The 72,089-nt window shown below is 43.0% G+C and overlaps 1 protein-coding gene across 1 annotated transcript; it reads left to right on the top strand.

The window, feature by feature from the left end:
* Positions 1-41,910: 41,910 nt before the first annotated feature.
* Positions 41,911-53,042, top strand: LOC117560601. Its single transcript, XM_034237534.1, has 3 exons — positions 41,911-41,971; positions 43,215-43,385; positions 44,056-53,042. The coding sequence occupies exons 1-3, from the start codon at positions 41,911-41,913 to the stop codon at positions 45,426-45,428; spliced, it is 1,605 nt and encodes a 534-aa protein (XP_034093425.1). The 3' UTR covers positions 45,429-53,042.
* The last annotated feature ends 19,047 nt before the right edge of the window (positions 53,043-72,089 follow it).

Here is a 72,089-nt window from a genome sequence, read left to right as displayed (position 1 = left end):
GTAGAGGGCGGAGCCTGTGAGAGATATAACCATTACTGGCTTTTTGACAAGCAGTAATTTATTCTTAGACATGCTGAAAATAGTTGTTGAATTTCACCTAGGATTATTTGAATAATTCCTTCTCTTGGTAAGGCAAGACTGACATTTTGGGGTAAATATGGAAATGTTCTTTCCATTTATAATATCAAGAGCATTATTTAAGTTGCTTTTCTGTGGTAACCAGTGGTTACCCTGAGACATTTCTCTCTTCTTGCTGTCCCATTTTATTCTGTGAATGTATTGCTTGACCGATAAGTGACCCCACAGATGAAACTCCTTGCAAGCTTTTTTGTAATATCTGGCAATGTCTATTTTGCATAATTCTCTAAAAGCTCTTTTTCAAATCATGTTTCATCTTTTGAGCTGTCAGTCAATCATTATTCGCCTTTAGAATATGAATATATTTGTATTAATTATGCCGAAAGTAATTAATCTGGGAGGGACAGATGGCTCTCATTCGCATCCTTAATTTGATTCTGACTTTGTTCTGAAAGGCTCAGGTGCAATATTTTTAGATAATTGTTCAATTGCATTTGTTGTGTAATGTGGATTTATCTTCTTTTTTTTTAATTCATGCTAAACTTGCGCTTAAATAAAGATTGTCAGTGACAAATAACAAGGTATACAACAAATATGAACACCTTTTACATACACAAAATTGGTAGGATGAAGTAAGCTTGGTTTTAAAAATTATTCTCACAATTAAACTGAACAAATTGTACTTACTGTATATTTCAACAAATCACACACAAATGCTTGAAACAACTTTCACTTTGTGTGTAGGTGAACTACCCGTCAGTAGATCAACAAGATTTTTGGTAGAAAAAAGACTGGTTTACATTTTTTGGATGTTTTGAAACAAAACAATGTAAATGGAGAAGAATCTTAGACTAATATTTGTATTTCCCCTACCAATGATTGGGTGCAGTCCGAATGGCTCTGATTCTTTCCCCCTTTCCCAAGATGCACCTTAAAACCCATAAATGTTCTGAGAGTTATCCCTTGTCATGATGGTAGCAGGCCCCAGCGTCAGTTCTCCAAAAAAGATGCTCCGGCAATTTGCCACTTTCCCAGAATGCTTCGGGTGAGCAAAAAGTCTAGATACAATGTTCATCCCACCACTAAATTGAACTGTGTGTCCATGTGTGTCTCTCTCTGTCGCTCCCTCTGCACTTTATGTAGTGAAGTGATTGCATGACCTCCATGTGACCTTGGATCGTAACTCACCATTGTTATCTAAGACTCTACCAGTCATGTCAAACCCCTCATTCAGAATCCATTCAGCTGCCAGTCAATCCACCCCTTTGAGACACATTTGAACTGCTGTACAATTGTATGTAGAGCCGTGTTCGTCTTCTTTCACTCAGCACTTAAATAAACTCCCATTGCCTAAGCCTCCTCTGTAGAAGATAAAAAAAATTGCTTCTGTATATCCGCAGCGCACAGTTTTTGTGTGGGCTGTGTGTGCATTGTGTCCATTTGTTCTGCTGCTGTTGATGGTAGTTATCTTCAAGGATGATTATTCATGTGTGGGATGGTTAATTTAATTAACAGGATTGTGAATGGTTTATGACCTTCTTGGTTGTAATTAAACAAAGCATGGTACATAGATATGTAATGGGAAACACACATTAATAAGCTGTTGGTACATTACAAACATCATCTCTGCACTGGGAGGAGTAATTTATTTTTAAATATTTCTAACATTTGCGAATCTGCTGAATTCACGATATGCCCATGTACTTTTTATTTTTTCTGTCATTCTAGATCAAATACAAAATATTTCTGGCCAAAGGCACCCTCATTGGAATTGTAAATCAGCTTTAGTTAGCCTTCCTGCTGGGTGCCAGCAATGTTGACACCACAGATGGCTTTAACATTTTGGTATTTTAATGGGCATGATATGAGAAATTCTGATGGCAGTTTTCCCATTTGAAAGAGTCCGCAGCAAACTCCCTCCTCTTAGTTCAGAGATGGCCGCTGATGTGAACCTCTTTTTACAAACGCCAACACAATTAGCCTGCCAAATTGTTGCCCAAGCAGCTCCATAATATAGCTGTGCATAGCTGGATAGCCAGAGGCGTTATCCTGTTGGTGAGTCACCTGCTCCGTTGAATCAGGTGCTTGTCCTTTTGATGGGGAGGGTAAAAAGTGTAAAAGGCAGGACTTCCCTTCTGATGATCTTTCTGGAGGCTGCAGCGTGAGCTGTTTAGAGCTTTAGTGGTCACGCAGAATCTGCTGCTGACACACAAAATATAAGCCATCCAGCTAGCTTATCTGAACGTTCACCAACACTGTGTGAGATCTGCATGTTAATATTAAAATATAAAAATTAAAATCATACATTTTTAACAAATGCAAATCCTTATAAATAGGCCCTTAAGGATTATGCTTTTGTTGACGGATGAGTTATTAGTTTGGTGAATATTTCTCAATCATGTGGAACCAGTCTAAAGTGCAATTTGGGTGATGTTTAAACACATCCAGACATTACTACTGCATCTAAAAGGCAGATGGCAAGAAAGCTATGAATGGGATATATTTCTCTCAGTTTTTCCAAATCAATGTTTTTGTAGAGGTTAAGCCAACGTTTAAAGCCACCAAGGTGCCACCTTGTCTATGTAATAGACGCACGCATTAGCTTGTCAGGGAAAAAAAAAGTCAGATACAAATTGTTTCTAATTGAACACTTAGCCCATTTATTTTCCAATGTTGTTGTCCATTAAACTTGCATCAGCTTTCCATCACCGTACTAATTTGACACTTAAAAAACAATAACTTTACTAACCAGACTCAACCTCAGCATATGTGTGTGTATGTCCGGGTTTGTTTGTGGTCAAAAACCTCCTGTGAAATTCAAGTAAACAAACTTGTCTTACTTTTATAAGAAAGAAAGAAAGAAAGAAAAATTCTTACTTTTATATCATGAGCACTAATTGGCCCCTACAGTTTTTTTCTTTTCTTTTCTTAATATTTTATTGGGCAAACAGTGCCTATAGTGTAGAGACAGACGGGATGATACGCAGCAAATGGTCCCAGGCCAGATTCAATACCCCCACTTGGCGACCTGGCACGGGCCACCAACTCTTCCAATTAAGCTATCCGGTGACCTGACTTCTCCAGTTTTTGTTATTCTATTATGCTTGCAATAATTACTATTTTGCTCATGCTTCACTATCAGAAGACAAATACCCTGGATTGAAATGATGTGTAGCATTATTCCTTATTGTTTTAGTCTGTTGAGTGGTTCTTTTTAATTAACTGTATATACATCACAGGTGTGCCTTGCCACATTAATAAATAAATAATGTTATGAACAGTTTATATTTTGGGGTTTTATTTATGATTAAAAAGTCTATGATTGATCCCCGAAACCATTTTCTTTCTGCACTACAAGAAATACCATTTATTTATAGCCTAAACATACTCCAGGGCTGAACAGTAAAAAAAGATCAATTTCAGTGTGAGACTTTATTGAATATTTCATTGTTAGACATCCTCATCAATCAAGACCTACAATCCATCACTGTCAAGTGCACATTGCATGCATTAATTTGGAGGAATATATTCCTTTTTCCTCACACCCGAAGGCAATCATTTTAACTACTGTCAGCAAATTATAAGATGCTGTAAGTAGCGTTCAGATCAATCCCCTCTGTAGGAGAGACACAATGCACCCTGAATACTGGTGCATAAAATAATTGCTCAAATCAAGGCTTACATAATAAACAAATGTCTGAAGCAAATTAAAAGCATTTTCTTACAATCTATTGAAAATAATTGTATGTTGTAGAGCACACGTTTACTATGATATGGGCTAAAATGTTATATCGATAATAGCTTATCTTAGTAACATAAAAAACTGTTATGATCTGTATTAGTTTTATTTTGTCATGTAAAGATCTGTCTTTGTTTTCCTGTTATTTTGAAATAATGTCCGTTGTCACTTCCTGTCTCTCCTGTTTGATTACCTTATTGTGTTCACCTGGTGCTCCTGTGTTGATCTTCCCTTACCACCTGTGTATTGTTCTTGTGATTAGTATTGTGTTAATTTAAGTTGTGGTTTTTCTTTCAGTTGTTGTCAGAGTCTTGGGGCATTTCTCATTTCTCTAATTCCCCTCCTCGACTCCTATCCTTGTGTCTTAGTCCACAGGAGATGCGAGCGGAGGACTCTAGGAGGGGAACCGAGGAGAGAGGAAGGGAAGCAGCAGGCGGTTAGAGAAATGAGAACTCCTCTCCTCTGAGTGGTCATTTTAAAGAGACGTCCGTTAATGATGACAGGAGGCACAGCAGCCCTGTCTGATGGACAGATGTGTTCATGATGACTTATATATTTACTTTTAATTAATTGATAGTGCGATGCGGACATATATACACGCACACACATATATATTTATTTATATATACAATTTCAGATTCAAACAAGTATGAGAGCACTCTCATAACGTAACACTATCAGAGACTGGATATATCCCCCCCTCTCTGGTCGCTACAATGAGTTATCAAAAATAAGCAGAGGACATCAAACCAACTGAGACCTGTCTGTCCGCCGCATCTACGGACACACACACAGTACCACACACACACACACCCACACACTGTACAACACGCACCTACAGCTCCTAAAGCATATAATATAGGATACAGCTGTTGTGTATTTTATTATGTGAAGCACTAAATGGTTTTAGAAAAATATTGACTCTTTCTTTGTAGATATCTACTAAACTAAAGCATACAAATAAAGAGAGTAGGCCTGTTATACTGAGTGATATATATTATACACACTGCTCTGCTTTCGGCACGGACCTCACAGCTGTTCTCACTGTAAACATTGTGTCGCAATGAAAGCAGTTAATAAAATAATATCCAGGGTATGAATGCAGAGCTGTCATTGGCTGAGATAAGTCCGGCCGTGTGTCAAAACTCTTTAAAATATCACTGTTGCCAGAAATGCATCCGCGGAGGAGCCGTGGAGGAACCATCAGTGTATCCTCGATTATAGCTCCTCCAGAAAGCCTCCTCGATGCTCGGTCCTCGATGGGCATTTAGAGAAATTAGCAAAGGGTTATCATTGGGCTGTCATTGGGCTGACAGCCCAGGGGCACGGCAGAGGACCAGGAAGGGGTCTCGGGTGGACGGCCCGGGGGCAAGGCAGAGGACCAGGAAGGGGTCTCGGGCGGACGGCCCGGGGGCAAGGCAGAGGACCAGGAAGGGGTCTCGGGCGGACGGCCCGGGGGCAAGGCAGAGTCCAAAATGGGGGTTATGGAGGGGCGAAGGCCACCGCGGGCGAACTCAGGGGGCCGAGCATGAGGGCGAGAACTGCGGCCGGAAAAGTCAGGGGGCCGAGCATGAGGGCGAGGACCGCGGCCGGAAGAGTCAGGGGGCCGGGCCCGAGGGCGAGGACCGCGGCAGGAAGAGTCAGGGGGCCGGGATCGAGGGCGAAGACCGCGGCTCTCAGGGGGCCGGGCTCGAGGGCGAAGACTGCGGCTCTCAGAGGGCCGGGCAGGACCTGGTGTCGGAGCTGGTGGGACAGGTCTCGGCAGGATCCCCCACGGAAGAGGACCAGGACACGGGATTTGCAGGATCCCCGGCAGGAGAGCAGTCGGCGGGGCCTCCAACGGCACAGTACATAGGATTGGCAGGACCCCCGGCAGGAGAGTAGACGGCGGGACCTCCAACGAGACAGGACAAAGGGTTGGCAGGACCCCCGGCAGGAGAGTAGTCGGCGGGGCCTCCAACAGCACAGGACAAAGGGTTGGCAGGACCCCCGGCAGGAGAGTAGTCGGCGGGGCCTCCAACGGCACAGGACAAAGGGTTGGCAGGACCCCCGGCAGGAGAGTAGTCGGCGGGACCTCCAACGAGACAGGACAAGGAGCTGGCAGGACCCCCGGCAGGAGAGTAGACGGCGGGACCTCCAAGGGGACAGGACACAGGGTTGGCAGGACCCCCGGCAGGAGAGTAGTCGGCGGGGCCTCCAACGGCACAGGACAAAGGGTTGGCAGGACCCCCGGCAGGAGAGTAGACGGCGGGACCTCCAACGAGACAGGACAAAGGGTTGGCAGGACCCCCGGCAGGAGAGTAGACGGCGGGCCCTCCAACGGGACAGGACAAAGGGTTGGCAGGACCCCCGGCAGGAGAGTAGACGGCGGGACCTCCAACGGGACAGGACAAGGAGCTGGCAGGACCCCCGGCAGGAGAGTAGATGGCGGGACCTCCAACGGGACAGACATACGATTGGTAGGACCCCCGGCAGAGGAGTAGTCGACGGGGCCTCCAACGGGACAGGACATGGAGTTGGCAGGACCCCCAGCGGAACCTCCAACGGACCAGGACATTGGGTAGGGACTTGAGACGTGACTCGAGAGGGGACTCGAGAGGAGACTCGAGAGGGGAACCAAGGGGGAACTCGAGACGTGACTCGAGAGGGGACTCGAGAGGGGAACCAAGGGGGAACTCGAGAGGGAACTAGAGAGGGGACTAGAGGAGGGACTAGAGGAGGAACTAGAGAAGGGAACTCGAGAGGGGAACTAGAGAGGGGACTCGAGGAGGGACTAGAGAGGGGACTAGAAGCAGGGACTAGAGCAGGGACTAAAGGAGGGACTAGAGGAGGGACTAGAGGTGGGACTAAAGGAGAGAGGAGGGACTAAAGGAAGGACTAGAGGAGGGAACTCGAGAGGGAACTGGAGAGGGGACTCGAGAGGGGACTCGAGGAGGGAACTCGAGAGGGAACTGGAGAGGGGACTTGAGAGGGGACTCGAGAGGGACTCGAGAAGGGACTCGAGAAGGGATTTGAGAGGAGACTGGAGAGGGGACTAGAGAGGGGACTCAAGAAGAGATTTGAGAGGAGACTGGAGAGGGGACTAGAGAGGGGACTCGAGAAGGGATTTGAGAGGAGACTGGAGAGGGGACCCGAGAGGGGACCCGAGAGGGAACCCGAGAGGGAACTGGAGAGGGGACTCGAGAAGGGACTCGAGAAAGGATTTGAGAGGAGACTGGAGAGGGGACTAGAGAGGGGACTTGAGAAGGGATTTGAGAGGAGACTGGAGAGGGGACTAGAGAGGGGACTCGAGAAGGGATTTGAGAGGAGACCGGAGAGGGGACCAGAGAGGGGACCAGAGAGGGGACCCGAGAGGGGACCCTAGAGGGAACTCGAGAGGGGACCCGAGAGGGAACTCGAGAGGGGACCCGAGAGGGAACTCGAGAGGGGGGACCCGAGAGGGAACTCGAGAGGGGGGACCCGAGAGGGAACTCGAGAGGGAACTCGAGAGGGGACTCGGGTAGGAACTGGAGTGGGCACTCGGGTAGGAACTGGAGAGGGCACTTGGGTAGGAACTTTAGAGGGGACTTGAGTCGGTCGGTACGCCGACAGGACACGGGGAGCTGGCGTCGTCTGGGGAGCCAGCAGGAGACGAGGTGCTGGAGTCGGCCGGTACGCCGACAAGACTCGGGGCGCTGGCGTCGGCTGGGGAGCCAGCAGGAGACGAAGTGCTGGAGTTGGCCGGTACGCCGACAAGACTCCGGGAGCTGGCGTCGGCTGGGGAGCCAGCAGAAGACGAGGTGCTGGAGTCGGCCGGTACGCCGACAAGACTCGGGGAACTGGCGTCGGTTGGGGAGCCAGCCCTGTAGCCGAAACTGGAGTCGAGCCCATGGCTTCCGGGGCCGGTACTGAAGCCGGAACATGGCTGCGGGGGTCGGAATTGAAGCCAGAATCATGGCTGTAAGGTCCGGTTCTGGAGCCGGAAACATGGCTGTAAGGTCCGGCTCCAACCATCACAGCAGCAAGCCAAACAAAAGGAAAAATGCTGTAGCTCCACCTCAAATGGATCATCTGCTGGGTCCATTTCTGGTCGGTTCGTTCTGTCACGGTTTGTGTAGGAAACAGTAGTGATGTTATGTATTGCGCCGAGGCTTCGGAGCGTGTGTCGAGTAATCCCTGAAGCTTTTTGTGAAGCATGTATCGAGGCTTGTATCGTTTTGGGCCAGTGACGTCATCGATGACAAACGAAGCCTCGCTGCCTGTCGATACCACGTGACTGCTTCAGGAAGCCATTCAGATCGGTTGAACCGTTGAACCGTTCTTATTATACATCCATGGTTGAACCACAACGCTCATAATACCCATGGATGTATAACAAGAACCATATTACCCCTCCTGTACCCGGGCCCGGTGACACGATGGAATCAAAAGAGCTCAGACCCTCACTAGAGGTCGGAACATGTCATAAGTATAAATAGATACAAGCATACATACATGTAGGAATAAAAACATCAATAAAAACATGAATAAATACAGGAATACATATCTTGCAGTGTTTTCAGAGAGCTTTAGTGTGTGTGCTGTGGCTCAGCTGGAAAACAGTTGACTCGTGACTGCAGGGTCCCTAGTTCAACGACTGAACAATACGTATTTGTTGTTGTTTATAAAAGCTACAGCTAAATGAGATAATGTAGTTAATGAATGTATTCTTTGATATGGTTTAGCCTTTCTCAGGCTACAACATGGTTAAGTTTATGAATATTATTAAGGAATACAAATCCCTCTTTGCAATGTGTACCAGCCTCCTTAGGCTTTTCAATCACAATCATTAAACTGGAATAAATACAATATTGTTAACATGAAAATATGATTTAATGTTCGTTGTTTAGAGGTATTCTAAGGCTTTACTCAATGGGAACTCGGTATGAGAGAGCACACTGTTGAGATGTCCAATCTGCCTGTTTTACACACTTTGACCAACATGGGGGTTTGTGTTTAAATGAAGCCCATGATGAAGCCTCATGAGATGAACCCTTTTGCGAACCAATTGGCTGGAAAGCTTCAATGCTTCATAAGGCTTCATCTCGCCATCACTAGGAAACAGGACCCAAATGCAGACTTAAGTGACACAAATAATTCCTTTATTTCAAGGCTACCATCTCTAGACACAGAACAGAACACTCACCGCAAAATTACTCAAAAACACAAGACGAACTGACAAAGACAGACGGAAAAACCAGAACTTAAATACACCCAGGACTAATCAAACAAACACGAGACAGGTGAGGAGGTAGGAGAAAACACAGAGGCACCAGGTGAACACAATCGGGTAATCAGGGAGGGAAAACAGACAGAAAGCAACAGGCAGGAAACGGGGGTGAACAATTTACAAAATAAAACAGGAAACCCAAAGATAGAAAAAGACAAGACAAAACAACAACACAGACAGATCGTGACACTGAGATTCCACAGATTCCAGAACTATAAGTATCATCACTGAGCGATCAGAACTCGACAGGGGGAGCAAACACAGGCATCACAACACGGAGCTTTACGGAGCAAAACACGGGAGATATGTCTTACCTTCTGCTGTTTCTGATCAAAAGTTGTGTTCAATGGCATTACAACGATAAAAACGCTGCTGAAGGTTAATCCATAGGTTAAGCCAATGTGTCTGAAATGATTACTGATAATCCATCTTCATATTTATGTCAATAACAGAGTTTTCATATATAGCTGCTATGATAGCTACCAGAGTGTATGACAGCTTCCAGTTTTGGGCATTCTGGCTACGCATCACTCATTCACCAATGGGTAATGTTTAGATGGATTTTAGGAACTTCTCCTCGATTCTATTGAAGTGTTTTTTTTTTTCTAAATCTCTCTAAAAAAGGTCAAATGTCACTTGTGTTGCCTCAATCTTGATACAGGGTACTGTTATAGTTTGGATTCCTAAAGCTTGTAGTCTAATATCCCATCATTAAAGGGTGGTTTTCACTATAAGTAATGTTTTTTTTTTGGACGGACACTATCATTTACATTTTCTTACTATGTTCATTCTGAATTTACTTTAAAACAAAAACATTCTATATTGATTCTGACTTTTCTACATCCAACTCACAGGTTTATCATTGCTTTGAGAAAAAAGATTATTAATTTACCCCTTTTTAGAAGTGTATAGTCAATTGTTCTGGGAATGTCATTTTCGAGCCTGAGGCCTGAAAAACAGGCTCGGGGCTTTACTGGTAAATTGATAAGCCTTGAAACATGCACTTGTCAAGGTTCAGAGGGACATTTTGCCAAAATGGCAGTAGCCATCTTAAGATAAGATGTACTTTATTGATCCCAAGTTGGGAAATGTTTTTGTTACAGCAGCATGTACAACATGCAATTTATTATACTTTGTTCTACTCCACTACAATTCAGAGGTTAACCTGATATTTTTACTCCACCATATTTATTTTAGTTACTTTGATTCTGATTAATGATGTGAGATATATACAACCCTTATATCACACTTTAGTTACACCTGAGAAAAATTCAGGGAAGGTGATTGTCAAGTGCCAACATAAACTATGCAATATATTAGACGTTAAGTACTTTGTCAGGCTTAATATGACGCTGATATAATCTGTAGATCATGTTTTCACATAATTTTACAGGATATTGCTATATTATTTCACATATTGTAGTTCTACACATTAATATCTGAGGTATATCCGTCATTTAATGTTAAGCTATTGAAATTCTGATTCCATAGATGTGTCTCCCATCACCCAAAACCCCTGGCTATTCTCTCAACTCAGTATTTACATTCTTTAATTCAAAGAAAATCAGTAATATCTTTAAAAACGACATGTCCTTTTCTACAAGCTTTGCACCGTTATGGTGTAAATATAACCTATCTACCAATTGGATCAAATATAAAAGTCAGCCGAATTACTATTGATACTGCAAGGAGACATTTTGTGTGAAGAGAAATTGAAGATGTTGTTTAATTGCTGATATATTTATGATTCACGTCAAGTATTCAGTTTCGGCGGCATTTCTTCCAGTTTGTCCAAAGGTCTTCTAATCAGGGCTCTATAAATAGAGAACTACGGCAGATGTGTAATATTTAATGCAGTCAGACCGTGTATTACAATGCCGTTATGTGATGACTTAATAAAGTCTAGTAATAAAGTATTTTCTGTTTTTTTATTTATGTTTTCTGATTTCACATCGCATTAACACCATATCCCAACGTGCATAACGGCTAAAATATCAGCTATATGCGAGCTTCAACGATAGCTGAGGATTATGGGTAGTTCGATGTTTTAACCTCTGAAATGTGTCTCTCAGAATCTAAAGGGAAAAATCCAAAAGCAGTGTACACAATTTAAACCAATTAATGTTGTGTAATTAACGAGGATAAACTGATGTGTTAGTGGATGAGTACGGCAGATATCACTGAAATCATTTGACAGTGAGGGGAATACGGTTTTATAATGAAAACTTCGAGACCAGAAATACTGTTTTTACCCGTGAGGGTTGACGCTAACTTTACATAGGGGGAAAGACATACACATTCTCCTGGCGAGACCTCAAATAATCTTCGTAATATCTATCAAACTATAGATCCTACACATCCACTGGAGGTAGATTCTAAAAGTATAATATACACTTCTCGCTAGAAATCTAATCAAAAAGCATTTTAATGGCCAAACTATTCTACAATTTAGGATTTTCCAGAGAGGGTTATTTGTGAATATACGACCCTCCAAAGTGTTTGCAATCAACGGGAGCATATGCCACAAATTGTTGTTTCTTACACGACCACTAGAGGTGCTACATTTTAAAACTTGACTATAGGTCGGGTTACGTGCTCCCCTCCGCATGGCCGTATCTACCATTGAGGTCACCGAGGTCCGGACCTCGGTAATATTTTCCAAGCTGTGTATAACAAAACTTGTGAAATAATTGCACTAAACGGGGTTCTTTGTAGTAGCCTACTTCCATTTACTGACCATGGGGGCGCTGCATAACTACGTAGCCTCGATTAAAGCAAACAGAAGAAGACGACATGTATCAACAAACCACCGCAGCCCGGACTTGAACCGGAGCACCGGAGGATTGATGAGGTATCTAGAGATCTGAGTCCAGCGGGCTGCTTGTGTTTCTGTTCATCAGGACATCATATGACCAGCAGATCCTGTGTGAACGCTCTACGTTAGTCAGTGGACGTCCGACAACATGCACACTAACTGATATTACAGCTATAGGCTATACTTTGGTTTAAATTGCGTGAATAAACTAGCTAGAGAACTACAGTTAATTACATTCATCCAATGTCAGAAGGATTACCTTTTAACAAACGTTGTAATGTTTTTATTTCATTTCAATTTGAGTAAAACATTGAAGATATAACATTGTATTGTTTTCTTTTTACACTGACTCAGATATAATGAAAAGACTACGTCAGTCGAAGCTCAGCTTTGGTAAGGAAGAGACAGGACAGGCAGAGAGAGGCAGAGAGAGGCAGAGAGAGAGAGAGAGAGAGAGAGAGAGAGAGAGAGAGAGAGAGAAAGAGAGAGAGAGAGAGAAAAAGTGATGGAAGTCAGAGAGGAACTGCAGGTAGTCACACAAAAGAATGTAGTAAGCCTACATTCTTTTGTGTAACATAACCCATAACCCATAACCCCATATATATATCTATCTATAACAATAGTCTTCATTTACAATAGGCATACTTTTAAAACATACATCTATTGCAGTTATGATTTCATAATAAAACACCATTTGCTTACATCTTTGTTCTCTTTTGAGAATCAAACAACAGATTTAAAAAGAAAATGCAAACAAACAAGTGAAATTAACTAAATCAATCAATCAATGTTTATTTCAGTCAGACAACTCACGTGTTTCTTTAACATGTTTATTAGAAGCAGCATATAGTTAAGTTTGGCGACTAGGCTCGGGCATCATCGCTCCACGATGAGTGATGATCAAATAACTAACCCCCGAGCCTACAGGTGGAAGCTGGGGTGGAAGCTGGGGTGGTGGTGGGGCAGGCAAGCAGCAGCGACGTAGAGGTAGCTGCAGCAATAGCAGCAGCAAGCAATGCATGGAGAGAGATCTGGCAGGTTAAATAGAGCGGTGTATTAAGGAGACTCTGGTTGGTTGGTTGTAGAGTGGCAAGGGGGCGTTATGTATGAATGCAGCATAAGTGCTCGAGTTGACTGCCTGAACTAGCTCGCAGGCTTCGCCCCATTTCAGTCAGACAACTCACGTGTTTCTTTAACATGTTTATTAGAAGCAGCATATAGTTGAGTTTGGCGACTAGGCTCAGGCATCATCACTCCATAGATATACATAGCACGATGAGTGATGATCAAATAACTAACCCCCAAAACTGCGTGGAGATTAGATACTATCCCCCAAAACTGCGTAGCCCGAGCCTGACGCTGGTGATGTAAATCTGATAAGTAGAGGGCCTGGCGAGCTGCCATGTGGCCATTCCCCCTAAGCACAGCGGCTTTAAGGGGAATATACTACTTAGTGAGACTGCTATGTGTAGGCCTGAGGAATAGCCCAGAGCTGATTCTTCCCTGAGCACAGCGGCTTTGAGAGGAATATACTACCTATATACACTACCTAGTGAAACTGCTATGTGAAGGCCCGGGAACAGCCTGAAAAGCCATCCCCCTTAAGCACCGCGGCTTTAAGGGGAATATACTACCAAGTGACTGCTATGTGAAGGCCCGGGAACACCCCGAAAGCCATCCTCCCCCAGCACAGCGGCTTTGAGGGGAATATACTACCTATATATGCTACCTAATGAAACTGCTATGTGAAGGCCCAGAACAACCCGAAAAGCCATCCCCCTTAAGCACCGCGGCTTTAAGGAGAATAAACTACCTAGTGACTGCTAGGTGAAGGCCCGGGAACAGCCCGAAAAGCCATCCCCCTTAAGCACCGCGGCTTTGAGGGGAATATACTACCGAGAGAGACTGCTATGTGTAGGCCTGGAAGTGACCAGTGCCGAACCCCCCCAGCACCGCGGCTTTGAGGGGAATATACTACCTATCAAGACTGCTGTGTCTAGGTCTTTGAGGCAGCGACAATGTGCTTTCTCCCCCAAGCATATGAGGGGAATATACTATAATGAAATAAATATAATCTAACCCAGCAACCACCTGGTATGCAATAACAGAATTCTACAGATATACATCTTTGAACGTTTACTCATCATCGAGTAATGCAAGAGTTCATGGTTGTTTGTGCTGCAAGGATCTCATTCATGTGAGGCATGATATAGCGCTGGTGGGCAGAAGATGACCGACGGCCCAGGATACTCAGGGTTGAGGTAGGTGGATATAGAGCTGCGGTTGTGGCTATGCAGATTCTTAAACAGTGGGAATAGCGATCTGGGGGCAGATCGCAGCTTAGGCAGAGATCACGCAGCTTGGAGGAGAACCCTCGTCGTTGGGTTTGCAGCCATCGAATAAACATGGGTGCCGACCCATGTGTCAGAGGGCAATGATGCGAGAAGTTCAGCATGGAAGATAAAGGACAAAGATAACAGTGTTAGTTTTAGCAATGATTATTCGGGGTTCCTTGACAGAAATGAAATGTCAGACATTGAATGTTTCAAAACAGTGTGTATATTTGATCTCCAAAGTTAATTCAGTCAGGGAGAGATTATGCTGAGCATTAAAAGGTGAGAGGTCTGTGTATATTCGCCACCTGAGAAACCAATAGAAAGCTGTAACAACTGCATCTGACGTTTATCAATGTATAGTGAAACCCCTTTGCCTGAACTTATACATTAACCTTTGCACGGGTTCAAAGTTAAGAGGCAGTCTTTATCATTGCGTGGAGGACGTGCCTTCTTAAGGCCCTTGAGGAGCAAATTAATGAACTCTAGCGTGGCTTAATACTTAGCACTTGAAGATTGCAGGATTCGAATGAAAATACAATTAATGTATGAACAACTATTATATCTATTGCATAAGTACACAGAGGAGGTTGGGACAGAAGAAGATAAAGTACCAAGCTGAATTGTATGCTTTGAATCATGCTCTTGGTTGGAGGCAGAATATGGGAAATCCTTGAGGGGCTTGACGTGTAGATCTAGAGTCATTTGGTTGAACGAAGGGCATGGCAAGCTGGTGGGGCAACCACTCATTGTGAAATCCCCTGAACCAGCAGAAGGTGCAGCATCTGTAAGTAACTTGAGAGGATCTGAAGACATCGCAAGGTCATTTATAAAAGAATGAACATAACATTCATGGAGAGAGAAGGAAAATAAGATGGGGTTAGCTGCGCTCCCTGTGATACTGACTATTGCATGGAGCAAGACTTCTGATGGCTCAGGCAGTCTGCTGGCTATTGCAAGACTTCTGATGCTCAGGCAGTCTGCTGGCTATTGCGAGAATTCTGATCTCTCAGGCAGTCTGCTGGCTATTGCGAGACTTCTGATCTCTCAGGCAGTCTGCTGGCTATTGCGAGACTTCTGATGCTCAGGCAGTCTGCTGGCTATTGCGAGACTTCTGATGCTCAGGCAGTCTGCTGGCTATTGCGAGACTTCTGACCTCTCAGGCAGTCTGCTGGCTATTGTGAGACTTCTAATGCTCAGGCAGTCTGCTGGCTATTGCGAGACTTCTGATGCTCAGGCAGTCTGCTGCTATTGCAAGACTTCTGATGGCTCAGGCAGTCTGCTGGCTATTGCAAGACTTCTGATGCTCAGGCAGTCTGCTGGCTATTGCAAGACTTCTGATCTCTCAGGCAGTCTGCTGGCTATTGCAAGATTTCTGATGCTCAGGCAGTCTGCTGGCTATTGCAAGACTTCTGATGCTCAGGCAGTCTGCTGGCTATTGCAAGACTTCTGATGCTCAGGCAGTCTGCTGGCTATTGCGAGACTTCTTATCGCTCAGGCAGTCTGCTGGAATAAGTGAGAGAGGCATAGCATGTGGTAAAACATTATCTTAGAAGGATGTGATACACCACCACCACCAGTTATATGCATAGCTTACCGTAGGAGTTTAACAGTTTTTGATTAGCCAGTACGGTGCGGATATCAGGTCGGATAGGGCATACGTGTGGTTACACGCACAAGGGCAGAATAAGCAATCATTATAAAACAGAGAATGACAGGACAGGGATGCAATTAGATGAAACCGTTCTGGAGAAGTGCTGATTAATGAATAATGTAATGCAATGAAGGTATTCTGCAGATGATTAAAACGTGAGCCGAGTGAGTGACTCATTGCTGTGAGATACATAGGCTGCAAGACTACATTGAGCATGAGTTGTTTATATTGCATCCATTCCTTATGCTTGACGGAAAAGTCTGCACTGAGATATTAGCCGAGGTATGCTATTGAGGTACCAGATAGAGGGGATCGTATGATCATTAAAGCAAGCACGGTTTGCACCACCACCAGTTATATGCATGAAAGTATGAAGGAGCACCTGTGCATTATTTCTTTCTTTTATATTATTCATTTTAAAATATATAATTATTTTATCCGGACTTCCCCAACCCAAAGGGGTGCCGAGATACGAATCTGATGAGACACGGAGGCGATCATGCCTAAACGTGCTGTGAACACGGATAAACGTCATTTATCTGCTTGTTGAATTTCCTGGGAGGGATTGAATGCGGCGTAGAGGGCCTGCACGCGGTCGGCTTGTGCGTAATGCGACTTCCGTGTTCACGGATCAGCTGATCGAGGGGCCTCGACTCGGTTCTGATGCCGGATCGGCTTGTTCGCTTATGCCGAGACGACCGGACGTACCCGTGTTTCCGCGGATGGAGGTCTTCTCCTCTCGCTCTTGCTTGATATCTGCTACGAGGATCTGAAACGGGTATGTCGGCAGCATGAACACCTGAAGTCACAGCTGATTGAAGTCTAAAATGATGGTCAAAAATGTATCGCGCTTCCCTTCATATTCACGTAACGGAAATGATTAATTTATTTCCATTTATAGTAGTATACTTGTACACTTACAACTTCTGTATAATTGCCTCAAATATGACTTACTGCAGGCCAAATATTTCCATAATAAAACATTGCTTATGCAGAATAGTATTATATACCTGCCAAGATGCGATTCCTAATGCTGCGTTCGCACAAGGAATTGCTGCTGCAGGAGGAAGGAAGCTAGAACTTGTGACTGGATCTGGGACTCCAATTCCCAGAATCCTCAGGGTTGAGACGTCAGCGGCACAACGTGGTTGAACGCGGAAGTAGAAACATTTGTTTACATTGCAGGCAGAGGAAATCGAGTTTGTTCACGGGAATATCGTGGAATTAAAGGCTTCAAGCGCTGATTTTACTTCGAGAAGGTAGGACAGGAGTCAGCTTGCTCCTGCCTTTTGTTGTTTAAATACCCGCCGACCGAGAGACAGTACGACTCTTAGCTGACACACAAGAGAGGGGTTGTTACCGGAGCTGGTGTAGAACTCGGGACTTCCTCTGGCCCAAAGGATATTAAAAGCTACTCCAGATGAGGACGGAAGGGACACCTGTATGTGTGTCGTGCGGGAGCTGTGGCTCGTTCCAGCGGCGTCTGAACCATGCTCTGAGCTAGCCTGTGTTTCGGGAATGAGGCATTTCTTACGGCTTCTTACTTATGATGATTCGGTTCCAGAGTCGGAGATTGCAATAGACATTTGCAAGGACAGCACCGGTGTTCCAGATCAACTTGTTTCCCAATCAACTCGTTTCCGCGGGATGCGTGGCTTTCGACTGAAATACACATTTCGATCGCTTTCTTCTGTCGTTTACATACTTCTTTTGGTATATTTGGCTTCTTAGGAACACGTTGATGCACATCCAGTACCAGTGTGTGAGGTTGTGATGGCGATATCCGGACGCGAACAGCGAGGACTACAACAAGACAAACGAGTTGCTCGAATAAATCATTTAAACCAGCTATTGTTTCCAGACTTATTACGGAATATCGTTGTTAATGTCCAAGTCCATCTGTGTATACCTTCAGACAGCCTCCAAGTGAAGCACACGATGTTTACTCACAGTTTGAAAGCAGCGTGGAGAAGGCTTCATCTGTGTTAAACTGTGATCCTCCCACGGAACTGGGACCCGCCCACGTTAAAATGTGACCTGCCTAGATTAAATTGTGTTACGATTTCTGTGGCTATCTACCAGCGATCATGTTTAATATGAAAGACTACCCACACATGTATCCCTTGTAAAAACGGTATTGTGCAGCACTCATCCAGATAAGATGTGACTGTTACCTCGTTTTGCAAAGATAGCAGCATAAATGTCATTGGGGATATTTAGACTTTAAAATGCTGCTTGGTCGTGAATGTTGGTGTCGGCAAACAATATTACGAATCCTCTATTCAAACATAATATTCAATGTGCATCGACATGAAAATAACAAAAAAGTTCATGCTGGACTCAAACCCGAGTCCCAACAGTAAAAATCAATCATGCCCTGCGCGTTTAGGTGCGCCACAAATCTTCACGTCCGAACAGACCACCACAGCTCATTTTATTACATTAATATTGTCAACAAGTTCTAGAAAAATGTAATCCGACATCATATTGACAACAATAATAGTTAGTAAAGGATTTATTGATGTGAATGTTTTGAACAGTGAATACTTATTGTAAATCGCTTTGGATAAAAGCGTCAGCTGTCATGTAATGTGATGTAACAGGCATCAACACAGCGACTTGATTTATTGTTCTCTGGTGATCTGTTAGGACGTGTTGAATGGAGAAGTCTTCATCTGTGTTAAACCGATCCTCCCAGGGAACTGGGACCCGCCCAGGTTAAAATGTGACCCGCCTAGATTAAACTGGGATCCGCCCAGGTTAAAATGTGACCCGCCTAGATTAAACTCTGACCCGCCCAGGTTAAACTGTTACGATTTCTGTGTTCACTGTTCAAAACATTCACGTCAATAAATCCTTTACAAACTATTATTGTTGTCAGTCTTACATTTGTATCATATATTATTATCAATATGATGTCGGGTTGCATTTTTCTAGAACTTGTTGACAATATTAATGGAACAAAATGAGCTGTGGTGGTCTGTTAGGACGTGAAGATTCGTGGCACACTCATAACGCACAGGGCATGATTGATTTTTACTGTTGGGAACTGGGTTTGAGTCCAGCATGAACTTTTTTTGTTATTTTCATGTCGATGCACATTGAATATGTTGTTTGAATAGAGGATTCGTAATATTGTTTGCCGACACCAACATTCACGACCAAGCAGCATTTTAAAGTCTAAATATCCCCAATGACATTTATGCTGCTATCTTAGCAAAACGAGGTAACAGTCACATCTTATCTGGATGAGTGCTGCACAATACCCAGGGCTCGACATTAAGGACTGCCCGATGGCCCGGGGCTATCTAGTATTTAGCTCGGGCAATGAAGCCTCACCTGCTGGTTGCCCGATCGGGCAATCTATTATGCCAGTATCATGCAGCTCGCGGATCCAGTAATGAGTGACCCGACAGTAAAACTAAACATATCTATAACTAGTTTAGGTAGTTTGAGAGGTAATTAAAATAGCTACGTGTGATATTCTAACCTGAAGTGTGTGTTTTGTCCGCTCACCGCTGCAGGTGATTATGCAGAGCTGCGTGTCGACTCGTTAGCAGCAGCTGATCTCTCTCTCCCGTCAGATTAGACTTCACTCGCGTTTATGTCCATATCGATCAGATCCAGCTAGTTCTAGCTAATGATATGACTACCTGCTTATTAAAAGACACCTAAACAATAAGTGTCGCTATGCAACCGGGTGAGGCCACAAAGTATAGCGCAGCATTATGCATTTGTTTACATGCCCACCGGAACCCCGAGGCATTACCAACAGATCAACGCACAATCAACCCATACAGGACATCTCTTTCTTTAGACATTAGAATTGACTATTCTTGTCTGTCACATACTCTTCTTGTCTGTCACATAAGTGGCGCAACTGAAGCGGTATTGCGCTAAAGGGAAATTATTTTGACCGAAGAGATTTAGATTTGCCGGCTAATGGGAAATCTGACGTCGCCATTTTGTGTGCTTCGCGGATGCGCTCGGCTCCTCTCGACTGCTGCTCGGGTCTGCTCGGTCAGCTTCCGGATGAGGAGGCATTCGACCAATTTACAGTAGATCACTTTACAAACATTTTTAACAGGGGCCATAATAGTGTAAATAATGTTTGTTTTGGCAGTTATAACTGAATGTAATGTTTTCTACTTTTTTACATCTGGGAAGGCATCTGCCTTCATCAGATGGAAAGTGTCTTGACCAACAACTTAAGTATTTCTTATAGCTATGCAGGGCATGCAAGCGAGCAAACACAAACAAATAAGTGAAATGAAGAATACAATTGAAATTGTACAATATAATATTGTGGTCGTTCATCTTATAATTCAGTCTAGAGAACCAGACAGCATCTACACTAAGACCTGCAAAAATCTAAATGTTCTAGGGTGAGGCCCCCCAAACCCTTCGTGCGTAATTTCGTCCGCGCACATTTTTCAGGGCAATCTCTATTGGGCTCAGGGCCATCTGTAAATTAGCTTAGATGGCCCACAGGGCCATCTCCCAAAATCCTTAATGTCATGCACTGATACCGTTTTTATAAGGGATACATGTGTGGGTAGTCTTTCATATTAAACATGATCGCTGGTAGATAGCCACAGAAATCGTAACACAATTTAATCTGGGCGGGTCACATTTTAACGTGGGCGGGTCCCAGTTCCGTGGGAAAATCACAGTTTAACACAGATGAAGCCTTCTCCACGCTGCTTTCAAACTGTGAGTAAACATCGTGTGCTTCACTTGGAGGCTGTCTGAAGGTATACACAGATGGACTTGGACATTAACAACGATATTCCGTAATAAGTCTGGAAACAATAGCTGGTTTAAATGATTTATTCGAGCAACTCGTTTGTCTTGTTGTAGTCCTCGCTGTTCGCGTCCGGATATCATTTCTGTGGCTATCTACCAGCGATCATGTTTAATATGAAAGACTACCCACACATGTATCCCTTATAAAAACGGTATCAGTGCATGACATTAAGGATTTTGGGAGATGGCCCTGTGGGCCATCTAAGCTAATTTACAGATGGCCCTGAGCCCAATAGAGATTGCCCTGAAAAATGTGCGCGGACGAAATTACGCACGAAGGGTTTGGGGGGCCTCACCCTAGAACATTTAGATTTTTGCAGGTCTTAGTGTAGATGCTGTCTGGTTCTCTAGACTGAATTATAAGATGAACGACCACAATATTATATTGTACAATTTCAATTGTATTCTTCATTTCACTTATTTGTTTGTGTTTGCTCGCTTGCATGCCCTGCATAGCTATAAGAAATACTTAAGTTGTTGGTCAAGACACTTTCCATCTGATGAAGGCAGATGCCTTCCCAGATGTAAAAAGTAGAAAACATTACATTCAGTTATAACTGCCAAAACAAACATTATTTACACTATTATGGCCCCTGTTAAAAATGTTTGTAAAGTGATCTACTGTAAATTGGTCGAATGCCTCCTCATCCGGAAGCTGACCGAGCAGACCCGAGCAGCAGTCGAGAGGAGCCGAGCGCATCCGCGAAGCACACAAAATGGCGACGTCAGATTTCCCATTAGCCGGCAAATCTAAATCTCTTCGGTCAAAATAATTTCCCTTTAGCGCAATACCGCTTCAGTTGCGCCACTTATGTGACAGACAAGAAGAGTATGTGACAGACAAGAATAGTCAATTCTAATGTCTAAAGAAAGAGATGTCCTGTATGGGTTGATTGTGCGTTGATCTGTTGGTAATGCCTCGGGGTTCCGGTGGGCATGTAAACAAATGCATAATGCTGCGCTATACTTTGTGGCCTCACCCGGTTGCATAGCGACACTTATTGTTTAGGTGTCTTTTAATAAGCAGGTAGTCATATCATTAGCTAGAACTAGCTGGATCTGATCGATATGGACATAAACGCGAGTGAAGTCTAATCTGACGGGAGAGAGAGATCAGCTGCTGCTAACGAGTCGACACGCAGCTCTGCATAATCACCTGCAGCGGTGAGCGGACAAAACACACACTTCAGGTTAGAATATCACACGTAGCTATTTTAATTACCTCTCAAACTACCTAAACTAGTTATAGATATGTTTAGTTTTACTGTCGGGTCACTCATTACTGGATCCGCGAGCTGCATGATACTGGCATAATAGATTGCCCGATCGGGCAACCAGCAGGTGAGGCTTCATTGCCCGAGCTAAATACTAGATGGCCCCGGGCCATCGGGCAGTCCTTAATGTCGAGCCCTGGGTATTGTGCAGCACTCATCCAGATAAGATGTGACTGTTACCTCGTTTTGCTAAGATAGCAGCATAAATGTCATTGGGGATATTTAGACTTTAAAATGCTGCTTGGTCGTGAATGTTTGTGTCGGCAAACAATATTACGAATCCTCTATTCAAACAACATATTCAATGTGCATCGACATGAAAATAACAAAAAAGTTCATGCTGGACTCAAACCCAGTTCCCAACAGTAAAAATCAATCATGCCCTGTGCGTTATGAGTGTGCCACGAATCTTCACGTCCTAACAGACCACCACAGCTCATTTTGTTCCATTAATATTGTCAACAAGTTCTAGAAAAATGCAACCCGACATCATATTGATAATAATATATGATACAAATGTAAGACTGACAACAATAATAGTTTGTAAAGGATTTATTGACGTGAATGTTTTGAACAGTGAACACAGAAATCGTAACAGTTTAACCTGGGCGGGTCAGAGTTTAATCTAGGCGGGTCACATTTTAACCTGGGCGGATCCCAGTTTAATCTAGGCGGGTCACATTTTAACTTGGGCGGGTCCCAGTTCCCTGGGAGGATCGGTTTAACACAGATGAAGACTTCTCCATTCATCACGTCCTAACAGATCACCAGAGAACAATAAATCAAGTCGCTGTGTTGATGCCTGTTACATCACATTACATGACAGCTGACGCTTTTATCCAAAGCGATTTACAATAAGTATTCACTGTTCAAAACATTCACATCAATAAATCCTTTACTAACTATTATTGTTGTCAATATGATGTCGGATTACATTTTTCTAGAACTTGTTGACAATATTAATGTAATAAAATGAGCTGTGGTGGTCTGTTCGGACGTGAAGATTTGTGGCGCACCTAAACGCGCAGGGCATGATTGATTTTTACTGTTGGGACTCGGGTTTGAGTCCAGCATGAACTTTTTTGTTATTTTCATGTCGATGCACATTGAATATTATGTTTGAATAGAGGATTCGTAATATTGTTTGCCGACACCAACATTCACGACCAAGCAGCATTTTAAAGTCTAAATATCCCCAATGACATTTATGCTGCTATCTTTGCAAAACGAGGTAACAGTCACATCTTATCTGGATGAGTGCTGCACAATACCGTTTTTACAAGGGATACATGTGTGGGTAGTCTTTCATATTAAACATGATCGCTGGTAGATAGCCACAGAAATCGTAACACAATTTAATCTAGGCAGGTCACATTTTAACGTGGGCGGGTCCCAGTTCCGTGGGAGGATCACAGTTTAACACAGATGAAGCCTTCTCCACGCTGCTTTCAAACTGTGAGTAAACATCGTGTGCTTCACTTGGAGGCTGTCTGAAGGTATACACAGATGGACTTGGACATTAACAACGATATTCCGTAATAAGTCTGGAAACAATAGCTGGTTTAAATGATTTATTCGAGCAACTCGTTTGTCTTGTTGTAGTCCTCGCTGTTCGCGTCCGGATATCACTATCGTAATCACAACCTCACACACTGGTACTGGATGTGCATAAACGTGTTCCTAAGAAGCCAAATATACCAAAATATGTATGTAAACGACAGAAGAAAGCGATCGAAATGTGTATTTCAGTCGAAAGCCACGCACCCCATGGAAACGAGTTGATTGGGAAACAAGTTGATCGGGAAACAAGTTAATCCGGAACACCGGCAGGCAAGCAGCAGCAACATGAAACGCAGCAGGAACATGAACGCAGCAATAGCAAGTGAACACAGCAGTGGCAGCAGGCAAGCAGCAACGACGTAGAGGTAGCTGCAGCAATAGCAGCAGCAAGCAATGCATGGAGAGAGATCTGGCAGGTTAAATAGAGCGGCATATTAAGGAGACTCTGTTTGGTTGGTTGTAGAGTGGCAAGGGGGCGTTATGTATGAATGCAGCATAAGTGCTCGAGTTGACTGCCTGAACTAGCTTGCAGGCTTCGCCCCATTTATATAGCCCAATATCACAAATGTTACATTTGTCTCAGTGGACTTCACAGTTTGTACAGAATATCAGTATGACAATACGACACCCTCTGTCCTTAGACCCTCATATCGTACAAGGAAAAACTTCCGGAGAAAACCCACAGTTTAAATGGCTGAATTGCTTTTAATTCACTGGCAGGAGCTACAAGTGAGGAGGAGCAAAAAGTGAACAATGAGGGAGAGATTGAACAAAGAGAAAGGGTAGAGGACAGAGAGAGTAATGAACAGGAAGAAGACAGAGAGACTAAAGAAGATGGAAGAGAGGGTGCAGGTCCTTCTGCACGTCCAGATCATTAATAGTAACAATCAACTGATTCTTATGTATTACACTTTCAAAAATAATGTATGCTGCATCCACTGACATGGTTTGAAATCAATATATTATCCAATGTATGACCCCCCACAGGACTTAAAAAGCACCTAACTAGATCATGAAAATCCCAAAAATCTCAGGGGTATCCCCCGAACCCCCCTAACATATTTGGACCTCGGTATTTAGGAAATCCTGGATACGGTTCTGCCCCTCCGTGTTGTCTTTTCTGTCTCCCTGCTGCACCTGGTCTGCCCCTGGCTCCGCCCGGGTGTTCCCAATTCCACTCAGCCGTGTTATAAGGAGAAACTGGAGGAGAAGGAGGTGGCCTATCTTTACTCCAGGAGACACTGGGGCCGTTTCTCAATCGCGAGTACACATTCTGCAGAGCAACTATTTCAAGTATACTACATCATTGAATGGCGCCGAAGGACTGTTTAAATGCATGTTAAGTGCCCAGCATTCTGCGCCACTCTATGACGTAGTACTTGAAATAGTTGCTCTGCAGCATGTGTACTCGCGATTGAGTAACGGCCTGGGTGTTTCTCAATCTTGAGTACGCTTGCTTCCAAGTCACTTGCTTCAGAAGCGAGTCAAGAATACTTCCTGGCATTCGAAAAAAAAGAAGAGTGGAACAGGCTAGCAAGTGTGCAGGTGTGAATCATATGAGAGGCCCCGCCTTACATTTTCCGCCACAGATTTGGGGAAATTGGTCCGTGCAGAAAGTATTGTGGGGATTTTAAGACCGCGGAGTCTACACATGTGCAGCCTCGAAATGTCTCCAAATGAAGTATGCCGGGCTCGGTAGATTTCCAAGTATGCTGGATATTGGAACAGTACTTCGGCGGCACTCGATTACATAGTATACTCGAAATAGTGGCTCTGGAGCAGCTTTACTCAAGATTGAGAAACACCCACTCTCTCCAGACATTATTTCTTTCCCATTTTGAGCTTTAGGCTGTGTTTTTGCAGATGTTTTTATGTTTAGCCTGGAGGACCTGGTAGTCCAGTTTTCGCGGCTTTATTTTGGTTTCCCATAGGGTTGATGTTTGACTTCTGGTTAGGGGGGGGAGCTCTGGGTCCTACGGCCCGTGGTATGGCTGGCTCGGGTTCCCTCCGTCTGTTTGTTCTTTTTGGCCAGTCCTCCAGACATCCTTTTGTTACCCTTTACGCTTGTGTGAGTAAACGGCTGATCTCTAATAAATTCTCATTAACAAGTACCAGGTTTTTGCGTGTATTATTTTATGTCGCGGGTCTCCCCACGACCCACTACCACGGAGTAGAGGGCGGGTCGTAGCATATGGAGGCTCGTTCAAAGGCTGTCTCGGGCAGGTGCCAGTTTTGGTGAGTAGGCTACAGATGTAGTGCTTCATTTTCGTGATTCGTACCGTGATTGGTACCTGATCTGCCCTCGCTCAAGGGAAAACCTCCAGCTTCACTTGAGACCTCCCCCGTGATAAATAAATGTAATTATAATGAAGCCAGCTGCAATGGATCATTGATCCACCAGTGGGGTTCCACACTGGAGCTCATGTGAAATAAAGTCAGATACAGTACGCTGGATGTACAGCGGAACTTTGTTAAGATCCATATGTCACAGATATCATACTGTGCTAATTAAGAGACATGTAATCATTTACAAAACATCACCATGTTGTTATTTAACAAAATAATGTTGTATAGTCTAAAAAAACGAACGGGACGAAATGCAGCCCGGCTCTCGATTTGTAATCCTAATTTAATCATCATCTTCACCACGATCATTTATGTTTATGTTCGCCAAATTGACATTAAATCACTGACACATATGAATATACTGTATTCAACTTCATTAAAACGTTATTAACGTGCCTAAACTCAGTAATTCACTAAACATATTTATATTTTAATGGAGCCTCGTCGGCAGATCAGGATCCCGACACGTAGCGGAGGGATCTTGATCAGCATGAAGGGTGTTATTTTCCCCATAAGGAACAAGTCGCTGCAAATTATCCCGCTTATTACATGGCCACATTCTCAACAAAGTAATGACATGACTCCCAATATTAATTGAAATGCTTTTATGGATTTAGAAAATGTTTTTATTTAAAAAATAGTTGTATGTATTGATATAAATTGACATGCATCCGCTAAGAAAAATAGTCTGTTGTTATCGTTTTTTAAACAGTCTGAATGAAACGGCAGCTCTCAGCTGTGTATTTACACAGCTCTCTCCCCCCCTCCCCCCTGATCTTTCTTCTCCAGCAGCTAAATAACTAAATAAGCGTACAGTTAGTGACGTAACAACACCATAAAAGCTGGTGGGTTGAAAGCAATACGGGAGGTAAAAAGAACTAGAATAATTGTGATTTATTTATTGTGGCTTTTATGTTTTTAGGTATAAAATGTTATATAATTCAGGCTTATAATTCACCCTTCTCTAAAAGCCTTCAACAATTACAATAGTCATAGTAATTTAATAAATCCTTCCAACACACATTGTAAAAAATAGCCTACTGTAAGTTAAGAAATCATTCCAATATGTACATCTTCTGATGTAACAACAATAACATTATAAATAGTAACATAGCTGAACATGGTATTGCACATTTAGCTTTGAGTGTTACTGACCTGAGATGTTTTTATTACATGAATTAAGGTGACTGAGGCTTTTTAACATAGACAGAGCACAACTGAAACATAACATCTGAAACGATGTAACAACATAATACACTTTTTGGGGATGCAGCTTGGGATGTGAGGAGTGAGGGACACGGCTTAGAATGGGTGTGTCGCCTACTGTCCTGCCAGTGTTGGCAGGACAGGAGAGTGTGTGCACCAGTCAGCCTTGATCTATGAATTCATGTATGTGACACTCACTGCTGCCCACAGCTGTTTTATAGAAGGAAAACCTCCTTCACTTCATGAAAGTGTTTTAACCACACACACCTCTACACACACACACACAATTGACATGAAATCACTGACAAATATAAATATACTATTCAACTTCATTAAAACGTTAATAACGTGCGTAAACTCAGTAATTCACTAAAAATATTTATATTTTAATGGAGCCTCGTCGGCAGATCAGGATCCCAACGTGTAGCGGAGGGATCTTGATCTGCATGAAGGGTGTTATTTTCCCCATAAGGAACAAGTCGCTGCAAATGATCCCGCTTATTACATGGCCACATTCTCAACAAAGTAACGACATGACTCCCAAAATTAATTTAAATGCTTTTATAGATTTAAAAAATAGATGTATGTATTGATTTAAATTGACATTTAAGAAAAATAGTCCGTTGTTACCGTTTTTTAAACAGTCTGAATGAAATGGCAGCTCTCAGCTGTGTATTTACACAACTAATGGCCCATCAACCACAGCTCTCCCCCCCCTCCCCCCCTGATCTTTCTTCTCCAGCAGCTAAATTAACTGTAGGTTACTCTGAGTGACAAGCTTACAGTTAGACACAACACTGTCATTGCAAGTGACCCTCAGTTAGTTGACTTTTATGTTCAACTGCTAAATTCGTTACTGATAAAAAAAGGGATTCTACTGTACCTAATTACCTTAACACTAGAACCGCCAGAGGTTTGTGTATAGGCCTACCTAACACCGTCAAATCCCGCTATTAGAATGCAATTTTTAACAACATAGGGTGCTACATAACACACTTTCAGGAAAAGTCACGGACTGGGAAACTTTCATATTTTATTGAAAAAAGTTACATTGCACACACACAACACACATCACACAAATTGACCCGATTGGAGGTTCTAGTGTTAAATAAACTCACTAATTAATGAAACCAGTTCAATAAGCATTATTCTTATTCGTATCATTCTTTGAGCGCAGAAATAGTCTTAAAATCAGATCTGTTTTTTAAATGAAATCTGACGGCAGGCAGTTAGCTCTGATCACCTATGATAAATGCGCCACACCTAATCGCTGGTCATTCAGCCACAGAGCTCCCTCTATACAAATCAAACTGTAGACGGTGTGAAAGCACCTATTGTTTTAAATAATGGTCGGAATGTGACCTGTGAGCCTTCTGAATTACCGTGGGACAGCACATTCTAATCTAAAATGTTCAATCAATAAGGTAACATCTTATCTTATTTAATAATATCTTCATATTAATAATAATAATAAATCATACAGTATGTGTCCGAAAGGGAGCAGGAGGAAGCAAACACAAAAATATACAAAACATATACTGCATATTAAAGAAAACGATTGTAAAGGTAAAAGTATGAGCATAACAAATAAAGAAGTGTAATGTAAACATTTACATTATTATTATGATTATTTAATATATAAAGACTATATATTATTGAATTACAAGATTAGATATACTTTAGTTGATCTAAAATATTGATGTGTTCAAATGCTGTTCAAAACACAACTGAAAGTCCATGAAACTTGTCTTTCTGTATTTGTGAATGAAGCGCCATCTCCTGGTTAAAACCTGAAATTGAAAATCTGGCAACGCCCTCTTGGAAAACAGTGGGAGGGCTTAACATTCCTCGATACTGGTCTTAGGCAGGTCGTCGGCAGGAAGCTGTAAGCTGGAGTCTGAAATGAGGTGCTACATCTGTAGTGCTACTTTTGTAGAATAGCCCTTGACAGCATGTGTTTTCTTTTTTGTGCAGTGTAGAGTTGCTTGTGTAGTAGTCTAACTCAGTGGTTCTCAACTGGTGGGTCGCGACCCAAAAGTGGGTCGCGGACCCGTTTCGAGTGGGTCGCGGATGTGTGAGTGACGAAAAATAAAAGTGGAAAAAAAAGATTGGAATTCTTTTTTTCTTTTTTTTTTGGGGAAAAAGTCAAACTTTTATTTTGAAGGCCCGATTTTCTAACGCTGTGCATGCAGTCGGCGTTGGACTGGAAGTACTGGAGACCATAAATGGTTTCGAAAACTTTTGTCACATAGTGATCATCTTCTCAATAAAATATCTTTGCTGATGTTTTTTCGAGTCTTCTGGCCAATCAGAATCAAGATTGTTGCCGGAAGTCCCCACGGAGAATAACTTTGCGGTAGAACTCTTCTTTATACATCCATGGGTACAACTTCAGATACAAATGAAGACATAATGAAATATGACCCCCGGTTTGATGATTGACAGGTCACAGAACAATGGGAGCTATCTACCCTTACCCACAATTTAAAGTAAGTCACACAGACTATCTCCTCTTTACTCTTCTCACAGCAAGATGTCAGAACAAATTGAAAAACAAACAATGGCATAAAATATTATTAATATGTCGGGTAGTAATAGATGTATTTATTTTCTTCTCAGAGTGTACCAGAATGCATAGTTTATGTTAGTATTTCTAAAAATCTCCTGGGGGAGAATCCCCCCAGACTGGGGGTAGGGGTTGGGTTTTCAGCATGTGTGCCTTTTTACATAGTTAAGCTTTGATTCCATCATCTCATTAAACCTGTGAACGGAGATGTCGTAACTCTTCTATCTATTATGGCGCTGATTACAACTATAAGGCGTTGCCTGGTTACAGGGGGTGGTTCAACTTACCCACTGGCTCAACTTACCCCCTTCTCCCCTACCTCTGAATCTCTGTGCCTCTTCTTCGATCACCTTTATTCCTGACTCTTCTAGCTTCTGGAGGAGCTCCTCGGTTGAAAGCTCCATGGTTTGCCGCCAAGTGCAAATGACAGTTTGAAGTTTGAATAACCAAATGACGTGTCTGCCGTTGCTACTGCTACACCGAATGCGCATGTGTGAACTCTCTCATTCAAATATCCAAATCCACCATTGTAGCTCTTTATTTAGCCTTATCATCACTGTTGTTTTGAGGATAAATATTTGAAATTAAGTAATTTGCTGTCCAATTCTAATATTTCCAGCCTCTAAAAGGCTTCGGCCTAAATATTGCATGGAATTGTGTAGCCCTATATTACAACTAAATTCCTTCTAATCAAATTTCACCGACAATAAAAAAGTATTGTTGAACCTAGGCTTATTGAATGTGTGCACGCACAAAACCAGATTTCACAATTGCCTTAGCAGCCCTGATGCATTAACCATCCCATCCCCCAACAGCATTTTGGTCACACACTGAGATCTTTGTGATTGTACCCCTATATGATGGAAAAATGGCACAGACATGGACCCTTTCTCAGTTTGGAACTTATATGTACCTTATCAACCTAAAAAAAGTACCTATTAGTACCTTATGGATCAACTATGACCCTTTGAGGGTACATCACCAGCAGTTGTACCTTAGAGAACATAAATGGACCTCCACCGTACCCTTTTTTCTGACGGTGTGTGGTACACCATTAGTAATGTTTAACCACTTAGAAGACAGCCCATCAAAGTGAACACATTGGGACCTTTCAGAGAGGTAGTTCACAAACCACCTCACTGCATGGCTGGATATGCCAATACTGAGTAGCCTCTGCTTTAAGATGTGATGGTCGACGGTATCAAACGCTTTGGAAAGGTCAATAAATAGAGCTGCACAACTCTGCTTATTATCTAAAATACTCGCAATATCATTCACAACTTTCATTGTGGCAGTGATGGTGCTATGTTGCTTTCTGAAGCCTGACTGATGTTTAGACAGGATGTTATTAGTACATAAAAACTCCTTTATCTGTTCACTCACTAGGCGTTCAAGAACCTTAGCCAGAACTGACAATTTAGAGATAGGCCTATAATTATTTAATAAGGTGGCCCCCCCTCCTTTTAGTAAAGTCAGGACATAAGCTGACTTCCATATTTTTGGAATTGTGTTTGTGCTGAGGGAGAGGTTAAAAAGAGAAGTGAGAGATGGAGCAATAAAATCTGCAGCTATCTTTAAAAAGAAAGGTTCTACGTTGTCCGGGCCAGCCGGTTTCTTAGGATTTAACTTGGTTAAGGCTTCACGAACAACATCAATAGTAAAAGGAGTAAAACTGAAAGGGTTTTCCAGACCACATTGTTCAGAGTCACATATTGAGGTGTTCACAGAAGCAGAGTTAGTGACATAATCAAACAGAGAGCCACAGGACACAAAATGCTCATTAAAACAATTTAACATAGTGGCCCTGTCCGATATAGTGCCAAATGCTGTGGTAAGGCACGGAGGTAGCTCATTAAGGATTTCACCGGTGGATATCGATTGTATGGCTTTCCAAAATTGTCCAGGGTTATTCAGGTTTTTTGTGGTAACTGACAGATAATACTTTGACTTAGCACTTTTTATTTGTGATGTGAAGCTATTTCTTAGCTGCCTAAAACAAAGCCATTCTATCTAAGACTGATTTCCTAGCCCAGGCCTTGTTTCTCTCATACAGGAGACTGGAAAATTCAGCAGAAAACCAAGGATTGTCTCGTCCCTTCACTCTAGATTTACGCAGGGGTGCATGTCTATCTATAATTTCCATAAAACCAAGATAAAAATAAGACCATGCAGTTTCAACATCATCACACAGCTCAATTATTTCCCAATCAAAACCAAACAGATCATGAACAAAACCCTGCTCCACAAAATGTTTTGTGTCTCTCTTACTGATAATGCAAGGTTTACCCTTTTGGACTTTTGTGTCCCTAATTGTGGCTACAACACAGTGGTCACTCACATAATTTGCAAATACTCCCACAGATGAGTATTTATGGGGAACATTAGTTAAGATGAGATCAATTAAGGAGGATTTATTTGGGAACTTAATGTTAGGGCGAGTAGGACTGTCAACAATCTGAGTAACATTTAATGAGATACAAAGGTTTTTTAAATCCTCTGATACTGTAGTTAACCAGTCCCAGTTAAAATCACCAAGTAGCACTATTTCCTTGTAGTCTAGTTGAGATAAAATATTTGCCAACGAAGACAAGGAGTCCTTGACAGCTGAGGGGGGTCTGTAACATCCCACCACCATGACCTGTTGACCCTTTGCTACTTCAATATTTAAGGCTAAAAATTCTAGTTGTTTACTGATAGATTTGGAAACCATCTTGGTTACACAACTTATTTTTCACATAAATGGCAACGCCACCACCTTTATTAGGTCGGTCGGTACGATATACACTGTAACCATTCAACACATCCTCACTCCCAGGTCGGCCTATGTTGACGTTATGTCAAGTTCCCTGTCGGCTTTTTCCAACGCAAGGGGGGGGGCCTTAGCGTCCATTTTCAATACAAGGGGGGGGCCCTTAGCGTCCATTTTCAGCTTTCCGGGATGTCCATATGCTTCTATAGACGCTCATGGAAGCACGGCATTCGTTTGTGTCGGCTGCCCTTAAAGGCAATGTGAGCGTCCATTCTCATTGGATAACGGAGAATTGTACACCCGGAAGTAAGTATTCCCCTTACTGTCGATTGATTTTACAGTGATATCTGCACTACTCATCGACTAAAAAACACCAGATTATCCTTGTTAATTACACAACATTGATTGGTTTAAATTGTGTGCAATGCTTTTGTATTTTTCCCCTTCGATTCGGAGAAACAAATGTTTTTTCTGAGTAAAGGATGGCAGAAGACACTACACTACCCAGAATCCCCAGCTATCGTTTGGACTACACCATGTGCTCTGTTTGACAAACCCCGTGATAGTCCTCAAGCTCTGTGATTGGAGAGTGTGCTCCGAGGGTTACGCCGAGCCTCGAACAGCACTTGAAATGGGATGGAACTGGATTTGAACGGGTCCACCGCGTCCCCCCTCCCCCACCCTGTCCCCAGAACTACAAATGCTGGCTATTCTGTTTCGCAACATGTTCTGTATCTATGGCACGTCTCTACTGGGAGTTGTAGTTTTAAAAGACGTTTTCGTATTTCCCATAATAAGAAGTTGCCAGTATTAAACTGTGTACATCCCTGGAGGTTTAGGGGATAGGAAACACTCACATTTAAAACATATAATTAATAAATGGGTGAAAATTGCTTGTGCCCATAATGGGCAGCATTAATATATATATACACACATGCCAGCTAAGGTCAGAAGAGCTTTATTTAACAGCTGGTCTTATGTTTGTGACCCCTGTTGTTAATTGATAACATTACATTACATTACATTAATTGATAAGCCTGAAACATGCACTTGTTAAGGTTCAGAGGCACATTTTGCAAATATGGCAGTATAGATCGATCAGCTTAAGATAAGATATACTTTATTGATCTCAAGTTGGAACATTTGCGTTACATCAGCATGTGTAACAGTTAAATATGCAGTGGTGTTTATTTGTAAATAATTTAGTATAATCACACAAATTCTGTGTTTTATATTCAACAATTCTGTGTTCTTTTTATTGATTGTTCAATACCTGACAAGGTCGGAGATGAAATATCTACATAAATCTTATAAGAGTATAATACATTATGTATAATATCAGTTAAAATAAGTGCTTCAACATAGTTAACATTGCTGGAGGTACGCACAAATATTGATAGATGTCTTGTAATGCACTATTGAGGAACCTGCGATCCAAGTTTTTCATTCAATGCATAACTACACCATAGTTGTGTAGGCCTATATGATATGTCAATAAACCTTAGAAAATCTTGAAATCTTGAGAGGGATGTGCAAAATAGTCATTATATACAGTCTTTAATGGACTATTAGTAGAGAATAACGAGTAATTAATATTTTTTATAGGGATCCTATTAATATCTAATGATAAAAATAATGAAATTCAATAACATGCTTTAACCACTAGGTGTCCCTTTATATCAGCTGTGCACCTTTATGGTGTAAATACAGCCTATCTACCAATTGGATCAAATATAAAAGTCAGCCGAATTAGTGTTGATACTGCAAGGAGACGTATTGTGTGAAAATAAATGTAAGATGTTGTTTAATGGCTGATATATTTATGATCCACGTCACGTTTTCAGTTCCTCATGTTTGTCTAGAAGTCTTCTCATCAGGGCTCTATAAATACAGAACTACGGCAGATATGTAATATTTAATGCAGCCGAACCGTGTATTACAATGCCGTTATGTGATGACTTCCAAAGAGAAAAGCAAGCACACTCGGAATAAAGTATTATTTTATTTTTTAAAAATGTTTTCGGTCTGTTTCCGTTATTTGTTCATGACGATGTGAGACTGGAATTGCACAGGGGAAAATAACGTAGGCTATCTTTAGATGCGGATTTTGTTAAACTAATATGTTTTCGCTGTGGACCAACACTATACATTGACGGGGAAGGGGGTAGCAATAAAGATAACACCATTAAACAGTTAAACAACATAACAGAAATAATATCGATAGCAGCGTCCCTAGCAACCACCTTGATAACAATGAAAACGTTATGGACGCAATTTCCTGAAGTAATCTTCGTAATAACTAGCAAACTAAAGATCATGTACATCCACTGCACACATAATCTGAAATAACAACTCATATTTCTCGCATCAAATGACATCAAAACGCATTTTAATGGCCAAACTAACTTTAAAATAGGCATTTTCCATCGAGAATAAAACGAAGTTCGGCCATGTTTTTTTTTTCTTCAGGGAGAAATTTGAAGATCACGTGACGTCAAACAGAGCACATGGTGTAGTCCAAACGATAGCTGGGGATTCTGGGTAGTGTAGTGTCTTCTGCCATCCTTTACTCCGAAAACATATTTGTTTCTCCGAATCGAAGGGGAAAAATACAAAAGCATTGCACACAATTTAAACCAATCAATGTTGTGTAATTAACAAGGATAATCTGGTGTTTTTTAGTCGATGAGTAGTGCAGATATCACTGTAAAATCAATCGACAGTAAGGGGAATACTTACTTCCGGGTGTACAATTATCCGTTATCCAATGAGAATGGACGCTCACATTGCCTTTAAGGGCAGCCGACACAAACGAATGCCGTGCTTCCATGAGCGTCTATAGAAGCATATGGACATCCCGGAAAGCTGAAAATGGACGCTAAGGGCCCCCCCCTTGTGTTGAAAATGGACGCTAAGGCCCCCCCCCCTTGCGTTGGAAAAAGCCGACAGGGGACTTGACATAACGTCAACATAGGCCGACCTGGGAGTGAGGATGTGTTGAACCATTTAAGGATAATAGGCCAATATGGATTTATTTAGCCACGTTTCTGATAAGACAATGACATCAGCATCAGTCGATCTCGCCCAAATGCGGACAAAATCTAGTTTAGGTAAAAGACTGCTCACAATTAATTTTGATTTACTAAACACCTTTCTAATAAAATCCTGTTAATTTAATCCACTGAAGATTCCTGCTAAAAGGGGAGAAAATAATCTTTCTTGTTATAAATAATTAATTTGATTTATTAGAAGCATTGATAGTGAAGTATTGTTTAATTCATTGAATACCTCTGTTAAAAGAGGAAAGAATATTTCTTGTTTAAACATTTCTAGTAAAGTCCAGTTAATTAAATCTGCTTAGTTTTTGAAAGAGCTTGGGTTTAAAGAAACGTTTTATGTTTAAAATGGATAGTTCGGTGCTTAGTCTGCTCAATCTATGTGTAACATATTCATAATTAAGGCAGCAGTTGCCAAACAAATGTATTGTTTTCATGCTTTATTTATTTTGATAACTTACATGTTCTAAAATGCATCTTTCTTGTTTTCAAAGGTTTTTCACCTGCATAAAGTTACCCAGTCAGCAAAGTTATTTGTTAAAGGAGACCTATCATGCTATATTTGAATAATATATTGTAGGGCCATACCTATATTTATACGTTTTCTTTTTCAAAATACCAAACAGATCATGCATTTTAGCCATGCCTCTTTTCGCTCTATTTTGCTCTCGTCCACCACTGTATTTGCATGCCTGCAGCTGACCACGACCCCCTGCAAAGGAGGGGGCCGAGCGTCATGTTACCATGCTGTTACCATGCCACGGCAACCTCTCATTCCCCTGATTGGTGGAGAGTTGGCCATATAGGCGGAGCTCCTCGTCACTGACGTCAGACTACTTTCAAATCTGTATAGAGAGGCGAAGTCCCTCCCCTTCCGGGAGCCTCCATGGGACCCCGGAAGCGGAAAATTATACATTGAAGTCAATGGAGAGAGAAAGGTTATCTTTTGATCCCGTTTGAATTGTGCCACGAATGACACATATGATGTTTGTCAATTTAAAAGAACATTTTGCAAGTCAAAAAAATAAAAATGTGTCGTAAAACTGTGAAGTTACACATTTGTTTGTGTGAAACCGCTCAGTGAACTACAGGTCTCTGGTCGCGCACAATACACGTCACCATCACAAAGACGGCCGTCACGTTAGCAAATTTCACCTGTTTCTTTCAGAATGAGGCGAAAAGTATAAAACGAGGTGAACATCACTACAAGTCTGGGCATGTTGAGAGCTGTACATACACGAAAGGGGAGTTAGTCGGTTCTGTAAGAGCCAGCATGCGGGACCGGTGAGTAATATGAGTGCAATGTGTAACGTTAATGTCAGCTAGCTAACATTAGCTAACAAGGTACACTAACGTGTTTTGTTTTAGTAACTAGTTTTCTCCTTAAGAACTTCGTGGTCTCTGTGTATGCTGTGGATAACATTAGTGTTCACAAGAACAAGGTACACTCCTGTGTTTTGTTTTAGTTGCTCTTCAGATTGAAGCGGACAGTTTTATATCGACTATACTGTATGTGTGATCTCCTTTTTCTCGTTGTGTCATTTGACTTTATTTGCTGTGTGTAGATTCAAGGATTTTGGTTATCTAGGCACAGCTGTGTGTGACTCCCTCTAGTACACTGGTATGTGTTTTCCTAATGTAGAGAGCATTGATTAATTAATAAACTACACACTGAGTCTAGATCCTGACCAAATCCTTTTTTATTGTTGATCAAATGTTTAAAAAAAATGTATTCATACACATTTAGAAAAATACAATGTATAATCACAACCAATACAACACAAATTACAAAAAATACAGAAAAAACAAACAATAACAACAATCAGACAAGAGGACAAAACTATGGAAAAATAAACCCTCCCACCCCCAGATCCGGACCATCCTTGTATTATTGCTCATTCAATCTATTATAGCATGCTAACAAATGGTACTTACTTTATTTTTACAGATCTGCATGGGAGACGATGGCGCGATGCAGAGATACATCGATACATCGCCAACTGTCAACTGGGGGGTTGTAAACGAGGCCGAAGGGGTGAAGGCTTTTCGGGTGACAGTGTTCGAGTCTGGTCTCTTTGTGAGTGAGTCGGGGGTTTTGGGAGCATCACCCGATGGACTTGTGCAGCCATCTGCCCTGCTGGAGGTGAAGTGTCCACACAGCCAGAGGAACATGACCATCGCGGAGGCAGTCCAGTTACCATCCTTCTGTCTCCGTGAGGAGGGTGGGTCATATATTCTCAAGGAGAATCACCCATACTGGCACCAGTCCAAGGGCAGCTGCATATCACAGACCGGAGTCTCTGCTACTTTGTTGTGTGGACCACGAAGGAGGCGATCATCATCCCCATCCCCAAAGACCCTGCATGGCATGGAAATCTCCTCCTCCTGGAAAAATTCTACACCCAGCATATGCTCCCTGTGTTGGCCAGTAGAGAGGAGGACATTTCAATAAACATACTCTTAACACCCTCGGACTCTGCGTTGTGTTTCGTATGTGTGATGGGGTGTTATGCAGGGGGGAGGAAAACAGGACACAGCAGATTGGGATTGTGGTGGAGATGCTGAGCAGTTATTTAATTGTTGCATGTAATTATTATTATACTGCGTGCTTCTTAGTTATTCCATCTTTTGCTGTAACATGGATCTGTATGTAACTCTATATTTACTTGTTATCTACCACACTTCCTTCTACATCATACACCATCATTATACATGATGGTGTATATAGGATATATATATTTCTATTTGTATCTGTAAATTGTATAATTTTATTTAAACGTCTTTTTGATCTCTCTGTCTATAAACACAAACTGAGTAAGATTGACAATAAAGTTGACTTTGAAAAATATATATATTCTTTATGAAAATAGTTGACTGTTGTCAAATGAATCCAAATGAAACGTTGGACTGAACTATACAACTACACCTTAACATCTCTACGGACTGTTTTTCAGTGGGATGGCAAGTTCCTATCTTTAAACATTTATTAGTTTTTTCTCAGAACAGATTTGATTTTCTGAAGTTAATTTAACTTTGCCGACCATGTAAGGTCATTATTAAAAGGTACAATCAATTTGTTTAGGGTTGACTAAAATAATGAAAAACATTTCATTTGGATAATTTACTGACAGAATAAGAAACTCAATGATGCTCTACTCACCTGTTCGCTTTTTATAAAGTGAAACAGTTGAAACGATAGATTTTAGTAAACTTAAAAACAACCTTCTCCAAAAGCTATCAAGGAATATACCGAATACTTGTTTTAGAACTTTATTACATATTTGTATATAGTTTGAATGATCCATAATTGACAGAAGCTTGTGTTTACACTGACCTGTTACTCATATATTAATGTCTTTGTAACTTCAGTAAACCACTACCTCACTAATGTCTTTCATTCATCACGGTTCAGTAAACTAAGTGATACATGAACCAGTTTAATCATTATAATAACGTAGGATTGCAACTCTTTGAAACTGTAGGTGGCTCTTAAAAGAGCTGTTGTGTTTGGGTGTGCTGGTCTCAGGTCAGTCTAAGCCCTCTCTCCGCGGATGCGGCGGGCCAGCTGGATGTCCTTGGGCATGATGGTGACCCTCTTTGCTTGGTTCATCTTACTGGGGGGCAGCTACATGGATGTCGGTGCAGTCCACAATTATTGTGCAGTTGAAGGCAGAATGAATTTATTATTGACTCCGAATGAAGCACAACTTCATGTCATACAATACATTGACTTTATTTGTAATTGTGTAAAAAAATATGAGCATTGATTAGCAAGCAGGACCTGCAGGAACAGAGAATGGTGATGGATGGAGCTGGGAAGAGAGAATAATAAAGAAAACAGATCAACTTTATTATCGGATATTAAAAATTCTATTTCAAAACAAGTTGCCGCTCCTACAGTTTTCTAGTATGTAAAGATGATTTCACATGACCTATGCAAAATATCACACTCAATAAATGTGTGTCTCTCGGGGGTGCATTGTGCCTTTGATGTATATAAATAATATACCATAACCAAATACTATTACGTACAGTGGAAATCAGGTTGCCAGAGCAGGTCAGTGTGCATGTTCCTCAACGTCTCAGCAGTTACAGGTGAGGTAAAGAAAATAAAAGAGAAAAAGGTCAGTAACAACACTTAGTTTAAAGTAACAACACTTAGTTTAAAGTAACAACACTTTGAAACACTTTGAATAATTATCTCTTCTAACAATTTTCTCTCAGTAAGCACACAACGACTGTCTTTCCAACAAACAGATTGACTCACTCTCACTATCATCACAATGAAACACGTCCAGAAGAATGTCATGCAAAGCTCCCTGCCTGCCTTCGACTCTCCCTGAACTGCTTCCTTAGCACCCGGTGGAGGGCGCAGTAGGCTACTCTTCAAATGTTTCACGAAATACTTACCATCATGACTACTCTTACTGTTTAACATTTTGGTTTACTTCATGTAATAAAATAATAACTTCATGGTAAGGCTACTAAAAATGACAAGGCTAAGTAATGTAATGCTAACTAAGGTGCTCGCTACTCGTCGCTACTAGCTAGGTAGCTAACTTGACTATGTTTCATGCACAACATGTATATTACCTATGATATTACCTGATATGTCTAATCCAGCGACTCCTGGTCCTTTCATCAGACGGGAAGCGATAGAACGAGCAAGTGGTATGATCACTTTTGTGATTACAACCTGGTACAAAGCACACAGGCATCTTGTAAAAGTGAACCAACCACTTGGAGCATTATCGCCGGTGACATCACTTACGCGACCCAGAATGGGATTTGGGATTTGTAGTCGCGTATTTTTCATAGTCTTATATTTCAACAGTTTTACGACAAAATGTGACTTTTTTGACATGGAAATGATTGTTTAAGATTGACAAACATCATATGTGTAGTTCGTGGCCATTGCAAATACATGGAATTCAATAAACATTGAATAGCATATCATTCAGTTTGTCTGGGCCTTTTCCTCCGTGTTGTCCTGGTTTGCTGTGCTGCCTCCGAACCACAGCAAACCATGGTGGCGACACCATGGTTTGCTGTGCTGCCTGGGGATGCTCAAATCACTCCGAGAAAGGAGTACGAATGTACGGCTTCCCCACTGACACAGAGCGGAGGAAAAAATGACTGGCTCAAGTCAGCAGGAGCAATTTCACAACCAACAGCAAAACAATATGTGATTGAATTATATACAAACACTATATTTGCACTTTTTCACAAAACGAAAACCACACCATTGGGAAAGCTTAATGTTTTGTTTAATACAAAAAAACAGGGAAAGGCTTGAAAAACACTGAGAGTTGAGACTCAGGGTGCAGGGTGAGGGTCTCAGTGCAGGTATTCAGGCTCCATTGAATCCCCCTCTGGTTCTTGTGCTGAAAGAGGGATAAACAGACAGGAGAAAGGGTTATACACAGGGCTGCACATAACTGGTGCGCATGCGCACCTCCGCCAAAAAAAGAGCACCGGGTCATTTGAAAAAAGGCGCATTTGTGTACCAAAATTGAGAGGGAGAGAGAAGAGACCCGGGTGGAACAACTCTGCGCGTTTATGGCTCTAACAAGGCCCGTCAAGGGGGAGGATCGTGTAACCGAGTGGCGGTATGCTAGGATACTTCCCCCACCATGCAGTAATCGGTCCAACTCCTCACTGCGTTCATCCGCATTTGACAGCACATACGATAAGTACCAACCTGTCAGCCACGTGCACCCTAACCATCTGAGCGGAATGAAACACGACCTCTGTATCCGGAGGGAGTATCAGAAAACGTCCCTTGTACCACCTTACTTCTTCCTAGGCACCACTACCGGTTGCATGCGTATCCTGCGCAGCACATGCGGTCAGGGTATTCACAATATCTCGGGTTGTCTCATACCAGGGGCCCCAAACAGGGAATATTCTAACCGCGCATTCCCTGAGACCGACCACCCTCCCCTCCATGTGTCCTGGCCCAGCGATTCTGGGTTCAGCGCACCACAAGATTATGTCTGGCTGTGTGGCGACAAGCTATATCAAGTTCTGGCTCCCCTCTGGGTGGGGACATGCGCCCTAGTAGATTTAAACCCAGCAGTCACTGTCCTCACATCTTTAATGTACACGACACATCATTACACAGAGTTCCAACACCCCGACCACCACAAGGTGAAAAGAGATCTGACGACACCAGGGGAAAAATTCGTTGGAGGTCTGTTTCCATGGTGGGGCACCGTAAACAATGCCCATAAGGTAGACGCCTTACACGTTCGTCTGGAGAACCTCACGTATGAGACAACGCAAGGTTTTCAGGCATTGACCCCATTCATGATAGCCTCTAGGAATATGCTTATGCAGCACCAATTTGCGCTCGATCTTTTGTTCGCCTCAAAGGGTGGCCTGTGCCATGTGATCGGTGACTCCTGTTGCACTTACATTCCCGACGCCACAAGGAACATCACTGACACCGTGCTACATCTTAACAACCTATTGGCCGACATGAAAGCGGATGACGTATCCAACGTAGGGGGATGGGACTGGTGGTCCTGGCTCACAGCGGGTGGGTGGGAAGCATGGGTGGCTAGGATAATTACACCCTTGATGATCATTTTTGGCCTGATAATCATGTGTACCTGTTTGATTATTCCAGTACTGAAGAAATGCGTGTCCAGCATGATATCCTCAGCTTTTGTTCAGTATGCTGCAATTCCGCTAAACGAGAATCCACGCCACAGCTATGATAATCTCATACCTTGCACTCCTTCCTATGACACTCCCGACTATGAGAATGAATCAGAAGAGTCCGAGTACGAGGCTACAATATAATCCATGCGAAGTAAAATGTGCCCTCCTATTATGCCTTAAAATATATATATCGGAGTCTGTCCTCCACAAAAACAGCCAGTTTTCTATGATATGTTTATGATGTGTTTACTTAAACCAGGAATGGGGTGTATTCATTGATGTGTTATATCAGTCTATCCTATCATTTTCATTGAGTGATCAAAGTATGATCAAAAGGGGGGAATGTAATGGCAAACTTTGTTTACAGGAAGGTTAAGGTTTCTTATGGTGCAGACTTTCTATAAAGACCATACATGGACATATCCACTGCAGTTCTTAAAATGATGTGTTCTGCTTGTAACCTTTACTAGTACTATCAGCATTTTCTATAATAATATATATCTGCTTAGGACCTCTGTCAGCATTCTGCAAGTGTGTCTGCAATGATATATTGACACTCATGACCTTAAAAATGTCATAGTCAGGTCTGGGTGATGTGTTTTAGTTCATGTCCTCTGTCTCCCTGGAAAGTGACATTTAAGGTCGCCTCAGGTCTTAAACTTAACGAGGGGGCTGGGTACCAGGAGCAGGGCAATGGGCAAGTTCCTGTTTAGTTTCCCTGTCTTATAATCAAGTTCCCCATTTCTTAGCTTCCATCTGTTGCTGACAAGTTTCCTAACTTCCCTCTTGCTGAACAGGCCCTTGGTTCGATCTATTAGTGATTGACAGTTTCAGTTCCTTTGGAAAGCTTATCTCTCCTGCCAGGGCCCCTCCTAATGAGTGACGGGATGTTGTTGAACTGACCAAAATCCTATATAACCTGTATGTATTTTCTACTCTGCGCGCACTCTCTCAGGATACTCTGTGTTCTGTGAGACCTGTGTCTTTGAAGCTTCAAATAAATAACCGGAAAGACAACTCTGTCTGTTTCACCATTTATTGTTTGATATTTCTGACTTGTGTATCTCCACCGTATTGATCAGGTCTCAGATTTCCATAACAATTGGCGTTGTCGGCAGGATTTCTGTCTTGTCGATTGGGGACACCTGCGGTCGCTGGTGGTCGCACCGGGATTCTCGGATTCTCCTCTACCTCGACAGAAAACGTACGGGACGAGAGGACCAGCGCCGGGGTGAAACCGATTGACTTCACGAAATCCAAACGAACTCAGACGGCTTTTCAAATACTCGGTGAGATGTACAGTGTCTAAATTGTTTAAAATTAAAACGTAAATTAAAAACCCCATGACATTTATAAGAAGGATTGCTCAAAGTAAGGATATCAGGGATTATCCGTCGTAGCCTGGGTTTACGATCAGTTTTTGTGATTCACTGAAGAAGAAAATCACAATCACCGACGGGTGAAAAAGTAGTGTTTTTATAACACGGGGTGTTTAGAGTAAACACTTAAGTAGCTTTGCCATGGGATCAAAGCAGAGTGGGGGGCTGATTCACCCTCCCGAGGGTCCGATTATAGATGTCATGAGGGCAAAACATGGTGAGAACAGCCTAGTTAAATTAAGTATCTGGACGGAAATGTTCGGATTTCCAAAAGGGGGTTCCTTTAGCAAGATAAAGATCAAAGATCTAAGGGATAAATTACAAATACATGAGGAGGGAATGAAGAGTAAGAACACAATTAAAGTGAAGGATCTAGCGGAGCTGGACATTCATAGGAAGTGTTTAAAATATTGGGAGAAGGAGGCAGAGTGCCGTGAAAGGAGGCAATTGGCCGCGGCCATACGAAACATACAGGCTGGGGATAAGGGAGATAGGAAAGAGGAAAAGGGTTTCCTGTTCCCCCCCGTGTTTCCTCCTCCATATAACCCACACACCGCTTCTATGTATCCGTTTCTCACAGGCGTGGGGGACCCTCTCCTCGACCATGGATTCCCGTTCCCCCCTCCCCCCTCACCCGTTCTACAGCCGGATGCGAGGGGTGCTGCTGGCCAGGACATCAGCCTACCAGCCCCAAACCTCCCCAACGCAGCAGATACAGATGGGGACCGACAGAGAGAGAGCAGAAGACAAGAGAAACAAAGAGAAAAGGATGAGGAGGAAGAGGCAAGACTGAGACGGGTCGAAGAGAAGCGAATAAAGGAAGACCAGGAGGAAGAGGCAAGACTGAGACGGGTCGAGGAGAAGCGGATAAAGAAGAAAGACGGAGCGGAGAAAGCTGCACTCTATCAAGAACAACATCCACGTAGAGGGGAACTCAACGAAGACGACCTAAACCTCGAAGATATTCAAACTCAGTGTCCCATGATCCAGGTGGCTGGACCCCGTGGTCCTTTATTCGTCTACCGACCATGGACCATATCTGAGATGAAAGAGATATCCAAAGATCACCTCCCAAATGTTGAGTTGGGAGGTGCGAAATTCTCCACCGCACTCGAGATGTTCTGCAGACAATTCTCCCCCACCATGCCAGAGATAAAGAAACTGTTGACTTTGAAAATGGGTCCGACACACGTCAGCCATTTCACCCAGCTACTGGGGGGCCAGCAGCGCATGGCTGAGACAGAGTGGGAGCATAACGACAACGCTGCCTACCGCGATGCGTTAACCACCCTCCAGGCAGCAATAACAGAAAAGTTTCCCGCCAAGGTCGACATGTCAAGAATCTACGCATGCAAACAGAATGCTGATGAGACAGTAAATGACTATTTCCACCGCCTAGAACAGGTGTTCGTTGAGAACAGCGGCCTGATAAAACAAGAAGGGGGACTGGCACCCGCTTTGGGGGTCTGGGAGACCCACCTCAGCAACGCTTTTCTCAACGGCCTATCCCCGGCTATTTCTGCATCGGTGCGGAGCTCCTGCATTGGCGTTATGGACGGCGCCCGGCTGGAAGAAATTCGCCGACATGCCGTGCATGCTGAAAAACACCTGTCAGAAGAGAGGGCCAGTGAGGAAAAGAAACGCCGTGACCGCAAAGAAAAAGCCCAACTAACCATGGTCCAGGCTGTCACAACCGCCTGGTCCAATCAAACCAATCCGGGCCAGAGCGATGGCCAGGACAGAGGAAAACAAGGAGGACGAGACGGTTACCGGGGTCGAGGAGGAAAAGGAAAAGGGAGAGGACGAGGCCGCCGACCAAACCGATACGGCGATGACCAATGTTTCAACTGCGGAGAAAAGACTCATTGGAGAGAGGACTGCCCACACGAAAAGAGGGAGAATAACTTTCAAACGAAACAAATGGACCGTAACAAAGACAATTCTTCAAACTGACATGAGGTGATGGAGGGAGCGGGGGAAGAAGGAGTTCGGGTGGAGGAGACGGAACCACTGCCGACAGCATCAGACCAGGGAAGTCATACACACACACACATCATACAAGCAATTGAAACATTGGAAAATTTAGAGAGAATGTCTGTAGAGGGAAATGGCACATATTTGAAATATGACACTGAAAAGGCATTTAAGAAATTTCCCACACTGACGTTGGCTATAATGGGTATCGATGTCACATTTCTGGTTGATTCTGGGGCTACCCATTCTGTAGTGAAGAAAGCAGATTTGCCAGATTGCAAATTTAGTGGTAGATTTATCCACTCAATAGGAGCGGCTGGGGTAACTGTAAAGGAGAGGTTTTCTGTACCGCTGCAGTGTAAAGATAACGGGGATGACAGTCACCCATTTCCCACCTCAGTCAAACACAGTTTTCTTGTATCATCTGTCTGCCCCATAAATTTACTGGGGAGAGATTTGATTCTCCGGCTCGGGCTAGACCTCATTTCTACAGATGAGGGTCTCAAGGTCCGACGACCATCCCCCACGCTGTTTCAGAATCCCACATTTGATGATAAAGAACTGTTGAGTGTGTACCAATGGCTGTTGACATGTCCTGATTCTCAGGAATTGTTGCGGTTGACTCGTCAACGTGTCTTTCCACCTGCTGTGTTCATGGAAGCGCCTCAGTTGCATTGTACGGCTAATGTGATTAATGATCCATGTAAATACTATGATGAGGCTTTCCTGTTGGAATGTGTGAATGATGAGATCATGCTGAAAACCATGTATTGGAATTCAGTGTGTAGTGCTATTTCTGTCACACTCACACCAGCACAACACAAACTGTATCAAATCCCAGGGGCGGTCCCGCACATTTCACTAGCTAGGGGGCCCACGGAGAAATGGAGGGATTTGGGTCCAATCGTTAAAGATTGGGAATCTAGCACTGATTGGACAAACACAGACGACCCGTTGATTCAGTTTTCCCCATCACAGAACGTGGTTAAGTATAGCATTGACTGCCCAGTTCATGCGCTGCGTTCTATGACTCTCACAGGCAGTGATGACTATGTTAACCCCGTTGCTGGCCCATTTGACCCGGAGCTCTCATGTTTCAGTCATATTTCTGAGCTCCCTGACGCGCTAAAAACAGTGCCGCAGACACTGTGGGCAGCACACAAATATGATGTGGGATTGATTCGCTCAGCGGAACCGGTAGTGATCACTCCTAAAACTACGTTCCGTCCAAATCAGCCCCAGTACCCACTTAAGCGTGAAGCTGTTGATGGCATTCGGCCAGTGTTTACCTCTCTGCTTAAACAAGGGGTCATTATTCCGTGTAACGATTCCCCGGTGCGCACTCCAGTGTTTCCTGTCAAAAAGATCAGAGACAAACCTCCTGACGAATGGAGATTTGTCCAGGATTTACGAGCTGTGAATGCTGCAGTGCATGCTCGCGCACCGTTGGTGCCAAATCCTTATCTGATTCTTTCCCAAGTGCCAGCCACTGCAGCATTCTTCACTGTCATCGACCTCTCAAATGCATTCTTCAGTGTTCCTGTACACAAAGATAGTCAATTCTGGTTTGCGTTTGAATATGATGGTAAACCATATACATTTACGCGTTTGTGCCAAGGCTATTGTGAATCACCTACTGTGTACAACCAGGCATTGTGTACAAGTTTGGCCTCTCTCCAAGTTTCTAAAGGCACAGCTCTCATCCAGTATGTTGACGATCTTATGATTTGCGCCCCCACAGAAGAGCAGTGTGAGGCAGATACTATTGCATTGTTAATGCATCTCGCAGCAGAAGGCCACAAGGCAAGTTTGTCAAAACTCCAATATGTAAAAAGAACAGTTACATTTTTGGGTCATGTCATTTCAGGAGAGGGGAAGACGCTTTCAGATAAGCGTATTGCATCATTGGCAGCTCTGCCAAAACCTGTCACTAAGCGACAGATGATGTCATTTTTGGGAATGTGCTCATACTGCAGGTCTTTTATTCCAAACTATTCGCCTATTGAGTTGCCACTGCGTACAATTACGCATGTCAGTGGGTTGAAACCTACAGATCACCTCACATGGACAACTGAGGCCGATGAAGCCTTCATTAAAATGAAGCTGGCTCTTCAATCCCCACCAACGCTAGGCCTACCTGATCACACTAAACCTTTCACTCAGGCAGTGGATGAACGACATGGGTGTATGACCTCAGTTCTCCTTCAAGATCATGGGGGAAAACAAAGGCCTGTGGCCTATTTCTCCTCCAAACTGGATTCAGTAGCTGCTGGTCTGCCAAAATGCCTCCGTGCAGTGGCTGCAGCTGAGAAAGCGCTGAACTCCTCACGTGACATTGTGGGATATGCACCTTTGACCCTGCTAGTGCCACATGCTGTTTCTCTCATCCTCTGTGAACAAAGAACATCACACCTCTCTGCTGCACGATACCTTAGGTATCACACATGTCTGTTAGACATGCCTAATGTGTATGTCAAGCGATGTAACACTCTCAACCCAGCATCTCTTATGCCTTTACCTGAGGATGGTGACGAACACGACTGTGTCGCCGAACTTTTGGTTGTGTGCACACCTAGACCGGACTTAAAAGACATTCCTCTGACCAACTCTGACCTAATTCTGTATGTTGATGGGTCTGCCTCTCGCGACCAGGGGGGCACTAATCGGGTGGGATTTTCTGTTGTTTCAGATTCAGCGGTGCTCCGTTCCGGCCCGCTCCCATGTCATCTGTCGGCACAGGCAGCAGAGCTCATCGCACTAACTGAAGCCTGCACGTTTGCAGAAGGCAAAACCGTGACTATTTACACTGACTCACGATATGCTTTCGGGGTAGTACACGATTTTGGGGCTATTTGGAAGTGCAGACAATTTCTGAAAAGTGATGGTAAACCAGTGCTTAACCACGTACTGATTGCAGGCTTATTAGATGCCATTCTACTCCCATCTGAAATTGCAGTCTGCAAATGTGCCGCACACTCAAGCAGCACAGACCCAGTTTCCTTAGGAAATGCGTCTGCTGACTCAGCTGCAAAGGCAGCTGCTCTGATTCCTCTCACACCTCACTCACACTCATTTGTTAAAATCCCTGTCACCTCCTACACTGACAAGATGTCATCACTGACGTCCATGCAGCAGTTAGCTGATAAAACTGAGAAAGCTCAGTGGAAGGCGGCTGGAGCTGTATTTGACCCAACCGCCAGCATCTGGTTTGGTCCAAATTCCAATCCATGTCTTCCAAGACATTTCTTCCCTCATTTTGCTAAATTGACACATGGGTTAGACCATGTGTCAAAAGGGGGGATGTTAGAAGCTATCAATCAAGAGTGGTTCACAAGGGGGTTCACAGTGACAGCTCAGAAGCACTGTGGAGCATGCCTGATTTGCATTACGCAAAATTCTGGTAGACCAGTAAAGGTTACAGGACCCGGAGCACATCCACCTCCCACTAGGCCATTTGAGCACCTAATGCTGGACTTCATTGAGCTTAGCCCATCGGAGGGTAAGAAGCACTGTTTGGTGGTGGTTGACATGTGGTCCAAATGGGTTGAAGCTTTTCCAGTAAAAGCACAGACAGCAAATGCTGTGGCAAAAGCACTACTTAGGGAAATCATCCCTAGATGGGGACTACCAGACAAAATTTCTAGCGACAACGGTTCACACTTTGCTAATGAGGCCATTGCACAGATAGGGGAATACCTAGGCATGGATATCAGGAAGCATTGTGCTTATCATCCACAGAGTGGGGGTGCGGTGGAAAGAGAGAACGGCACAATCAAAAACAAACTTGCAAAATGCTGTGCAGACACAGGTCTGTCATGGACACAAGCTCTGCCCATTGTGCTGATGTACATGCGGATGCGGAAACGAACGCGGAGCCAACTCAGCCCTTTTGAAATCCTTTTTGGGGCTCCTCCACAGATAGGACTCAAGGCTCCAGGATGTCCTCTTCCCTCCACAACGTTGTGTGAGGATGCTATGTTGTCATATTGTGTTAACCTGTCATCCACTTTAGCAGATATCCGACGTCAGGTAGCCGCAGCATTGCCTACCCCTGCCACTGGTCCACTTCATCATCTCGAACCCGGTGACTTCGTGCTGGTCAAAGATTTCCGGAGAAAGAGCTGGAAATCCAATCGTTGGCAAGGTCCCTACCAGGTGCTTCTCGTCACCCAGACAGCGGTCAAGGTCGCCGAGAGAGCTACGTGGGTCCACGCCAGCCACTGCAAGGTCGTAGTCACAGGCCAGGAGAGACGGTAGTAAGAGGGCAACAAGTGACGTGTCCTAGTCACCAACAAGGAGAAGCAGAGGGCAACAAGTGGCGTGTCCTAGTCACCAACAGCACCACACATGCACAACATACACCAAAAACCTAACACGACCCACACAGGGGGCCACCAGCGAGTGCCAGCTGAGCGGTTCCACATGCCTCTGGTTTCTCGTTTGATGTGCTTCCAGTGTGCGGGGTCTACTTGTCCGTGCCACAGGATTCGAGCAAACACACACACAAACCAGACGGAGCATCCCCGCCGCCGCATGATGAGAAGACGACTACGTAACCGTGAGCAAAGTGGAGAGGGGGGATGTCACTGGAGAGCCTGGACAATTATGGAATGGGTTCTGGGCATTCTGGCAATGATAGTAATGATAGGATTAATCCTGTATTTCATGCATCCATGGCCATTACGCGGCAGTTCGACCAGGGTCAATGTGTACAAGAGGTACATGGGGAAAGCGGGGCGAATCACCTGGGCGGAAGGGCTAGTCAAACCAGGGGGTGGGAACATCACTCTAAGGGATGGGGAAGATAGCACAGTGCAGCTGAACCCGTGCGACTATATGTATTGCACCGATCCTAAGAAGCTGGGGTGGGCGGATGCCTATGTATGCTACGTCGAGGATGATAGTCACACCGCTACTCACTGCTCCGGGGGCTGGGCGTTTGTTCTATGGACTACCGAGCATAACGATTGGGGGTATACACTATGGGACGACAAAACAAACATCAAAGGGAGATTGTCTATCTCCAAGGTAAATTCCTCGAGCCCCGTTATCCTGTTGCAACTCCAGGAGGCCCGAAAATCAGATGGAGGTTATTATGTTGTCTGTATGTATGTATCCGGCGCGGACCCATGTGGGGCATTTTTCATAGACATCGTAACCAAGATTCAAACCCCCGAACCAGAGAGGAAGGGTAAGCAGCCTTTGACGCAACTACTGACATCCATAGGTACATCCACGTTTCTAAAACGTAACCCGTATGTAGGCAATAACGACCATAACAACATTGATCAGATCCAGTCTAATAATGGTATCACCGGTAACGTCTGGTGGCACACTCTGAGATCATTCCTGCAGGCGGCAGGACAAAGTGGGTCATGTTATGCATGCACCCTGTTTCCTCATGACTCATCAATGTCCGTGCCAGTTCGTCCACGCTCTCTGACCCGGGTGGAACAACTCTGCGCGTTTATGGCTCTAACAAGGCCCGTCAAGGGGGAGGATCGTGTAACCGAGTGGCGGTATGCTAGGATACTTCCCCCACCATGCAGTAATCGGTCCAACTCCTCACTGCGTTCATCCGCATTTGACAGCACATACGATAAGTACCAACCTGTCAGCCACGTGCACCCTAACCATCTGAGCGGAATGAAACACGACCTCTGTATCCGGAGGGAGTATCAGAAAACGTCCCTTGTACCACCTTACTTCTTCCTAGGCACCACTACCGGTTGCATGCGTATCCTGCGCAGCACATGCGGTCAGGGTATTCACAATATCTCGGGTTGTCTCATACCAGGGGCCCCAAACAGGGAATATTCTAACCGCGCATTCCCTGAGACCGACCACCCTCCCCTCCATGTGTCCTGGCCCAGCGATTCTGGGTTCAGCGCACCACAAGATTATGTCTGGCTGTGTGGCGACAAGCTATATCAAGTTCTGGCTCCCCTCTGGGTGGGGACATGCGCCCTAGTAGATTTAAACCCAGCAGTCACTGTCCTCACATCTTTAATGTACACGACACATCATTACACAGAGTTCCAACACCCCGACCACCACAAGGTGAAAAGAGATCTGACGACACCAGGGGAAAAATTCGTTGGAGGTCTGTTTCCATGGTGGGGCACCGTAAACAATGCCCATAAGGTAGACGCCTTACACGTTCGTCTGGAGAACCTCACGTATGAGACAACGCAAGGTTTTCAGGCATTGACCCCATTCATGATAGCCTCTAGGAATATGCTTATGCAGCACCAATTTGCGCTCGATCTTTTGTTCGCCTCAAAGGGTGGCCTGTGCCATGTGATCGGTGACTCCTGTTGCACTTACATTCCCGACGCCACAAGGAACATCACTGACACCGTGCTACATCTTAACAACCTATTGGCCGACATGAAAGCGGATGACGTATCCAACGTAGGGGGATGGGACTGGTGGTCCTGGCTCACAGCGGGTGGGTGGGAAGCATGGGTGGCTAGGATAATTACACCCTTGATGATCATTTTTGGCCTGATAATCATGTGTACCTGTTTGATTATTCCAGTACTGAAGAAATGCGTGTCCAGCATGATATCCTCAGCTTTTGTTCAGTATGCTGCAATTCCGCTAAACGAGAATCCACGCCACAGCTATGATAATCTCATACCTTGCACTCCTTCCTATGACACTCCCGACTATGAGAATGAATCAGAAGAGTCCGAGTACGAGGCTACAATATAATCCATGCGAAGTAAAATGTGCCCTCCTATTATGCCTTAAAATATATATATCGGAGTCTGTCCTCCACAAAAACAGCCAGTTTTCTATGATATGTTTATGATGTGTTTACTTAAACCAGGAATGGGGTGTATTCATTGATGTGTTATATCAGTCTATCCTATCATTTTCATTGAGTGATCAAAGTATGATCAAAAGGGGGGAATGTAATGGCAAACTTTGTTTACAGGAAGGTTAAGGTTTCTTATGGTGCAGACTTTCTATAAAGACCATACATGGACATATCCACTGCAGTTCTTAAAATGATGTGTTCTGCTTGTAACCTTTACTAGTACTATCAGCATTTTCTATAATAATATATATCTGCTTAGGACCTCTGTCAGCATTCTGCAAGTGTGTCTGCAATGATATATTGACACTCATGACCTTAAAAATGTCATAGTCAGGTCTGGGTGATGTGTTTTAGTTCATGTCCTCTGTCTCCCTGGAAAGTGACATTTAAGGTCGCCTCAGGTCTTAAACTTAACGAGGGGGCTGGGTACCAGGAGCAGGGCAATGGGCAAGTTCCTGTTTAGTTTCCCTGTCTTATAATCAAGTTCCCCATTTCTTAGCTTCCATCTGTTGCTGACAAGTTTCCTAACTTCCCTCTTGCTGAACAGGCCCTTGGTTCGATCTATTAGTGATTGACAGTTTCAGTTCCTTTGGAAAGCTTATCTCTCCTGCCAGGGCCCCTCCTAATGAGTGACGGGATGTTGTTGAACTGACCAAAATCCTATATAACCTGTATGTATTTTCTACTCTGCGCGCACTCTCTCAGGATACTCTGTGTTCTGTGAGACCTGTGTCTTTGAAGCTTCAAATAAATAACCGGAAAGACAACTCTGTCTGTTTCACCATTTATTGTTTGATATTTCTGACTTGTGTATCTCCACCGTATTGATCAGGTCTCAGATTTCCATAACAGGAGAGAAAGATATTTGCGAGTTGCATATGAACTCAGGGTCAGCCCGTAGCACTGGTGTTATAGATGTTCGCCTAGGGCGCCAGATCTGGGGAGTCGCTGCGCTGGCAGCTCTGGGAGGGAAAACATTTTTTTTGACCGTTGGGGCTCATCCTAATTTTCGGCCTTGATGTAACAATATTCATAAGTAAATGTAACACCCTTTTCACCCCGGTTACATGTTTCATTTGCCCTGTACAATGGGCGCTGTAAGTGATGAAAATGGGGGATGTTGGCTTATCTGGCGCCCGCAGCTCACAGCCAAAATGCGAATGAGCGAGGGAGAGAGAGAAGGGTGCACCGCCCGGTGTTGTTATTATAATCTGGTGCTAGCTGCTCTAACGGATATAAGAAGAAGATGTTTCTACAATAATATGGAGGGAGAGTCCTCTCCAGTCAGACTGAGAGGCTGATACTACAGCTCAGTGAGGTAAAGGACTGAGTGTTTAGATAGTTCACTTTAGTCTAAGTTCAAACAGTTTGGTCACAATTTATGTCAACACATATTTCCAAGGCACTCCTTTATAATTATTGGGATACACAGGTTTGAAATCATTCCAATGCATACTATAGCACAGTAACCAAAAATATCCTTTAAAACTAGAGAGATAAATGCATAAAAATGCATAAATAAATGTTAAGGTAAAATAAGATATGAATGAACAACACAAATAAAATAAGTTACATTCATTTGTTATTGGCTATGGTAGGTTATTGGTTATGTTCACATACTTATTTGATTACATCCACTTGTCTAAGATGACAACAGAGACTTTCGACCCAAAACCAGCTGTTGATTTGTGGATGCAAGCAGCTAATCGCAGACTCAACCAGAGGAAGTAGTAGGCCTACATCATCAGCTACCATGTCTGACAGAGAGGAAGACAGTGAGGAGAACAGTCAGGAGGGTAGTGATGACAGCTTGTAGGATTACTGGTCGTGCTAATGTTGTCTTGTGTTCACCTCTGCACGTGTGTTCAGTGCCGTGTGTCTGGCAAATAAAGTCAAGACTCCCTCAAAAGTTACAGTTTATTTCATTTTAAGGATGAGCACCAAGCAACATCTCCAGGTGCTCCTTTGAGAACCAGGGCAAAAAAGTTATGTGCACCCCTGGTTATACACACCTATATAGCACACCTATTGGATGGGAAATTGCCTTGGGGAGATAAGGTGTTTACTTATATAAAACAGTAGTATTAAACTTACCTTGTGTTTTCACTCTCACTTAAGTCCCTCTCCCTTTGCCATCAATCCAAAATCAGCTGAGCTGCAACATTATACAGATAGGTAATAATCAACATAATCACAAGGACACAATATGGCTCTGCTAAAAACACTCACTCTTACACGCACCAAAGTTATATTTATCTAATATTTAACTTCCTCCACCCCCGCATACAATCCCGTTTAGAAGCCCCTCTTCTCTAATTCAACAACGTTGGACCAAATAGACATTAAGAGAACGGAATTTACAATTAAAAGGCTGTTCCACGTGTGTTGCTAACTTGCTTCGGTATCCTTGCTTAATCTGTTATCTGTAAACGTTATCCACTGACATTCTTTAATACTGTTGTGGCAGAGTCATTCTTTGGCGGGGGCTCTAAATGTATATCCCCATAATGACCTAAACAATAAAGTCTATGGCTTTTACTTCTTTACCAGGCTAGTTACATGATGTTGTCTAAATTAAATTATGTCTCATTACATTACTATGTTTTAGCTTTAACTGTAATATGTTCTTTCTACATTTCAAACCTCAGTTACTTTTATACCTGTTGAAACATTACTCACAGGTCAACTTCTTCAGTATTCCATTCTGGAATTACATCTCTTACAGTAGCCCCTTGGCCACTGATTCTGCATCTGTGTTACCTGTTATAACTCAATCAATATTAGAAACATGTCAACATTCATCAAACAGTATCTTATCCCCAGATATGGAGCAGGTCAATTCTAAAACTGTCAATCAATGGTCAGATTGAACAATCGAGTTGGGGCAGCAGGTTCCTTTCAGTCCCTAAATGAAAATTGTACATTGTGAAGTTTACACTCCCCCTTTTTACAGTACACATGAACTCATGTGTAACCAAAATCCTGTATGGGAAGAAAACCTTCAGGTAATAATGGATTATAAGAAAATACCAAACATGTTTCCCAAATGTACATCCATCATTTCCACAGTAAACACTTCAGTGAAATGAAATGTTTCTCTCCATCATTCAGTCCTAAAAGAAACAGAATCTTCATGTTTTAGTTTGAGTTTCACATTCTGCAAACTGCCACCTCCTGTGGAAGTGAAATATCAAGTAGATTAGAAACGGGTCACCTGTACGGTTTTCCAATTTTTGTGGAATTGTAAAAAACCTCTCGTTGCCCACAGAGCCCCAGAATAATGTGTTAGTCCAAAAGCATGCTTGATTAGTCATTGTTTTAAATCATGCAGTTGCACTGATCACATGCAGACATACACTCACATTCACACTCACACTGTCAGGTTGTAAAGTCAAGTTTGGTCAGATACACCCCAGAGTCAGTCATTGACAGTGCCTTCTCAAATTACACTGTCGGTCAGGGTCAAAGGTCAGTTGGTATCAGTCTTTTTGGCCATGTATCATGCTCTGCAGAGACTTTGATATTTCAGCATAGGCCAGTATCCTTTGTCTACACAAATCTGTATATATGTAGCGCCATCATTTATTAATTCACGATTACAACTATAATTTTCCAGATATCTCTAACTTTTCATCGGAACAGCTGTTTCCCACATTCCCTGAAAAGTGTTAGCCAAAAAAAAAAGTCACTTCCTTATTGTACTACTGCAGTTTATCAACACCTAATCTATATTAAAATGTCTAATTGATCTATTTCAGAAACTTGTGCACATAATTATTATCTTGAGTCAAACCATTACTAGGACCTGTGTAGCTTTTCATCGGTCATTATACTCATTTATCTTCAATTCTGGTCTACCTAAAAAACAATGTTAAACTCTTTAGCAGTGTGTGGAACCCTGGGTGTCCGAACATGCGACAATTACTCCCTACCTCTTCAAGGATTTAAAAACAGAAGTCATTTCGTATGTCCATCCGAAATCCCTCCTATGGTAATAACTATGGCACAATGGTGAAATCAATACTTTATAGATTGGAATACTATATTTGGCTTGGCACCAGCTCTCCCTTTAGCCTTATCCATACAAATACAGATTTGTCCTATAGAGTGGTTCCTAGAATTATCCTTTTAATGGTGATCAATATTGTAACAAATGAGATCAGTACTTTCTTCACAGGTGAATAAAAATCTCTTGAAGAATAATTTGTTAACATGATGAAAAGATTGAAGCACACGGTTCTACTCTGTCATGTCTCCCCCTTTATCCCTCAGTGTGTTTTAGGATGATTCTCATTTGACTTTAATAGTTTCCTCTTTACTGCTATTTTTAATTTACCAATTGATTAATACAATTTTTTTCTTCACCTATTTATCAAGTCAATTCAAGTTCTTTAAATGTGCGCTTATAATAAGTGTGTTTATGTGTAAACTCACTCATTCCCGTTGATTCCCTTCCCCTCTCCTCTGGTTTATCTCAAGCCGCGACCCCGGCCACCTCACATTCTGCTCGACCATCTCCTCTGATGCTGACTCCTCCCCCTTTGTCCATCAGCTGTAACTCTTTGAGGCAGCCATCTGCCCAGCTACATCTGCAGCCCCCATCATGCCGCGGTTTTTGTACTGCTTTGCATTTAATCTCCTCCTTTACAGTCTCTCTGCTGCTTTATGGAGGGCGGATTCTGCTCTCATGTCCCACACTTTGCTCTTGTGCCAAATCTCGTGGCTCAGCTTGAAACTTCATGCCCTGCCTGAGGGACTGATGAGAGTAGATCTCTGCCTGTCAGCAAGCTGTTTGGTTCTGGATGCCACAGGTGGAGATAGTTCTGGCTGCAGTTCTTATTGTTGTTGTTGGTTCAGCTCTGGTTCTCTGTCTGGTCTATTGAGAAGGAGCAGTCTCCTGGTTGGGATAGGCCTTTGTTTGCTCAGCGGATCTGGGTCTTAGCTGTCTGACGGGCAGAGAGAGAGAGTCCAGGTCTCGGGACGCATTACCTATAGAAATTCTAGCACACTGAGGTTAAATAAATCCAACCCTTTCCACTCTGTCTCTTTCTAATCATACTATTTGTCTTAGTAGTTAACTGCCATCTAAACAACACCATTAATGTCTACTAATGATATTATAAAAACTCCCTCTAATAATCGTTTCGTCCATTGTGACATATTTACCCAAACTAAGTTTTTCAACACCCACATGTTTCCAGCATCGCATATTTCACACACTATGAAAGAACCTCCCTGTACTTAAAAATCCCACTGCTTGGTCAGAACAATAGTAAACCTGCAGAGCACACTAATCAGATCACAGTATTGTAATTTGACCCAAGTGTAGGTCTATGTCGTTCTTAAAAATGTTAGCAAACACCAAACTCCAACTATAAAATTTATAGATACATTTATTTAGCAAAATTAAATCTTATGTAATTCAAAATGTGACAAAAGAACAATGATTTGTCTTACACAAGATTGTGGTCTAACAGAATGACTCTTGACCTCATGGGGTCAAATAAATTGGATGCTGATAATCCTTAACATGTGGCCTGAAGAACAAAAGGACCTCTTAATCATTAACCCAATGGACTCTCAGAGATGAGATCTAGCCATGAGGTGGCTGACTTTAAAATGAACTGTGCCAAATAAACCACATGCGTGTGGGTACATTATAGTTCGGAAATATAACACAAAACAACACTACATTAAAACAATAACCACTCAAATGAGCCTTGGTGAAAAGCATTAAAAGCATGGAAAAACAAAACAACTTAATCTACTCTCATTGTTCGTGTACATCTTTACTCCAACTATTCCACCATCTAGTATGCCAACTGGCTGGCCAACTAGCTTAGCAGTATAGCACTGGCCTCATGTGAGTGGGGGAAGGGGAGGGGAACACTATCATTTGATCATAGTTCCTTGTCTCTCTCTCTGTCTCTCTCTCTCTCTCCCTGGGCCCTGCAGCTGTCCACAAGCTTCTCTCATCAATCACCTCCATGTGTTATCAAACCGTGTGAGATGGCTTTTAGCCTCGTGCAGCACCTCTGTAATGTTTAAACATTAACAGCTTCCCTCTGACTGACAAAGTTACACAACCTTAAAAACACAATTGTGGTGAATTGTTTGCGCTCTCAGTTTCCTATCTCACTGTTGTATGATCAATACAACTCCTAAATAACATTACAATATATATTTATTACAGTGAGTTTGTTATCTAATGTTTAACAAATTATCCTCTTTCTATGTCTAATCTAGGTGGAATAATCCACTATTATATTTAATTTGAATCGAACCTTAACCTACATGTACTTCATATACTCAGTAAACTCTTTTTACCTTCCCTCAACGTTACTGTATGTAATTAAATTCCTCTGAAATATAATTAAGTACAATTCTCAGTTAATGACAAATACCACGAAATTCACAATGCAATGCAATAGTAACCATCAGTTCTCAAAACTTCTCTAAAAAACCACAATGTGACGTAACTGTATCCCTCAAAAACTATGTTAAAAACAACAAATTATAGTTTCTTATTTATTTCAATATCTACCACCTCAAACCACACATTGATCTATTAATTTTCAATGTTATTCACTCCAACTTCAGATCACTCGTTGATCTTTCACTCCTTGTTTTAAATTCAACGCTCAGCAGCCCTTTTCCAGGCATTAGAGAAAGAACAAGCAGTCTGGCTCCGGGCTGCTGCTTCAGCAATTAGAGCAAAAATGGGGAGAAAGGGGGGCTTTTTTTTCTTCTTTTTTTTCTGGTATCCTTCCATTATGACTTCGCATTTCTTTATCTGACTAAGGCCATTCTATGTTCAATAATATATTCTATTCATTCATAAGCACATAAATATATCCTCCACGCTGTCTGTTCAGCTTTTAAGATGCGATATTTCTTTCAACAGAATGGGCGTTAAACCTAACAGAACAAGACAGTGAGAAATCCGTTAATTTCAATGACTTTTGAAGTTCGCGTTTCTGCGCTTGGATTTTTTACATATAATTTCACCTCCAACTCCTATGAGTCTTGGATTTATTATTCAGTTTAGTCATGGATAGAGACTCTTATACTCTACTTGACTTCCACCAGGAAGTATACCCTGCGGGGACTCGATACCTCCACTAGGCGTAGGGACTCTTATACCCTTCCAGCCGCCAGAGACTCAATACCTGACGCTGAAAATACTTCGCTGCTTCACTTGTAGCTAACGAGTAGCCGTATGATTCTGAAAAATCTACGAAGCTTTTAACCGTTGCTTTATTTATTTATAACTTACCTATGCTAAACTATGCATTGCATTCTTTATCGTAAATGACACTTGGAAATATCTTTGACAACTCTAACATTTAGCTTGAGCCAATTACAGACTTTCGATAGAAACAGGCGTCCGTTTTACCTTTCAGTTGTAGGATCCTTAGTTGTCAGAGATTATTCCAGGCATCTCCCTCCATCCGCTGGCTGCTAGTGTTTTCCTCTAAACAACCCTTTTCACCCACGTTGTTGTCACCACTTGCTAACCCCGTTAGCAGGTGTTTGTGTGCTTGTTAGCTTAGCCTGTTATGTAGCTTATTAGCCAGCTAAGGACGTAACCCTTTATACATAAATACAGTTTAGTTTATGATTCAGCCTTGGGTAAGACTTTTATACTATATGGCTATGACGCCCATAATGCTAAACGGGAGCAAATGTTAAAAGGGGTGGGCCGCCGGAGTCCACGCCGCCGAAGCTAACGGGGCTGCAGGGTGCTAGCTCGCTAGCTCGTCCCGGCGGCCGTAGCTAGCACCCTGGGGCTCTGTTAGCTTCGGCCAGCGGCGGAGTCCGGCGTTATAACTGGAGATCAATGAATGCATCGTAACGCGGACTTGGTTCGCCTGCAGCCCGCTGTAGTATTAGCTAAATAAATGATGTTGAGCAAGGCTTATTAAGCTGAACACCGCCACAATTATTCTGCTATGTATCGGTACTTATTTTTATTTTATTAACGTGTGAATGACAAGCATTAAGAATAATACCAAATAGCTAATTATCTTGCAGATTGTCTCGTTTGATTATGAATGTAACGTGTATATAGTGGAACTACACTGTTTTATCAAAACCAAAGTGCCACGCAGTGACTTGGTATGCATGTATTTCAGCAGGAAATGTGCAACCTAGATGACATTTACCAACACAGACTATATAGTAGTGCTGGAGGGAAACGATTATTTTGAAAACGATTAATCGGGCGATTATTTGATCGATTAGTCGACTAATCGAACGATTATTTTTCTGTTGTTCAATTCATAAAAAACGTAATGTAAAAAAAAACGTAATGTAAAAATTTTTTTTTTCACGATACTGTGTCTCAGGGGATCTTAATATTTAAGAACCTATTAATGTGTTATACCAGATTAACGGAAATAATCTCAGCTAACTGACGATACAAACCATGTTTACCAAAACAAAACACAAGTCTCATAAGAAGCATCTAAATGACCCCTGAGCGAAAAATGCTAACGGACATTGGCACAGATCTCAAGATAAAAGTACCCTTATTACTTATCGTAGCTGCACATACAATATATCCGATTAAAGCTGAGACTCCACAGATTATGTAGGTACATAGTATCATCACTGAGTGATCCGGACTCGCGACAGGGGAAGCAAATACAGTCATCACAACACGTACCTTCACAGAGCTTCTAGGGAGATCGTCTCACCGCCGTAGCTGTCAATCTGATCAAAAATACGTGTTCAATGGCATTCAAATGAGAAAAAACGCGGCTGAATCGGTTAATCCATAGGTTTTTAACGTCTATGTATAACAAAATTATTGAATTTATAATCCATAATTCCATTTTAAATCGGAGAGCAAATGCTAGCTGCTAATGGTTGCCACCACAGCTAGCTGCTGCTTCCGGTCAAGCAGCAGTCTCAGTGAGATATAAATATATAAATATCTTTGCGTTTTGGACTAACTTTAAAATATTCCCATGCTTTTGAAGACCTGGGGCGAGATGTTTTCGATTGAGGGCTTCGTGCGCAATCCTGTGAGGAGGAGTTGGTAGCCGTTTCAGTCTCCATTGTGTTAGAAGTGCGATTGCGAACTGCTTGTTGCTTTGGGTGACCCACGTGTGTGTGGCGTCATACAGTCTATGGTGGCGACGCGTCGACGCGGAAATATGTCGTCGACGATATTTTGAAGTCGACAATGTCGACGCGTCGCTACAGCACTACTATATAGAAATATTTGTAAAAGTTGTTCATGCGTTACTAAGTGAATATGGCATTAACCCTCCTGTTGTCTTCGGGTCAAATCTGACCGATTTACTACTTTCATCAATCATGTTTTACATTCGATTGATACTGAGAGCATGTTAGCTTAGCTTCTTAGCCTGAGCTAGGACTCGAACGTCACGCTCGTTGGCAGCAGGTCCCGCCCTGTCCCGCCTCAGCTCCGCCTCTTTGCCCTTATTTGGAGAAGGCGGGAGAAGGCGGGAGTTAGACTCTGACGACACCGTCGAGCCGTTAGTGGCCGACTCCGCCTACTAAGGGCTTCACGGCAACTCTGCAGAATCCTATGGGTGACCCCCTCAAAAGTTACGGTTTATTTCATTTTAAGGATGAGCACCAAGCAACATCTCCAGGTGCTCCTTTGAGAACCAGGGCAAAAAAGTGATGTGCACCCCTGTTTATAAACCATATCTGCTAAGTTAAATGATTTATCTAAAGGTCGTGTCTAATTGAGTTGAACCGAATGGCTTGCTTGCTACTAAAGTTAGCGAACCTGTTGAAGCTAACATTAAGTGCGGTCAATCTGAAATAGCCTATGAGGTTCCACTTTAATAAGTTAACCTTAAGACAGTGGAAATCCTAACAATTGTTACGATTGCACGTTAACGGTTCAGTAATGTTATGCCTTCATGAGAGTAATAAGGGCTTAATTCGCCATGTCGTTGTGTTTGACATGCTTCTTGTTATTGAATATAAAAAAAGAGAGATGCACTTCACTTAAAATCCCTCTTCATTTTATGTTGTTACTATTATAATATTGTCGTTTTTTCCCGTTAATTTATAAGGTCTATATGTACCTTTTTAATAAGGGGTTTTGAGCGGAGTTTTATTTGTTTGACGTTATCCCGTTGATGACGTCATCAGCTTGCTCGGCGTGATTTCTCCTCAGTCCGCATATTTCTGCCGAGAGGTGAGGTACAAGTGTTTTAAAAAGTTGAAAAACCTTGTTAATCCATTAAGGTTAGTTCAGTTCATGGTGCAGCTATCGACGTGCCATTGTTTAGAATAGGACTGTCTACACAGGGGCGTTTTGTCGAGTACAGGAGTTATTACGGTGTGACTAAAGACCGAAGGGCGCGCCGGAGGGCGCGCCGGAGGGCGCGCCGGAGGGCGCCGGAGGGCGCTGGATGGGGCTGGATGGGGCCGGAGGGCGCGCTGGATGGGGCCGGAGGGCGCGCTGGATGGGGCCGGAGGGCGCGCTGGATGGGGCCGGAGGGCGCGCTGGATGGGGCCGGAGGGCGCGCTGGATGGGGCCGGAGGGCGCGCTGGATGGGGCCGGAGGGCGCGCTGGATGCCGGAGGGCGCGCTGGATGCCGGAGGGCGCGCTGGATGCCGGAGGGCGCGCTGGATGGACGTAATCGGCACTTGGGGTCCATGAGCCCTCCCCTCACTGCACAGGTAATCACCCTGCATCGTGACCCACATCAAAACAGTCCCACCCAGCGCCCTCCGGCCCCATCCAGCGCGCCCTCCGGCCCCATCCAGCGCGCCCTCCGGCCCCATCCAGCGCGCCCTTCGGTCTTTAGTCACACCCGAGTTATTATAGTTGCTTGTTTTTGGCTAATGTTAGCTTGATTGAGTGAAGCTCTTGTACGTGATCCCGTCTCTCAAGTAAGGCTGCGCCTGAAAGAGAGTTTTGTGCTTGTGCTCCTATTACTTTGTCCAGGTGTGATTGTATGTTGTGCTCAGTCAATGTTTTTCCTAATAAGTTAGCCCTGAACTGTGTGTAGCACTGACCGGCTGCACATAAAAGCTACTAAACCAGGCGTTATTGATGTCGCTTATCAAATGCGTTTATGCTCCGCATGTGTCAGTAATGTCTGTTTTGGACGGACCTGCTCTCACGGTAGCTATTGATTTTACTACACACTGGTAGACCAAGAGTTACAGTTTTTTTATACAAGATGTACTCTATTTACTCTCTTAATGTATATATTTAGTATTTGTTTGGTTTGAAAAATGACTCTTTTCTTCTCCCTCTCTCTGTGTGTGTGCATGCACCTGCATTATTTTCAGACAATGAAGTGGATGGAGAAACAGTAGAGTGTGGCTTGACAGATACCATGGTATCATACCTTTTTCCTGGGTCATTAAAAAAACAAGTCAAGTTCAACACATTTGTACAGTAGCTGAAGGATGTTGGAACACTAACTTTAGTACCAGTGCCCGAAGAACACATTGAGCAGTCTTTGACTATTGATAGGTACGTTTTACATTGCAATCATGTCTTAATAGATATTATGAGGTATTATGGAATAGTATAACATTGAATATATTGTTGCCTTGGTTGCTAATTATAATTATGTGTTACTTTGGGGTTGATCTGTCTACTACTGGTAATACAAGTTCCTCATCCCCTCCCTTCCCCACCCCATGTCAGAAATGAGGCAAGGGGGAGACTGCCTGCTGGATTAATTATTCCTCCTTTCCCCAGAGATCTTCAGACCAACCTTGATAACAAAGCTGGTCAGAAGTCATCCAGAGATCAACATAGGATCATTCGTGTTCTCCATGAAGCAATAATTGAATACACAATGTAAGTCAGTATTGTCCACTTTTACTCTTTGCTTCACCAATATACTTCTGGCAGATAAGATGCAAAGCCAAATGTAATTCCACATGTTGAATCGGCCATGCATCGGGTCTGGCAGTCGGACCAAACAATCACTCTGATTGGCTGTTCAGCTAGCGAATCAGTGCATGAGAAGCGAAACGGAAGTGAGGGACGTAAACAAACGATTTACGAAGGCACACACAGACTGATATTCATTTTCATCTCATCATGGCGATCTGGAATGACGCAAACGAAGACCTGCTCATCACATTGATCCAGGAGAGGCCAGCTCTGTACGACATCACAGAGAAAAGGTACTCGAACCGAGTAGTGAAAACCGGACTCTGGCGAGAGATTGAAACGCAACTTGGTTTCTCGGGTAAGATTATCTTTTTCATCAATTGAGCTCTTTAGCAGATATTGTTGGCTTTTTATTGTTTGCCAGCGTACAGTGACGTGAAATGTAATTTGTTATTTCAACCTTGTGTTTTGTTGCTAGCTGTGCAGTTTGGCACTGCATATAGATATTAATTGGACATGCTAACTAGCCACAATGCTTACATTGTTTATTTGTGTGCTTCAGAGAAAGAGCTGAGGAAGAAGTGGGATTCTCTGCGAACCCAGTACACCCGGTACAGGAGACTTGCCCCTTCGGGTAGTTGTGGAGCACCAAAGACGGGCAGACAGCAGTGGATCATAACCAGGCTGCAGTTTGCACACGCTATTTGTTGTTGTTTATATCACGCAGTCTGTTCTTCTTCTCTGTCTTCCGGTTGTTGCCTATTTTTAATGACGAATACACACTACCGCCGCCTGCTGGTAAGGAGAGTTATTGCCACTCACGCACTGAAGTCTTTGCGGTGTGTTCCCGTGCGACACATGGCCAAGACGCAGGAGAACACCACGACGCAACAGCCGACGTCGCCGTCGGCGAGTCCTCTGGTGACTGCTTGGTGTGTCAGGGCCTTTAAACAGCAATTTGTTGGTAGAGTATAAATAGCTTTATTCCTTAATTTAATCTTTCTTACACCAACACAGAATATGTGCAAGTGGTTCAAGCAATTATTATGAAGTACCCCTTCCTTAAGGATCTGGAGGGAAACGGCTATGTAAGTTAAAAAGATAGTTGATGTGATATTATGCAGCTAGTTATTTTCCAAGGTAATGATTTTGAAAACATTGAATGATATAAAATACAATAATGCATACAAATGTATTATGTTTATGCTTTCCTTGGATACGTTCATTTAATTGTTTTTTAATAGTGCAGGTTATCTTTGTTTCATTGTCTGTTAGCATACCTGGCATCAGTCCCTCAAACGCAAATTCAAAGCAGAGCGTGCACCTTTAATCCACGAAGATGAGGTGAAAAGGAGTAAGGAGAAGTTTGGCCACAAGAGAGCCAGAGAGTCTACGAAAGCTGCAAGAAGCTGTTACAGATCTGTGTCAGGAGTGAGTGAATTGATGTAGCTGCATACCTTTATTGGAGAAGTTATTGTGCACGATAATATTTTACTGGAAGTGTCTGTGAACAGTAATTTTTTGTGGTTGCAAAATTCTAGTCGGATGAGATAAAAAAAAATGTTGTATTGTGAAGTTGAACTTCAAACTTGTAATGTTTCCTTTTCACTTTTTATTTCCAACAGGTGCCTGCTGTAATCGGTGAGGATGCATCCTCTATTGAGAGGCATGTGCTCGTTCTGCAAATGCAGTATGAGAAGATGAACCCAGACACCTCTGTTGTAAAAGACCGAATGCAGCTAACTTTTTCATGGCGCCGAAAGGAGATCGCGGATGGAATGACAGTTGAGGATGTACTGAAAAAATATCCTTTCCTTGGAACACCCTCAGGGGTAAGTGATATGAATTAAAGTACATTCAGTCAATTTCCAGTTGTTCAAAGCACACATTTGGTGTCAATGTAAGTACTCCATAGCACTCGGAACAGTAACAGTCAATTTCATTGAAAAGAAGAAAAGAGAGTTCTTTTAATACTGGTCTGGTCCTTCAATATTTAGATGATTTGGTAAAATTACTAATGAATTTCCCCTTTCTATCAACTCTTTTCAGTTGTGCGATGAGGTTGACAGGATCCAGCCATCTGCGGTGAACTTGTGCCGGCGTTGGAAAGAAGGCTTCACCGGCATAGTGCCGAAGGTGGTCAAGCTAGCACACGGAAAATCCCCATTAGCCATCATTTACTCTGAAGCTAGGGAGGAAATGTTGGCAGAGGATCTACCAGGTATTCTACCGTTTTATTTTTGTTTATGGTCAGTGCTTTTTTAAAGCGCTTTTGTAGAAAATAAATCATTATTTTATGAGTTATTTTTCTCTCGTACTAAAAGGCTTTAATAGGCACAGACTGGGTTTTCATTACACTTTTGCATTCAATTTACAGAAAAGTCAACATGTTGCCTGAAGTGATTTCCATCTGCTTTGTGCACTCTTATCAAAAGGCAGTCAACTAGGCTAGGTCTTGAAAATCTCATTTGAAAATCTCAAATTACGTTTAAATGTTTAACTTTGACTTATTCCACCTTGTCCTACAGATGTGGACTTCCGTGCTGTGCTGATCCTGCTGCCCCACATCTTTAAAGAGAAGGCCGACCAGTTCATTACATTGGGACAGGTATGGAGTTAGTGCTTTATAATCTATAGGGGTAAAACACTTGTTTTTGTCTCACTAGAAAATTGTAATAATTAAGTTTCATGCTGTTTTTTGCTAGACTATGATGATGGTATGGAGCCTTGATCATGAAGCTGGATCAGTTTTAATAACTTGCTAACTTCACCATTGTTCTGTAATTTTTCTTTTTCTCTGAACAGCACGACGCTCCAAGTCCCTACCCAACTGTACAGTTGGTAGACACCGACTGGAAGATGGCCTTTACCAGGAAGGTTCCGGTTTTGGTCAAATTGGACAGTGTGGATCTGTGCAGGAGTTGAAGATGGGGTAATTTCAGCCTTCTGTGCCTACTTTGTTTTCAACTTGGCTTACCCACCCTACATGAAGAATACGCTGACCTTTCTCCAACATACTATACTAGACATTACTGAGGTGGGTGAAAAGCCCTTACCAGTCACTGTGACCCAAATGATCAATCTACTGTAGGCTACTAAAAATGCCACGACCATATAGATGTACAAGGTGTAGAAGAACCACCTTCACCTTAATGAAACTAGTTCAACATGTTGGTCTTATCCACGCGCACAAAGCCAACTTTAATATTACTTGTGGACTAAATGACCGCAAGTCAACGTTCACATTATACGAATCATTCAGGCGTCATGTGTATCGTAAACATGGAGAGCACGTGCTACCTGATAGCGGTGCGAATGATCTAAACCAGAGGTGCCCAGTACGTCGACTGCGGTCGACCGGTCGACCGCGGGGGCAATGCTGGTAGATCGCGAGTCATTCATAAAAAAAAAAATCCGGCTCCGTTACAATAGACAAAACAGGTTTTGATCCCTCCTCCCTTGGCCTCCCTGACACTTAATTCAGGAGTTTACTTGATTGACAGAAAAAGCGACCTATCGCTTTCCAGTTTGTTAACCCAGAATGCAAAGCGATGCAAAATCAGTCAAGTGCCGGGAAAACATTCACATTCAAAGGTTATTTGCCAAAGAAAGGTAACGTGGAGAGGCATTATCGGAGTATTCACAAGGCATATGACAGCGACTTCCCTCCGAGTAGCGAGTTGAGAAAGAGAAAGGTCATGTATGCTACAGAAACATTATCTCGCAGTCTTAGTGTCGCCAACTCGTTTCTAACATGCAAAAAGACACAACAATTCGTCTATGGTCGGTGTATTTTCGACCTGTATCTCTCTCCCCCGTCTGTGTGCGAGGGGGCGGGGCAGTTTACACACACGCAGCTGCTACATGCAGCAACACACGGACGGAGGAGATGGCGGAGAGAAGCGCTCCAAGGTGTGGTTAAATGTTACCCGTCTTGAGGTGGACAATGCTCGTTGCCAAGAGTGTTTAGCATGTAAGGGCGGTAACACGAGCAATTTGTCTAAACATTTAGCAAAGGTACACCACATTCAGACGGAGAAATGCACCGGGTTCGACTGTCTTTCTAGCAGCTCTGTAGCTCCATCCACGAGTAACTTTTCCACATCAGGTATTGTATGCTAGCTTGTATGCTAGCAGCAACACACGGAGTTAACTACATTATACAAACATGGGTTAATGATCAGCTCACCGAGGTCTACCAACCAAAAATAAAGGAGGTAACAGAGTTACTCTTTATTTTGTTAAAGTTTCAGCTATTCTGTTTACAGTTCTGTCATCAGATTATTTAATACGATTTGTTAAAACATTGTTGTTTCTTTTGATGTGAAATATTATTTATTTAATTTAAATAAAAAGCAATGTTAATTTTGTTCACAATTTGTTAAGTTAATTGAATAATATATGTATTTTTGAATCAAGTATTCATCTTTATTGTCTTCATTGTTAGTTTCCACATGCCTAAAACAACCTCAAGCTAAATCTAAAAGTTGATGGCTAAATAAGAGCGTTTGAGAAATTGTGCAAGGCATACAGTACTAGTCCGAATAGTCGATTAATCGTTTCATTAATTGATAGATTAATCGATTATCAAATTAGTCGTTTGTTGCAGCCCTATTGTAGTTATCCCATGTATAAATAAAACGTGTTATTCAGCAACCCTTGCAATTTGGGATTTTATTTTTGGTTGGTAGACCTCGGTGAGCTGGTCATTTCAAAAGTAGCTCACCAGCCAAAAAAGTGTGGGCACCCCTGATCTAAACAATGACAGTGATATGGACAACATGGACAATGATCTACAGCCTGAGGCTAGGGCAGACATACCACCTAGTATGGATGAATAATTGAGAAATATTAAAGTAAATCTCTGTAGCTTCATTCTTAAAATGTAGAGAAAAAAATCACATTCCACACGCTGTTCAACAGAAAATTGTAAATGACATACATTTTTTATTATGTTATTTTAAAGAAAATTACGACGCTTTTATTACGTACCATCTTCAAGAAAATGGGTTCAATATTTTGGAATGTCCTGAACTAAGAGAGGTAATGCAGTCTAATGATTTTTTTGAAAAAGCTACAGCAGCTGTTAGATCGCCATACATATTGAAAGAACATTGTAAGTCTAAGCTCAAATTGGTTGAACCCGTGCATCATGTTTTGAGGTCAGAAAGTGGTCACAAAATAGGTGCATACTCTTATGTGCCGATCACAGAGGTTTTAACACACTATTGTTCACATGAGGACATAGTCGATGAAATTCAGGCTAACAGGTATATGGACAGAGATCCAGATTACTTATGTGACTACTCTGACGGTACTTACTTCGAGGAACATCCCTTCTTCAAAGATAATCCACATGCCTTACGTCTTCATTTCTATGAAGATTAATTTGAAGTGGTCAATCCCTTAGGCTCAAAGAGAACCAAGCACAAGCTTTGTGCGTTATATTATACTATAGGCAACATTGATGGCAAACATCGATCAAAACTTAAGCATATCCATCTGGCTCTTTTAGTCCGTCAAACGTTTGTGAAACGCTGTGGTTTACAAACCATCTTAAAACCCATGTTAGACGATCTTAAAAAACTTGAAAGAGATGGTATCATCATCATAGTGGATGGGATTGAGCAGACTATTCATGCTGCACTAGCAACATTTTCAGCAGATAATCTTTCAGCCCACATGTTGGCTGGTTTTACTATGTCGTTTAACTCACATAGAATTTGCTGCTTTTGCATGGCAACTTACACAGAAATGAAAGAACATTTTAATGAGGAAGATGTTGTCTCGAGAACCCCAGAGGCACACGAGTATCATCTGAAATGTATTGAAAACCCTGAGCATAAAGTGATGTATGGAGTAAATGGTCCTTCTCCATTAAATGAGCTAAAGTATTTTGATGTGACGATATTGGTGTTTTGAAACCGATACCGATAACTTCCTGCTTCTCAAGACCGATACCGATAACCGATAATAATATATTAAATGTACCTGTAGTTTTTGCACACCTGGTGGTAAAAAAAAGACTAGTAGTGAGCAAATGACATGAGCATTACTACTATGAACAAAACAAAGCCAAGAACAGTTTTGACTCTCGTCAAGCGCCATCATTTATATGATGAAGTTAGAGATCGTTTTAGCCCTGGGGTCGTCTCTGGCAAACTTCTTGCCTTTTTCAAAAGCCTCGTCGATAGGAAAAAGCCCCGGTGCCTTTGCAGCTGGCTTTGGATTCGCCGCTAGTTTAGCAACGCAGGCGTCTTCGTACGCTTTTAACACACCATCGTAGCGATGGCGATGTTTCAGGTGACTAATCAGGTTGGAAGTATTATAGCTCGTTGCCTTTTTCCCTCCTCGTGGAACTTCTGCATTGCATTTGTTAATACAAATAGCAAGCGAACAATCTAACTCTGAAACTTTGAAATAGTCCCATACTACCGGCGACATATTTGTTTACTGTCCTGGCTTCACGGCCGACCACCATTTACGTCACAGCCAGGCATGAGTTAGGGAGCGCTGGATTTGTGAAAAACTCCCCTCTTCCTAAACCACTAATACCACAGTACTGGCAAAACGGGAGGAGCCGAGTGAAAAACAAGCGCCCCTCATCCCAATCCACCCACACCGCAGTATTTTTTTCTTTTTTTTTACCCAAAAAATATATTGTATATTATCGGGGCTATTAATACTGTTATCGGGTTTATCGGGATGACGTCATAATTCCTAATATCGGACCGATAATGAATCGTGCACCACTAATTTCCACCTGACATAATGCACAATTTATTAGGAGTCGTTCCACTTATAGTGAAGCTAGTTGTGTGCAAAGCACACAAAGAGAAACACATAACCATACAGGAAATTAATGAAGAACTACAACAACTTGTTGTGCACCGACATAAATGCTAGAGGTTCATTTTTATGTTTGTTTTCTCACTCAACATTTATCTCACATTCCAGGCTTCCTGATTGTTTTCACCTGGCATCCTTTCTGTGTCTCCTGTGCTCATCAGCGTCAGTCCCGCCCCTGATTGTTCACACCTGTTTCTCATTGTCATGTGGTTAAATGTCCCTGTCTCCCAGTGTTCCTCGTGTGACGACCCCTCCACATCACGTGGGGTGCCGTGTGTTTGTGTGTTTGTGTGTTGTGTGTGTGTGTGTGTGTGTGTGTGTGTGTGTGTGTGTGTGTGTGTGTGTGTGTGGTTTGTTCAGGTTGTTTCAGGTGCTGATGAGTAGTATCCGCACTTTCCACATTGCTCACGGTTGCGTTGTCGTCTTTCCAGGCGAGCCCTCATCACGAGGCGGGAATGCTCCATGGGGTGTGTGTGTGTATTCCCTCGGTTGATTTTGTGACACGGACAGTCAGACTCCGCACACCGATAACACAAACGAGGAACCAGAGGCATATGAAACCGCTCAGCTCGCACTCGCTCGTGACACCTTGTGTCTAGTGTGTTTTGGTGTGTGTGGTGCTGGTGGTGACTTGGCACGTCACTTGTTGTCGTCTTCCGTTGGTGACTCGGACACGTCCCTTGTTGTCGTCTTCCGTTGGTGACTCGGACACGTCCCTTGTTGTCGTCTTCCGTTGGTGACTCGGACACGTCACTTGTTGTCGTCTGCTTCTACCGTTTCTCCTTTCCTGTGACTACGACCTTGCAGTGGCTGGCGTGGACCCACATATCTCTCTCGGCGACCTTGACCGCTGTCTGGGTGACGAGAAGCACCTGGTAGGGACCTTGCCAACGATTGGATTTCCAGCTCTTTCTCCGGAAATCCTTGACCAGCACGAAGTCGCCGGGTTGGAGATGGTGAAGTGGACCAGTGGCAGGGGTAGGTAAGGCTGCGGCTACCTGACGTCGGATGTCTGCTAAAGTGGATGACAGGTTAACACAATATGACAACATAGCATCCTCACACAAAGTTGTGGAGGGAAGAGGACATCCTGGAGCCTTGAGTCCAATCTGTGGAG

Source organism: Gymnodraco acuticeps, unplaced genomic scaffold (assembly GCF_902827175.1).
Source record: "Gymnodraco acuticeps unplaced genomic scaffold, fGymAcu1.1, whole genome shotgun sequence".
Taxonomy (NCBI): domain Eukaryota; kingdom Metazoa; phylum Chordata; class Actinopteri; order Perciformes; family Bathydraconidae; genus Gymnodraco; species Gymnodraco acuticeps.
Note: the sequence above shows the minus strand (reverse complement) of the source record. Positions and strands in the feature narration are given on the sequence as shown.

Bases quoted from the DNA above. Each gene is read 5' to 3' on its own strand.
- LOC117560601 (XM_034237534.1), top strand. From the start codon at position 41,911: ATGAAAGCGGATGACGTATCCAACGTAGGGGGATGGGACTGGTGGTCC. The intron at 41,972-43,214 runs GTGGGTGGGAAG...CGTTGTCGGCAG, and splicing joins GTGGTCCTGGCTCACAGCGG to GATTTCTGTCTTGTCGATTG. The intron at 43,386-44,055 runs GTGAGATGTACA...CGTTTCTCACAG, and splicing joins GACGGCTTTTCAAATACTCG to GCGTGGGGGACCCTCTCCTC.